We start from the raw sequence: 60,203 nt of genomic DNA on the forward strand, positions 1-60,203 counted from the left end.
ATTTTGACCTCAAAATGTCATAAAAAACGTCATAGTATAGTAAGGCGTCAAAATCGGACAAAAAAAGTCAAAATTTTTTTTGACCTCAAAATGTCATAAAAAACGTCATACGTCCGTAAGGCGTCAAAATCGGACAAAAAAAGTCAAATTTTTGTAAGACCTCAAAATGTCATAAAAAACAGTATTTTAAGGCTTCAAAATATGCCAAAGAAAGTCATATTTTAGTAAGACCTTAAAATGTCTTAAAAAATGTTATAGTATAGTAAGGTTTCAAAATCGACCAAAAAAATTCAGACTTTATTATGACCTCAAAATGTCATTAAAAATGGTTATAGTATAGTAAGGCTTCAAAATTGGCCAAAAAAATTCATACTTTAGTATGGCCTTAAAATGTCATTAAAAAAGACGTCATAGTATAGTAAGCCTTTCAAAATTGGCCAAAAAAAATCATACTTTAATATGGCCTTAAGATGTCATAATAAACCTTATAGTAAAGTAAGGCTTCAAAATTGGCCAAAAAAAAGTCACACTTTAGAAGGGCCTCAAAATGTACCAAAAAACGTCACAGTATAGTCAGGCAGCAAAATTGTCCATATAAAGTCATACTTTAGAACGGCCTCAAAATTTGCCAAAAAAACATCACAGTATAGTAAGCTTACAACATCAGCCAAAAAAATTCATACTTTAGAATGGCCTCAAAATATGCCCAAAAAAAGTCATAGTATTGTAAAGTTTCAAAATTGGCCAAAATAAAGTCCAACTTTTTTTATGGCCTCAAAATGTCATAAAAAACGTCATAGTATAGTATAATACGGCTTTAAAAATCGGTCAAATCGGTCAAAAAAAGTCATACTTTAGAACAGCTTTGTACTTAAGTAGATTAAGTATGTGGGAGAAACACCCGCTAATACATCCATTTTCTGTTTTGGCGAAGGGTCAACTTTGTGGTGCTGCCCCACCCACACCGTGTAATTCTGATGAAAGCTTTTGATAACTTTTACTTATCAATGTTATCTGAACCATGACAAAACATTTCAAATGTATCAGATTATGTCCTCTCCTCTCTCCTACTCTTCTCCCCAGAGAAGCACAGCAGTATACAGCAACAGAAAAGACATGGGCCCCTCCCAGCAGGGGGTGCTATGAGTGTATCATCAAACAAGCATATAAATCAGTTCAGATTTTTCTCCAAGAGGCTTTTTTTCTTGTCTCGACGTGATGCATCTGTGTACTGATTTTCAAGTCCATAGGTCTTACGGTGAATATTTTCACACTCTAGGGGGCGCTGCAAAGCTGTTTGGCCGCGCCCGGTTGCACAGACAGTGTCAAACAAGAATTTTCATCGGGGGACAATTTTGGGCAAAGTTTGGTGACTTTTTGAGCACGTTCAGGGGGTCAAATTAGCCAACAAAGCAGCGGAAGAAAAATAAAAGAGGAGAATAATAATAATCCCTTCAGTTACAATAGGGCTTCGCACGAATTTCGTGCTCGGGCCCTAATGATAATAATTAAAGTTGCAAGCAACAATGGGCGGGCCCTTGCACCCCTTGCGACCTGCGGGAGTCACAGCCACCGCAGCCAAGCAGTAGAGTCCTCCTATGTCCTCTCCTCTCTCCTGCTCTTCTCCCCAGAGAAGCAGAGCAGTATACAGCAACAGAAAAGACATGGCCCCCTCCCAGCAGGGGGCACTATGAGTGTATCATCATATGAGCATACAAATGAGCTGAGAGCCTGAAGGTCATCCTGACTGTAAAGTTTGATCCACATTGGATGAAGTATGTGGGAGATACAGGCACAAATACATCCATTTCCTGTGTGTTGGCAAAGGGTCAAATTCGTGGCAGCGCCACGGGCAGACCGTGTAAGCCACACTAAAACTTTTGATAATTTTTTGTCCCTAATGCCTTATGAGCAATCTGGCCAAAATTTAGCGCATTTGGACAATTCCCCTAGGAGGAGTTTGTCACAGTACGGTGAGTGCGAAATGCAAAATGGCGCAGTTTTTCCAAAATGGCAGACTTCCTGTACATCGCAGAATTTTCCTCCAAGAAACTTTTTTTCTCGCCTTGACGTGATGCATCTGTGTACCAAATTTCAAGTCCATAGGTCTTACGGTGAATATTTTCACACTCTAGGGGGCGCTGTAGAGCCGTTTGGCCGCGCCCAATTGTGCTAAAACGGTGCCCTGTGGCAAGACTTGTAGGGCATTATAGGTTTCAAGGCGGAATATTAGCCAGAATGGATGATAAGTGGGAAAAAAACAAAATCCTCATTTTCACATATCAAAAAATGTAGAGAAAAGCTTTTGATAACTTTTGGACAATACAGTGTCTTAAGAGCAACATGACAAGATTTCAGCTCCATCAGATGATTTCCCTACGAGGAGTTAATGAAAGAAAAAAATGAACCGATGCATCTGTGTACCGATTTTCAAGTCCGTAGGTCTTACAGTGAATATTAATAATAGGGCGCTGCAGAGCTGTTTGGCCACGCCAGGTCGCACGGACAGTGTCAAACAAAAATTTTCGTCGGGGGACAATTTTAGGCAAAGTTTGGCACGTTTTTGCGCATGTTCAGGGGTCAAATTAGCCAGCAAATCGGTGAAAGAAAAATAAAAGAGAAGAATAAAAAATATAAATAATTCCTTCAGTTACAATAGGGCTTTGCACGAATTTTGTGCTTGGGCCCCAATAATAACAATCTTTCCAATACCAATAGGGCTTTGCACGAGTTTTCATGCTCAGGCCGTAATAAATTTATCCAGATTTCCAGTAGCCATGCACCTACATGTGATGTGCACATAACTATGCTGCTAATTTCTTCAAGCCAACACTTCATTAATAAAATTTCTTCACTTTATTTCTTCAGCTAACAGGACTACAAGCAAAGAAAAGGTATGCACAACCTACCATCTGCTAATATTTAGCTCTAAATCCATGTCTCCATTAGACAATCGTCAATCACTGTAATCATTTCAACATGTTTCAGGATCAAGTGTCTAATGAACTTCATTTACGCACTCAGCTCCCATCACTCTGGATCCGAACACAGCCCAGTTCAACTTAAAGTTCTCTGAAGAACTAACCTGTGTGCAATACAGCAGTGAGCAACTCCTACCTGACAACCCTGAAAGCTGTACCAGCTGCATGTGGCTTCACCTCAAAATGCAACTGGCTTCACATCTGGAAAGCACAGCTGGACCGTAGAATTGGGCCAAAGACTGGTACATCGGAGTGGCCAGAGAGTCCATCAAAAGGAAGAGTGCTGTCTTCCTCAACCCCACTGAGGGTTTCTGGGTGATTGGCCTGTGCAATGGAGATTCTTACCGGGCTCAGACCTCGCCTCGCACCAAGCTTGCACTGAAGCAGAAGCCTGAGAAGATTACTGTAGAACTGGACAGTGACAAAAGGAAAGGTAGTGTTCATCAACGCTGATGATTTGACAACAATACACACATTCAAAGACAGATTTATTGAGAGGATTTTCCCCTACTTCTCCCCTGGGCTGTATGAGGAAGGGAAAATCTCCAACCCACTGAAAATCTGTCCTCTGACCATAACAGTGAATGTAGAATAGACTCTCACACAGAAGACCCATCTCTCTAGAGGTAAAGAGAAGACTGTTTCATATTAGCAGCGTGTTTTAACAGAAATCACCACAAGGTACACAGTATGGATATTAATTAATCCATGATTCACACATGAAATTAAGCAGCAAACTCTTCGATTAAACAAGCTTACAAATATTTTAATTTCTTAATCTTGTTCAAAACAAAAGTCTTAAGTTCTATTATATTCTAGCATTGATTTGGTGACATTAAGTGTCCTTTTCTTTGTTTCTTGGTTTCCTCTGTGATGCCATGTCTTTCAGTTTAGAGTCCAGTTTTCTTTGCAGATAAGCTTTCTTATTGGGATCCATGGACTTGTCTTTCTTCCCGCTGCCGGCGTACAGAACGCCTTCTTTGCTAATCCTCATCCGAGCATGAGACTTGGCTTTATCTCCACAGCCGTGAACCTGAAAAGGGTTTACAACACGATTAGATTTGTGGACAAAATATCAGTAAACAGGCTTTTAAAATATTTCCCTGGCATAATTCATATTTTTTCAGTAGCAACTACATTACCACATCTGATAAATCCCAAATACATAGCCTACTAAAAACTTGTTCCTGTCTTACCTCCGGTATATGATGACTGAGACAGTATTGTCTGTTGCAAAAGAGGCAAAGCTGTCCAAGGGTTAGCACAGATGCTTTACACTTGACAAAACTACACACGCTGTCAGCCTTCATGACAGCATTGATAAGTGTGTCAAAGTCATCGTCGGGGGCAGCGGCGGCAGCAATGTTGCAGGCGCCTGCCTTCATTCGGTTTTTTCCTGAGAGAGAAATGACAGAGTTGGCTCGTTATAGAGACACTAGACAAAGGTTTCACGTGCCAGACGTGTAAGGAAACTCTTAAAAATAAGATGTTTCTGCTGCAAACCTTTTGCCTTCTTGGATGATTGGGTCTGAGCTGGAGGAATGTTGTTCTGCTGTTTTTTCTGTTTAGTGTTTTCCTCTCTTTTCTGTTGCTCCCTCTTCATTCGCTCCAAATGTAAACTTTTCAGATCTAATGGAGGTTGACACTGCAGCTCACTTTGGGGATTTGTGAATGTTTCCTCTTCCCGGGCTGCTTCTTCTTCTTCTTCTTCTGCCGGCTCCTCATCTGGTGCTGACACTGGCCTGGACACACTGACACACCTGTCTTTCCCCTCACCTTTACTCTCATGCTTGAGGCCCAGCTCCTCAGCAATCTGGTGGACCAGCAGGCGGTCATGAGAATTAAAGGATGATGGGAATTGTAGTTCACTCTGATTTAAGTCCTTCAGAAAGTTCTCCACCTGCTCTCTGATCTCAGTGTATCTATTCTTGTTCTGTTCTTCCTCTGTCTGTGTTGATGAGCAGGATTTTGTGTGTTTCTCTGAACCATCAGTATTTTCCTTACTGCTGCTATTGGTGGATTTCTTCTGCCCTTGCTTTGCCTTGCCGGGAGTCTGGTCTTTGACCCTCTGTTTCCTGCTGGCAGATGTATTAGCCTTGGTGTCTTTGTGGTCACGGGTGTAGTTCTGTGGCACGATATCTTGGATGTACTCAAAAGCTGTTCTGACCTCACCAAACTCAATCATGTGATAAATCAGGGACTTCAAGAAAGCATGATTCTGGACAGTCTGTGTGTCGCACACCACGGCGATGTGGCGTCTCGCACGTGTAACAGCCACATTTATCCTTCTGTCCTCTGCCAGGAAGCCAACTTCACCTAGAATAAAAATGAACAAATATGCTCAAATGTATATAAACTGATTCTGCTAAGGTTCAAGATGTGGGGGAAACAGATACAACTTCACAGCAAAAACAAAACAAATTTTACCTTTTCTGTTGGATCGAACTAAAGACAACACCACTGCTTCTTTCTCTCTGCCCTGAAATCCATCCACTGACTTTATCTCTAGCTCCGGATGCCTTGTAGACAATTTCTGACGCAGAAGATCGACCTTTATAGGGAAAAAAAAACATAAAAACCAAATAAACCATTTGAGACATGACTGTTTTTAGTTTAAAGTAAGACTATGTAATTTTAACTGAGCAGCTGCAACAGTGGCCTCTGCAGCCACAAGTGGTAATTTACAGGGCACTGAGACATTAAATGATGTTGGGCTCAGAGTTTGTTTGGTTAAGGGTACTGGAAGCAGCAGATCACGAGAAGCTAACAGCTCATGTACAGAAAAATTATTTTGAAGCTCTTATTTTGACATAAAATAGTTGAATAATGTTTTTTGAGGGATTTTAGTGTGGATTTTTTAAGTAATGCAGAAAATAAAGTTTTGCATTATTGCTATGACAGCACAGTAGTGGAAGCTGAGTTCACATATATTCTGAGATACAGTTTCTCAAATATGTGACTTACTTGTAAATTGTACGGGGCAATAACAGCTATGTCTTTAGCTTTAACCCCAGCTTCAGTCAAGACCTTTATGTGCAGTTCAACAATGTCTACTTCACCTGAGGATACAATACGCACACACACACACACAGTTAGATCCCATACAGCTCAAACAGACCAAATCTTGTTTTATTTTTACAAATAAAAATGATGACTAACCTTGATTGCCTTTTGACTGCTCATCTGTGACCTCCATTTCACTCAGACCAGAGCCTGCAGTGTCAATCAGAAGAAGTGGTGTGCTGGTCTCTTCAACGCAGGTGACTCCTGGTAGATCTCTGTGTGGATTAATGATAGCAAATTAAACCCTTAATTTAATATTTATTAATATTTTTTATGCGTGATCTTTCACTGAAATATAAAAGTGAGACATTTCGCATAATTTAGCTGATTCTCACTTTAATAGATGTCTCTCCACAGAACTGTGAGCAGTCAACCTTCCCTGGTACATCTCTTTGGAAGCCCACTCCATGATGGCACTGTTCATGCGGTACTGAACTGTCAGCATACGGACCACTGAGTCCCCATACATCTGGATAAGTCTCTCCATAAGACTGAGAGACAAGCCTTTCGATGCAGCGCTGTGAGAAGCATAAAAACAATAAAAAAAACAATAAATCTTGTGTAACGAGCTTTTTTTAAAAATACTACAACCCGTATGTACTTTTTGATCAATTCATGGTTTCATACAATTGCAAGCAAAAATGTCAAAAAAAGTCGAACTGATTTATCAAATGTAAGGATTTCCTGCTTTTCTTTATCACAAATGATAGCAAGAAGACAATCTTTGGGTTCTGGACTGTTGGTCAGAGAAAAATGATCTGAAGATGCTACTTTGGGATCTGGGAAAGGACATTTTACACCATTTTCACCATATTATAGACAAAACAATTCAGCAACTAATAAATTCAGCAGTAATGAAAATAATCATTAGTTGTGGCCCTCTAACAGTTTTGATTATTTCAGATGTGAGGTTGTTTGCTAATGTTGCCAGTACTGTCATTCGAATCTGATCAAACGACACCCAGCTAAACTCTTAACAAATAACAACTTTTATACTCTTACAGGTTACACTTACATTACATTTACAGAATAAATGCTTCATAGTTAAAACCATTTATTAAGGGAAATGTTTTAGCTGCAGATAGTAATACATATTAAATCTTGAATGTTGTTATAAATGCATAAAAAACAGGAAATGTTTTTTTACATTTGTGATTTGATAGTAGGTGGTAACTGCTTGTAGTCTCCAGCCAGAATGCATTTGCGTGCTCTAAGCAGGGTGATCCAGCAGCTGCTCTCCAGGGCCTGAGCACACTCGTCTATCACCACCCAATCAAAATGCTCTGCTGGCAGGAACTTCAGAGGGCCATCATCACAAGCACCTACAGACACAGACAAGTGCTCTCTGATTGCCTTTCATCATTACTGCTACAACTGAATCACATTTTCTTTACTCAAGGCCTTTACTGACCTGAGTTGGTTGATAACACAACATCAGCGCTTTTCAGGATCTGGGCGATGGCGGTTGCTTCCCTGGTTTTCAGCTCTTTCCTCAGCTCCCCTATTTCTCTTCTGAAATTCACCCGTTCTCCTTTTTCATGAGTCTTCTTCATTCCCATCTTGAAAATAAATAAATAATTACAAATCATTCATTGCATCACAAACACCAGTAGGAGCACATTTTAATATATTACTTACAAAGGCTTTATCGATGTCTTTACGGATGTCAGTGATGATGTTTGCGTTGTCACTCTGAGCGAGGATGGCATCCAGTGAATGTCTCTGAATGGACTCCAGCAGTCTGGCAGGGTGACCCAGCCTCAGGACCTTGGCCTTGCACTGGGCTAACCTCTCCACTAAATTATCCACAGCCACATTAGATGGGGCACAGCACAGAACCTGCACAAAGACGAGATTAAAATTAAGTAAAAATAATCCTGTTTAGACCAAGGGGGGAGTTGTAGGTTTCAGCAGTGAGGATAACTTCCGTGTTCAAAAAGCTGCAGTTCCTCGGCTGCCGCTGGGGGCTGGCTCCAGAAGTGAGCAATTCTCCATTGACCCCCATGTTAAAATAGCCAACTTTACAGCCTAAAATAATATATTTACAGCCTGACTCCCCGAAACCAATGGGTGACATCACAGGTGCTACGTCCATGTTTTATACAGTCTATGATTTAGACTGGCTGCAGTGATCAGTGACAAAGATACACAAATATAACAAAAATAATCAATGGAGATAGATGTGTACTAATAAATCCAACTTTCTGCACCTTTTGGCCTTGTTTGACTGCTTGCAGGATTATCTCCACCACTGTGGTGGTTTTCCCAGTGCCTGGAGGTCCATGAATCACAGCCAGTTCTCTCTGAGACAAAGCAAAGGACACGGCCTCTCTTTGTGAATCATCCAGGTTCAAGTTAACAAAGTTCACTTCATCTGATGGAACATAAAAGAAACATAGCCAGAATTAGTCTCATTGATTTGAAAGGTTTATTGTATTATTATTGTAAACATTTTAGTTGTAAAATAACACTTACTTGGCTGTGATTGAGAAGAAGGTTTTGTGTCTCCAAAAAGAACATTGATCAGATTGGCTGCTGGTCCATTGCTGTATCCATTTAATGCATTCAAGGCACTGCAAGCGCAAAAACACACAGTACACATTAGCCATTTCAAGGCTTCTCTGCTCACATTTATATGCACATGCTCAGTAAAGACTTAACAGTGAGAACTGAGACTCACTTTTTCATTCGTTTATAGGTGATGTCATTTGCCAACTTTAAAAGGCTGTAAAGAGCGTCTGTATCCAAACTGAGCCCGTCCTTTGAATCGTCAAAGGCCACACTTACAGAACCTTGGCTGACCTTTGTCACAATCCCTGTGCCGATCTGAGAGGCTGTGGAGCATCCACCAGTGTCATACAAGCCAACTATATCACCTGTAACAAAAGGCATTGACACCACATTGAGCAAAATATGAAATCAAAGTGAGAAAAAAAAACACAGATCAAATGTTTCATTTTTACATCTCACCAGGTCCAAAGCTGTTGCTTGGTAGAGATGAGAAACCAAGATGCTTTCTTGGCTCTAGGACAACGACTGTGCGCCCATACAAGCCTGTGGACTGACTTGCTATCTGTAGTTTCAGCAGGCAAACACCTTTATTTTGAAGATCCTTGGGAGAGATGTTCTCCTGCCATATCCTGAAGGCACAAAATGTGACTGTAATTTTATAGTATATTTCCACAAAAAAATAAATAAAAAAAAAACATTTCCCAGTAAAACCACCAAATCCACATCAATGTTGGTATACCTGTCAACCTGGCAACTACTCTGTAGAAAGATATAAAATTTCTATGGCTCTGGGGGAGCTTTTGTCAAGTCTGACATGGGCATTTCTCTGGCAGATATCGAGTGGCATTATGGGAAGTGTAGGTGCTTTTGGAGCTCGACCAATACCAGGGACTAAAACTCACAACAACCCTGCCTCTGTTGCTTTATTTTTAACCTCTCTTTATGAATTTGACTTAGTATTATAGTTGTCACTGAAGTCTCCCCAACTTGGAATTGAAGAACAAAACTGCTGTCAGTTTAGTTTCACAGTCTGGACATTACTTACCTGGTCTCCTCTATTTCAGCTTCCCTCTCCTCCTGCAGAAGCTCGAGAGTCTTTGACACAAACTGTTCAACTGCCATCACTCACTAAAAAGACCAAATGATCATCAGTGTTAAAGCACAGTTCCAAGTGCAAGTCAGTACCACCTCACTTAAGCTTCAGATAACAGACAAACCAGAAGAGGTTCTACTTAATAAGTGTTTTTACGTGTTCCTTTTGAATGTTATACTTTGTACTTCCACATTCACTAAATGTTAGATGCAAATGTTGATTTTTACACGATTTCACTTATTTGTAGCACAAATAGAGTGATCTAAATTTGCTTTACTTCGACCATGTAGCTACAACATACAAGACAGCCTCCTCATGTCCATAAATGCTAACATGTTAGTTCGCTAACCACACTGTTCTCAACCTGTTTATCCGCAGTAAGCAAGCTGAAATGACACTCACCCATTAACGTTAGATGTCTGAAAAGACACCGAAAGAGCAGAAGAGCGAACAGCTAATGTTAGCTGATCATACGGGATACCTTGGAAGGCTCCTGATCATGTTTTCAGTTGTCAGTGGGTTTGTTTGACTCATTTCGTCTTCTTTGAGTGTGCTGGTCCGACAACATGTGAACCACACTGCCACCTACCTGCTCAGATGACTTCTCGTCTCACTCGCAGGCTGTTGCCAGATTTGACTGACAAAGAGAAGCCAAATCCGAGCCTGGATACCACCAAACGTCGTAAAGGTAGCCAAATTTTAATTTTAATTCAGGAGGATTTTTTGCCCACCCAGTATGAGTATAAACACAAAATGAGATATTTCTTACCATGTTGGTGTGTTCAAATAGGACTCAGTTATGACTCCAATTTTACATGCAAATTGCAGAAATCAGGCGCTCCTGGGACCTGCCTTACAGTTTGGATACATCTGGAATATAGTCGAACTTTTTGTAGGTAGAAATCACACCAATGGTTAAAAAAAAAAGGTTTCCCCAACTATTACAACAGGTCCCAAATCGTTGGGGGTAAAACCACCCAATCTGGCAACACTGCTAGCAGGGTGCATGCACGACTTTTATTTTGAAAAACACACAACGCGGAAGTTACCAAGCGTCGTTCAGCCCAGAAACACGTTGAGCTAAGTTGTCAATCAAACTGGCAGCAGCCGCTCGACAGTCAAAGCCAAGTTGTTTATCATAAATTCAGGTAACAAGTTTCATCAGTATGGACCGGGCCATTTTGGCTCGTTGTTCTGTGTGATTTCAGGCCGCGGGAGAATATGCTGGTTCTTAATCTGCCGGATCTCAGTCAGGAAGGAAACACTTACGCTGCAAACCTGCAGACCTGAGCTAACCCATTTTTTTTATTTAACTGCTTCACGACTCTTTTGCACTGCGTTTTTGGAAATGAGAACGACGTTAGTCCTGCTGCACGCCATCTCATGCACCTGGTTGGTCAGTGCCACACTTTCAAAAACTGATGCAAAGAAGTCGCATAAAGCTGAGGCTGAGGTGAGTAACTTCAGGTATTTGCCTTGACGTGGGTGTGAGCTGTGTGTGCTGTCAGGTCCTCCTCTGGTTTCCTGGCATGTCACTGTATTCACCTGGATTTTCCAGTTTCAGACAGATGCCCTTCTCCTCACCTGTCACTTGATATCTGTGACTGAAATGTGATTTTTTTCTCTTTGGTCCCACTGTTTAGACATCTCCAGCTGAGTTATCAGTGTTGGAGAGAGGCCTTGTTGTGTCAGACCCGCACTGGAAAGACATAGTGAAAGAGGAAAAGAGACATTGTGCTCATATCAAGAAAACATTTCAAGGACCAGTGCTGGGATATGTTACACCTGTAAGTCTGAAATCCAGTCACCTTGCTGCAGTTCACCATTTGGCAGCACAATTACCACAGAATCAAAGCAGAGGTTCGGATTTTTTCAGGTCTGTTTTAATACAATACTCACATGGTCTTAATGTGCATTGAAAGAGTTGGACACAGTAGTTCCTGTTCCTGCAAAAATGCCTTCAAAAGTTTACAAGGCTTCATGAGTCTGAGTTAGCCAAAAGACTTGGGCATCTTCCAAAGTCTTTTTTATTGCAAAATCTGTGTTGTGTGGTTTGTTTTTTTTTTTGTTTTTTTTTAGTAAAGAGGTAATCTCATACTATAAAGACTGTAACTTTGGTAGAGCTTAAACTACTAGTTGATAAATCGATTTCCCGAAAATGATTCTGCAGCTCTTTTGATCTTTGAGCATTCAATCATTTCATCATTTAACCTCATCGGCTGATTCCAGGTTCTTCGCTGTATAAATGTAGTACTTTTTTTAACATCAGTGGGTTGTGGACTGGCCACCAGACAAAACAAGCTATTTAAACACATCACCTTCAGCTCTGGTATATTGTGACAGACCAGAATTAATCAACAATGAAAATAATCATTAGTTGCAGCCTTAAACTTTGGAAGATACCTACTGTCACCGTTTTTTACATTGGAGATGACTGGAGCCGAATAATAAAAGCATCAATTACTCCTTCAACATGTTTATTGGCATGTGAGTGTTATTTTAAAATGGACTTGAAAAATTATAAATTATCCCCTAATGTTTTACATGTATGTTTTGACAGTATCTGAATTACATCTTATTCTCCCACCCTGCAGTGGAATTCCCACGGCTATGATGTTTGCAAAATGTTTGGCTCCAAACTGACCTCAGTGTCTCCAGTGTGGCTTCAGCTCCGCCGACGAGGACCTGAAACCTTTGATGTTACGGGTCTCCACGACCATGACCCAGGTAGACCATGACCCACATCGCTGACTGTCAAATAGGAAGGACTGCTCTAGTCTTTAGTCTGTCAGCACAAATACTAATGTGCGTAAAGTGAAGGGGTTTTTGTGTCTTTCCAGGATGGGTCAAAGCTGTTCGCAAGTCTAACAAAAAAGTCAGGATGGGTGAGTAGATGTCTTCCCTTTTGCCCACAAGTCAACACAGATCAGTACAACGTAGATCAGTGCAAGTGGTTTCAGATCAGACTCCATTATTTCATCATTTAAATAATCCATTTTCTATTCTCTCAGTGCCTCGGCTGTTATTTGATGGCTGGTCTTACCAGGACTACATGAGCGTTCTGGGGAGCGAAGATGAGATAGAAGAGCTTGCAAGTGAGCTGGTGGATGTCGCAAAGGTAATAAAGTGTTGTGTTTAGCTTTAACTCTCTTGCAACAGTGTACAGTGTTTGTGCAGTTTGTCTAATGGAGCTGCCACCCTGCAGACCGAAGGTTTTGATGGCTTCACCTTGGAGCTGTGGAGCCAGCTGGGCGGTAACAAAAGAAAGTGAGTGAGTTATTCTATTGCCAAACCTGTATTCTACTGCGGACGTCTTTGAAATGAAATCATATTAATAAAACGTGCATTCTTCTCCATCCAGGGAGCTGGTGCATTTGGTGAAACACATATGTGAGACTTTGAAGGCTAAAAGATTAGACTGCATTCTTGTCATTCCACCTGCTGTAACAAGGTGAATTAAATTAGTTTACTTTCAAAAAACTATAAATTCTAAAGAAAAAAAAGAAAGAAATTGGTGGTGACTTGTCATTACATTTTTTTAAAAATTCTTTTCCATCTCAATCAGCACGGGGCAGCAGGGTATGTTTGGCAGGGAGGAGTTTGAACAGTTGGCTCCGGTAGTTGATGGATTCAGCCTCATGACATATGACTACTCCAGCGGTGCCAGGTGAGTGAACAGGAACAAATGATGTATAATTCTTGAGGCTGAATTGGAGATGCTTTAGGTTGTGACGTGATTAGAGTGACTGACGGCTACAAGAAGATTTGCAACACTAATACAGATAATATTACAGTTATTTTTTCTGTTTTCTGTTTTTTGTAATAGACCAGGCCCGAGCTCTCCCCTGCCCTGGGTAAGAGACTGTGTTCTCCAACTTGCACCCAACACTCAGTGGAGGCAAAAGATCCTGCTGGGACTCAATTTGTATGGCCTTGATTTTGGAAGCCAGGGAACAGAGCCAGTCCTAGGAGGAAGGTAAGATAATGCAGTGTAGGAATAGTTTTTACATTTTAACAAATAAAGTTTTATATATTTCACTCTGCAAAATGTAGTGTTCTCCACTGATCTGCACTCCTATAACATTTTTGGATACATGAAGAATGTTTTTTGTTTTTTTTTTCAAAAGGATCAAAATTAATGCTGCAGAATTAGAGATATCGCCATGTTATTGTACGCTTTGTTCTTCCTTGTCAAAACCTAGCATGACCTACAATGCAGCTTGACCTCACCACAGTTCAGTCAGGTATTCAGGCAGCTAATCTAGCGTTGAGGTGTTAGCTTCAGTCAGAGATGAGTAACGGGCTACAAAAGTCTAGTAAGCTTGCTTCTAACTCCACATCCCCAGTGTAATTGTAAGAAGCTGTGAGAGGTCAGTAGGTGGTCAGGCACTAACCCAATTATCTTTCATTTTCTGTAGGTACATTGAGATTTTGCGAGAACACAGGCCCAAACTTCTCTGGGATGAATATTCTGCAGAACATTATTTCAGTTATAAGAGGTAATAACAGTATAATACTTTGAATCAACAAATATTTGCTTCCAACAGCATAGTTCAATCTGTACCTACTCTTTCATTTCAGGAACAATGCAGCTAAACATGTGGTGTACTATCCATCATTGAAGGTAAAGCTCTTTACATTTTAAGTTAGTTTGTCAGTAAGCACAGCTGCAACATAAATAATATATAAATAATTAAGATTAGGTGCCGCTTTACGTTTACAGTAATGTGGAGAATAACATTATTTTAATTATTTTACAGTCAATGTACATGAGAATCTCTTTAGCCACTGAACTTGGAACAGGAATTTCATTATGGGAACTGGGACAAGGACTGGATTACTTCTACGATCTCCTATGAGAGTTGGACTTGTTCGTGAAGACGGGATCATCAGCATCAACATGAACTTTTTTTTTTTCTGGTGCACCAAACATGCAGGTGCTGAATGCACGTATCATTTTTCTTTTTCTCTCTGAGAAACTGAAATGAACTCTGAAATTAGCCATTGACTGGGTTTAGTTAATACTCAACCTGTTTGAGGGTCTTGAAAGTGTAAGAGAAATCTTATCGACATGAATGAAACTGGGATTTGTTGATTTAGAAGCTACAAGCAGCACCCAATAGGTACTTCTGTTTTATTACCGTTCATCAACTCCATTGTGAAAATAAATCGACTTGTACAGTTCATTCAGAGTGCAGTAACACATCTCCATTCAGCAACAGAAGGTGCATGATCATCAGTACGTATAAAGTTTAAATGAAGGGATATATTCATGTTCAGAGGCCTTCAGAGTTCACATGCCACAGACATCTGTTCAGTTCGTTTTGCCTTCAAAGATTTCTGCTCTTGGATGCAGCTTTGCTTGCTGTGAAGATGTATTAATCTTCAAATCAAGAAATTTTATTGTGTGACTTTTATTAGATTTATAATAACAACATGGACAAGTAATGAAGTTGTATTTACAGTGTTGCCAAAAATCTGTTCTGACCCAACATCTTCTAATATTTATCTGAGATGAATGTTTGTTTAATTACATGAACATAAAAGTGAAACAATCAAGCTGTTGATTTTGAGCGCTCCTGATTCAAACTTGTCTATCTTTACTTGGCACTACACAACAGGATTAGATTATTTACAGCAAGTGAGGTCGACTGCATATTCTGACCAGTTACCAGGTGTCTGTCTATGACTACATGCACAGCATCTTCTTGACTTGCTGGAAAACACAGAGATAAACAAGAGCAGGGTTTAGTTTAGTAAGTAAAATGCTGATTAAGTATTTTACTCTGCTAATTTAGTATCTGTGTTAATGCAGGTCAGCTCACCTGTGTATGACCCTCCACTGTCTTTCACAAAGTCTTCCACAATCAAGGGCAGGTTGGCAAAGTCAGGCCTCCGCACCAGTTCAAACACTGATGGCTATTCACAAAAACACTTTCTGTTATTAATTACATAAAACACCGATATATTTGGGTATATTGCCTTCATGTTTACTTGTGGAAGACTGACCCCCGTTAAACTGTAGCCACTGAAGATCCAGCTCTGTCCCTCAGTGGCACAACACAGAGCTGACACTCCTTGCCCCACTGCACAAACAGGCTCTGCACACATAGACAAAAAAAAACAACAACCTGTATTCAAATCTCTGCAGCGAATAAACAGATTACATACTGACTGCTTTTAATATGAGCCTCGCACTCACTTTGGTGAGAGATGAAATGTTTGAGGATGCGGTGCAGAGAGCCGCTGTGTGCCAGGTCATTCAGCGCTCCAGGGCAGTCAGGGAGGAGCAGCGCCTGGTATCGGGCACCTGGAAAAGGTTGTTGTGACATGACTGAGCAGACTCCAACTAACAGCAGCAGCAGCAGGAATGAAAACAGCCAAGTGGCTATGAAATGATTATTCTCACCATCTATTGATTCAAGTTTGGCCGGTGTTGCGTAAGGTTTCACATTGAAGTCCTGCACCCATCTGGCAGTGCTTTCATCAACTCCAACAAAGTCTATTGGCTTCCCCTGCAGAGACAGAGAACTTTACAGTGAAGTAGAAGACATGTTGTATCCAGTGTCCAGAAAACATTTTTAAATACTCATAGATGATGGATTTTTCAATGAGGGAGAAGGAATAACAGTAATAAAAGAATTTTAACTGGAGGAATTTTTTCTGGGAAAAACAAAACAGCAGACAAATTATTATTCAAAGCAACATATTTTTATTAAAACATGTCTGGGTACCACTTACTGATAACTGCATAATTTAAAAAGGTTTTATAAGCTGTAATTAATGTCTTTAATGAATCACTAACTAATGTTATAAGCCATTAATAAGAACAACTTTTGGGTTGCCAAGTTGTTGAAAGTTTGACCAGTCACATTCCATAAAAGAGCTGCAGTACATCTGAACCAAGCTCCTCTTACAAACAGCTTATTAATATTTATAACAACGGACTTAGAAGAGGGTTGCAGAAACCTTAATGATTTATTGTCATTTATAGGTGACTTGCTAATGGCTGATTACAAACCGAGAAACCACAACCCTTTATTAATGACTTCCTAACATTTACAACGGTATACTTGATGGCTTTGAGGGGTCTCCTTAATGAAATTAAGTGCTAACAAAGTGTCAAGCTGGATGAGGATTTTCCACAACCTGGCAACCCTAAAACTGCCCTTATTAATGCCCTTTAACCAATCTGTAAAGCATTAGTAAATAATTTATCAACCATTAATAAATGAATAAAATCATTTGAATGAGTGAATGTTTTTCTTTCTGGGAAAACAGAACCAAGCAGCAGACAAATTATTATTCAAAGCAACATATTTTTATATGTCTTAAAACATGTCTGGGTACCACTTACTGATAAGGCTTTATAAGCTGTAATTAATTCATTAAGCTGTAATTAATTCATGGAGAACGTGGTACCCATGTCTGGAGAGGATCTTTCTTTCTTGCCTGTATGTTACTGGTAGTCTCTTCAATTTGTTGTTGAATTTTGACCAAACAGAACATGATACACGATAGCGTTTTAATTTCAATGGGGGCTTTTTGCTTTAAGAGAGGGACTGCAGACACTCATAAGATCACAGACATTTCAAGATGATGAAAGCGGCTTTTGGAAAAGTTACCGGCTTTTTACTATCTTTTTTTTTTTATCTTTTGGTAAGAAATATATAGTCTTACCCCAGGTGTGGCTGTCTGGAGATTAAACGCTGAGGTACAGAGACTGAAGGACTGATGGAAAGACTTCGCGGACACTCCTGAAAGAACAAACACATCCGTTTATAGGATGATAATCAGGAAGCTCATTGCACATCTGCCACAGAAAACACAGCTACTTACTGTTAAGACAGCTAAACCTAAACATATGATTAAACTGAGAACAACTAGGCTCTGACTGATACACAATTTGTCGTGCACAATGAACAGCTATGATACATCAGCTGTTAGAAGTTAATCCACCCACCTTGAGGAGACGCGCTCGCCACTATCAGACAAGTTGGCTTTGCAGACATTTCATTAATCTTTGTGTTCCCTCCACATTAAATATTTTTGGCTTCTTTGAAAAGAATAAAGAGGTAACTGAGTGAAATCATTCAAGAAAAAAAAAAAAATACAGGAAGAAGTCCTGTCAGGTGACAACAGCTGTCAGGTGACAACAACATCCGCTCAACGGATTTCAGAATAAAAGTTCAGTGTCAAAATGCAAAGGAAAATATGATCTATGAACCCCAGAGAGAATAATGAGTGGCAAGTATTTTTATTTGCATTCCAACAAACAAACGATGATTTTTTTACTGTTGATTTTTTAAATTATGACTTTGGTAAACAATGTGAAATACATAAAAAATAAACAATAAGACCAACACTGTTTGCAACATAAAATACTTTGAAATTTAAACTAAAATGAAAAAAAAACTTTCAGTTCATCCACACACCATTAGCGTTAAAATAAACTGGAAATGCTGAAAGCATGCATTAGAATTAGCAGAAAGAGAACAGTGCTGTCCAGCAGCATCAGAGTATCTCTAGTGTTTGTATTCTGAAAAACTTCATGTCATAACTTGAAGTGATAACTTCACAGCATCCAGAGCTGTGCAAATAATTTGGGGTGTTGAAATTTTTAATCAAACATTTTACAGTTCACGATGTGAGACATTAAGTGATTTTTAAGAAATCAGTATGGATCTTCTTTCAAGTTTTGATACAGGCAGCAAGTAAACATCATTCCCACTAGCTGAAAGATAAAAAGACATGAGGAACTTGTTAGTTACACACTGAACACAGAAACAAACCTTGTTTATAGTTCAGCTGCTGGTATTTTGCACACCATTAAAAGAAATGTTCATATTAATTTTGTTAAGTGGCTCGTGTTTTACCTGGAGAAATGCAATCCCAATGCTCACTGCACCGAGAATATACAACTGACTCAGGATGAAATCCTCTAATTTCAGGATGCAGCCTCCCTGAGAGCATGAGAATGGGGAAAGGAAATTAAAATTTTGCCACAATTAAACACTTCGCAAGAGCCAAATAAGCAACTTTACCCACCTCCACTTTGTAGATGTTGGAGGGATGGTCCCTGTGGCCGCAGAGATCACTGGGAGTTTTACAGCAGCTATCAGGAACGAGCCGTGTATTATCTGCAGCCTGGATCCACACACTGTCTCTCCAGTCTGAGAAATTGTTACTGCCACAACACTTAAACTGAGAGGGAGAACCACAGGAAGGGAAGAAGATGAGACTATGGTGATTAGCCATGAAGTGTATTCACAAGCAGGCTAAAGGTGCGGCTATTTCAAATTCTCTGATCAAACTGACACTTGAAATGTAAGTCAGGGATGTGGTGGTGCTGTGATTCAACCATGCAGTATCACTTCCACACCTCCTGCTGAAGCTTGTCCACAGCCTGCGTGACGCTCTCCTCCCCCGGCTGCTGGTATTTCTGCTGCATGGTCACCTTCAGGTTCTGTCTGAGCTCGTCATCCAGCTGTGAGACAAGAGAAGCTCTTCAATGACTGCTCAGGAAAAAAAATGTCACCATCATTAAAAATAGCCCCTCGTCAAGTTTTTTTCATCCCCTGTAACATTCCACTGTACCTGCGCAATGCCCACAAATAACTCAAAATATATGAGCATAGATCCTCACACCAAACTCCCTGTCTCATGAGCATGCTTTAAATTGATTTGCAAATATAAATTGTTTTGTTTCTTGACTGACAAAGTGCAAACAGTGAAAATCAACCATCATATATCAACATGTTAGAGAAACAGGTTGATATAAAATGGAAACAGGTGGCAGCAGATTACCTGGTAGCAGAAAGGGAAACACTGGAGCAAGAAAAAGGGGGAAGAAAGACAGGTGTGAGAAGGATGGAAAAACAGGACAAATGAAGAACATGCGCAGAGAGGCATGCAGAGAAGATTTCACAACAGAGAGTCCAGCAAATGAAGCATCTCATGGGTGGTAAAAGCAATTTAACATGATGGAGAGAAAGGAAAGGTTTGAAGGTTTGAAATCACATATACAGATGGTGGAATGACAAAAATTCACCCAGAATACAAGAAAGAAAAGAAATGTTGGATTTGTAATTGCTGTGTGACTTATAGTAAGCAGAAGGTAACAAACAATAATATGAAAAAAATACAATTGCAAAGTGGAAACACTTTACCTCTTGGTAGTTTATGTAGGCCAGCACACCAGCAATGATTTCCAGCAGGAAAATACAGAGCAACAAGATTAAATACTGTAGAAAAGAGACAGGAAATAAACATGAACAAAGCTGTGAATAAACTTCAGTTGAAAAGATGGTCAGATGGTGTTTCAGGACATTTCTATGCAGAAATATGACATTAAATGCCATTTTAAATATCATCAGCACTGAAACTATCTATGCATGACTCAAAAAATAGAATAGAAATTATGCTCTAGAGAATAACTTATTTAACTGCGGTAAAGGAAGTTATTCATTACGAAGGTTGTGGCAAATATGGAAACAGACATAATGTCACAGAGCCTGTGCAGTTTAGCTTCATTATTATATCCTCTCACTGCGTCTGTCTGTCTCTCTCACACCCTCTTTGGTCCAAGCAGCCGCTTGTGATGCCCCTCATTCCTCTGGCATGAGCCGCACTCTAAATCTAAACTCTTAAAGACACACTCTGCGTGACTTTGTCTGTTATTTGTGACAGTCATGCCCGTCTGACATAATGAGCTGTACTGAATACAGGCAGAGGAAAGACAGACAGAAGGTCACCAAGGATTAACTTTCACATTGACCCAGACGAGGTTGTGTGTGTATAAACAGGAATCTAAAAGTGTCTTTCATTGGTTTCTGATTCCATATGAACAAATGGGGTTGAGACTTTGCCTGGAGGGAGTTAAATAAAACAACCAAGGTTTTAATAAAACATTTCTCTGCCGTATTTTGTGTAACTGATCCACCTCACCACAATCAAAAGACTCTTCATCTCCTTCAGAGTGGCACAGCATCCGATTATCCCAGTCATTATCACAATGACCCCAGCAGCTATCAGGATGTAAGCTGAGGCTGAGTAAAAGCTGGAGTTCAGTAAACTGATGTAGTCGCTCTTTTCCACCAGAGTCCACACTCCCACAGCCAGTACAGCTCCTCCTGCCAGCTGAAAGAACGCACCGTTATCAGCTCAATTCGAACCACAAGCTGCTGTCAAGAATGTGCCACATCTTTTTTAGCAGTTATAAATCAGCAGCTAAAATGTGACAATCATGCAAAGAAGGCAACGCCTTTTTCTTTCACGAGACTTTCTTTTCTATTTTTTATCTGATGCACATAAATCACAGTTTCATATCTGAGTGGATACTTCGTGGAAATGCACCACGAGAAATGAGTCGCTTATACAAGAACTGATACAGTCTATCCTTAGAACATAAAGGAAGTGAAAGTTAAGAAAATAAAAATAAAAATATTTAAAGTCAGTAGATGTTCTGATGTAAATAAGGCATTGGATTATCTCTGAAGTACAAATTGTATGGAGTATTTTTTTTTCTTGGCTTCACATTAACTATTGTAACTATTCAAAAAATTATTAACACTAAACGTTACTACAAATATAGTTTAAAAGAACTATATGGGGCTTAATGTTGCATAATAGACTTATTTTTATAGAATAAATGTGAGGAATAAGTTTGCTACTGTTTGTAAGAGTGAGAAACTGTATATGCTGTGTAGGTTGAGTAGTGTTTCAGTGTCATAAAACAAGTCTTCATTAATATCTGGTGTATCTGAAACACAGCATAAAATTAATGCTCCATGTTACACTTTACACTACCCTACAACTAATGGTATTAATACTTATCAGGGTATCCAACAGAGCCCTGAACAGAGGGTTTTGTTTTAAATTCTGTGTTGTCATAAAATCTTGGTTTCCTTGTCAACTTACCCAGAAAAGAATATTGAAAAGAAAAAGTAGATATTTCAGACAAATTGTCCCACAGGTGTGAGTTTTTTCACCTCGAGCTTCCATTCTGAAATCATAAAACTAATATGTTAGTATACTGAAAGTTGATATACAAACATCGCAAAATTAAAAACTTCTGTAAAAGATGAGATTGCACAGTTTAAATTCCCCTGAGAGAATGAATACAAGATGCTCAGAGAGCAAGTCCTACCCTCCAACACTCCTCTTGTGCTATTCTTGAGATTACTATCATACAACTTTCTGTTACTATGCTTGCATGACGGCATGCTAAAGCCTATTAGTGCTATATCTGAGTGAGACTAGTCTGTGGCAGTAAAGATACACACAGGAGTTTCCTCTTTCAGTCTGCTTTAGTTCCACCTTTGGTGTGAAAAGGTAATTTACTTGGTGGAGCTCAAACTACAGTACAGTATGTGTGTGTGTATACACACACACATACGTATATGAGCTTCTCTGACAACATTTAGTCCTTTTTAAGGTTTTATTTGTTACCGAAAAACATAAAAAAATTATTGTGCTTTTCAAACTTGCAAAAAGTTGGTAGAACAGAGCACTGGAAAGAGCTCACTGATGAAATCAAATATGTTGTGGGGAAAACATACTTAACATGCGTCACATGTCATCTAGCACAGATATATATGTCCCCCATTACAAGTAACTTAACCTGATCGTCTCACACTCCAGTGATATACTGTTGACTTTTAACTATTTATCTAGTGAATTAGTCAAAGTCTGTTTTTATCCCAACCTAAACTGAACTTTTGTCTTCTTCAATTTTAAGAAGAGTTGTAAATCAGAGCATCATGAGAGATGGTGACTTTAAATTCTAGGTATTACTGAACTTCCCTCTTTACAAAGAAATACACAAAAACAAGGGAAAAAGGAAAATAGATATAAAATAAGTGTATGAAAAGCAAACTCATAAGAATTTGCTTTTCTTGCCGTAAGACAAAATACTCCAAGTGTGAATGCGAGTGTCTGGCAATACAAAATCTCCTTACGGTCATATTGAGAGTTATTTTTAACTTATTGTGTCATGGAAAAACTCTTTCCGCTGAGACCAAAATACTCCTACCTGATTTTAGATGATGGGTCCTGAAGGATGTAGATTATCGGGGTAACGTCTTCCAAGCTCCCACTAACCCCAGTGTCAATGTGCTGCTGTCTTTGAAGGTTAACTGCAACAGTGTAAGTTCTCAGTTGACACTCACACCCGAGCCTCCAACCCAAGCGTCTGAGCGTCTGTCCTCTTTTGGCACAACAGGCAGCTATCCCCTCCTCAAACTTTACAGAGTACATGTCTGCCCCCAGCTGGTTTCACATGCATATGACCTTTTTTGGCACTAAGAATGAATGTTTAGCTTATCAGGGACTGTTAAAAAATATTTAAAATGACTATAACAATAGAGGATTCATCTAAAATATCTTTTATTCGATGGATTATAAAGATACATAACAATTGCAAACCTTACAGATACTGTTCAGTAAACTTGTTCACAGAAAAATGGCACTGTTTTACAGCAGAACAGGAGAAAGATGTAACGCCACTGAACCATGGTGTGGAAACCTCTGAATATTTAGTAAAGAGTCTTTTCAAAAGTCTCTCCTCTTCTGTTTATGTACAGCAGCCTCTTTTAGACGTGTCTGAGGTCAGTAAAAGTGCATCTACACACTGTCGATCATGCTGGGCAACCAACATCCTAAAATTAAGAAAATTAGAGAATCATTGTGCAGCAGAAACCACAACGTTTGAGAACAGAAACTAGTCTGTTGCCTGGTGTCTTCTCAGATTTATGACAAAAATACTAAGAGGGGAACAATTAGCAAAACAATTAGAACAACCCATTTATATTGATAAAGGCGGACTAAATATGAGTAATTCACCAAGCAAAATTACGTTGGTTCCCAGCTTCACAGCTGGAATTAACTGCTATTTGAAGACATCACCTTATGCTCTGGGAAACAGCATTTTTCAAAAAGTGCTAAAACTGCAAACTGAAGCCTCAAAAATAACCATAAAGTTGAATCAATACTTCTCTATAACAGTTTCAACAAAAACTGATAAAACTGAATTCATTATAGCCGTCATGAAGGTAGGATTTATTGTTGGACTACTGTATTAGACTGTATTAGTTCAGTTGGGTTTACATTTATAAACCATAAAGAAATGTCATACCCAGCCAGGTGAGTCATCAGCTCCTCCACGTTACATCCAGTCTTGGCACTGCACTCGTAAAATAAAGCTTGATTCTGCTGTATAAACCAGAAAACAACACGCTCTTTCATTTATCTCAGAAAATACTGTTTTTCCTTAGCAGAGACATTATGAAAAAAATCACAGAAGAAAGTTGTTTGAATATTCAAATGCACCTCACCTCAGCCAGCCTCTGCCCCTGCCCTGTCGTCACTTTTCTGCCACGTTTGTCCGCCAGGTCCAACTTGTTGCCCAGAAGCATTAACACTGTACCTTCACACATCTTCTCCTGGGACATAGAGCAAGTTACTGTACACATTTTTTAATGTATTAGTGTTAAAAACCGAGGTAAACCTACCCAAACTGTGATGCTACATTATCCACATGAGCATGTCACAAAAATAACTCGAAAAATGAATAATAGTAGAGCTAAGACAAATACTCCACCTTGATTACTCAGATGACATATGTGTCTACTGAGATTCCTGTTGTGCAGTTTCTGTAAATAACCTGCATATGTATTCAAATTTGGGTGAACTGCTTTGCATGTTTTCTACATCCAACCATCCATGACATCTCCACCTGTTCACCTTTGCAGACTCCATCCACCCTCTCACCGCCGTGAAGGAGGGAGGATTAGTTATGTCATACATGGCGAGGACACCGTCAGCCTTTCGGTAGTACTGCTCAGTGATGCTGCGAAACCTGAAAAATTGAATCAGTAAAAGGAACAAGAAACCTTAACAAACAAAAAGGAAAATAGAGTTATCATGTGAAAAGAATTACAATTCTACAGCTGAAGTGGTATGTATGCTCTGTTATATCTGACCTCTCCTGTCCTGCAGTGTCCCAAAGCTGCAAGGTGATGGTGGTGGAGCCCAGAGTTAAAGTCTTCATCTGGAAATCTATACCTACATGCAACAGAGGTCCCTAGTTTTATGTTTGCATATACACTGAGGAGCAAGTCAATCGTTGAGAAAGAGTGATACAAACTGAAAATCTTACCAACAGTAGCACACATTTTACTGTAGAAGTGTCCTGTGCAATAGTGCTGGATGAAGGAGCTCTTACCCACACCTGAGTTACCCAAGAATACCACCTTGAACACTCGCTGAGGACTGACAATTTTGCTCTAAAATTCAGGTAAAAGACCAAACAATTTAACTTAAATATAATAAGTATTTTTTTTCCAGATGTACATGAAAATATGTGCTCCATCAGTGCTGTACAAAGTAAATAGAAAAGCCTCAGCTAACAACATCCTCATAACATTAACTTCATCATAATTTCTCTCTTTTGCTGGGGCGACTACTGTGTTCTTAAATCGATAGTTTAATGATAAACTGCATATTTTTAGATGTAATATTTTCCCTACCTGAGTTTGAGTCTGTTCAACAGTTTCACACCTGACTCTACATGACGGTTGGTGTCTCTTGGATGTATTTGTCACCTCTTTGTCTTTGTCCTGCTCCAACTCATCAGATGAGTTCAGCTGTCTTCAGAATCAACGAATACACAAAATTAGTGGCTTCCTGGGACAACATTACTGCACAGATGATAAATGTAATATCAGATGCGGTTGGTCATACAAACCTTTTCACTGGCTTGTCTTGCTGTAAGTAGTTACCTATGACTGACCCTTTCTTCTGTAAAGTCTTTTTGACATTTGGATTCTGAAAAGGTTTTGTGTGGAAAGTGAGGCAGAAGAAACGGGCAGCATTAACATTTCTACTGTTTTCAATAGATATTTATAGTCTTAAATAAACAGATGTGCTCTGGTAAGTGTCCAAGGAACATTAACACCGTCTCCAATTGTTTTACACAGGCAGATTATTTGGTACATTTAAAAAGCAAGGATTCAGTCCAATAGTGACATTTATTCTGCTACAAAGCAGTTTGACATAATAATCATATATCAGCAATACACGTATTTGATCATAAATTATATGACAAGAACAAATATAGGAAATAACCAACAGGTATTGATTGTGTTATCGTTAGAACTGCGTCCTTTGTCAGATTCTTTGTTCAGAAACCAAAATACTTGATTAAGAAAGATTCATGGAAGCTCAAATCCATAAGTGTCTGTAATTAACAGCTTTGGACAAATGCCATATTCATTTTCTCAAGGAATGGGAATGAGGTAAATGGGATTTGTACTAAAAGATCCTAAATTAGCACGCCGTTGAGATTTGAGAAGCGTTTTATTAGTTTGGTAAATACTGACTCACTTTAGTTCAACTGCATAAATAGTGCTATGTAGAGTATCAATAATAAAACATATATTGATACTGTACATAGCGGGATCAATATATGTTTTTTCTTCACTGTGTCCCTAACACAGAATAAATGTCTTTTCAGCACAAATTCTTCACTTCATTAACCAGATCTACAAAAAAAATAAAAAAACCCTTTGCTGACAAGCAAAATTCCCCAAACAGTGTCAGAGACATTAACACAAGTTCAGTTAATAACCAGACAATAACAGCTGCCCATATAAATAATCATTGTCCACAGGATGGAATAAAGCATGAAGCCATTCCAGGACTTAGCTTAGGGTGGATAAATCTGCTGTGTCCATGGGGTGCAAAGGTCTTCATTGAGGTAATAAGTTAATGGCAGAGCAGGAAGGACAGAACGTCTGTGACTAACCCTCTTCTGAGACTGTTGGGCGTCTTTCTCATCTCGAAGCCTTTTGTTCATATCCCTGACGCAAAAAAAAAAAGAGAAAATCATTTAGAACCATTCTCACATTGACTGATCCATGTTAGAGGTGGTGAATGGTCAAATGAAACAAAGGGTTAGTTCAAAGACACTGAAATTACATTAATTGATTTTCAGGTTCAGTTTCAGGTAGTTTCACTCACTAATTCTTGTCAGGAAATTTCTTTCATCACCTTGACAAAAGAACTTGATTGAAACAGCAAACAGAAGAAATTAAGACTTACCTCAACAGCTCCAGTTGTCTCAGGAGGCTATCCTTCTCCTTTTGCATGTTCCTTGACACCTTCATCACATTTCTACAGTCAAGCAAACAAAAGATTGTTTCTATATTTTTGTTCTAGTAAATATACCCTATATAAATATACCCTATATATAAAACCAAAACCAACAATAAAGTGGTCCCAAGTGCTTCCTGTGTGACCAAAGCTGGATATACGTTATTCCTCTGTGCCATAGAGCTCAACTTCTGTCCAAAAACAATTAAAAACACATCTATGAGCCACACTGTTGCTCTGGAAGACATCTTCCTAAATTATGATGAACATGGGCACTGTAGTTTATTTGATAAGTTCATCTCTCATGCACTGCCCTGCTGCAATAAATACTCTGTCCGTGGGCTGTTCTCAAAGATTTATGTCTTCAGTGGGAACAAATGAGCTCAGGGCTGAGTGCCACCAACAGGGTGGGGAAGATGGAAAGTATTGAGAGACGGAATAACACATTGTTGGTTTTGATCTATTCATACTATTTGTTGAAACATTAAAGATTTATGCCAGCCTTTCCTTTAATAAACTCCTGATACTCCGCAGATCTTATCAGATCATCTGCCAGGAACCTAGGAGTCATTCTGGCACTCATGTCTTTATTTCACCTCACACTGGTTGGGATGAGGGTGAGGTTTTTTTTTGTTTTTTTTTTTAACAAGATCATTCAAATAGTCTGGTACAAAAAAAAACTTCCACTGCCAGCAGCAAAACTGGAACTAAAAAGAAAGCTCATATGACTCCCATGTGTTTATTGCTCTGATTTTGTTTTTATAGCAAAGCAGTCAAGCATTTTCTTTCTTCTTCATAAGGTGTTACTGAAATAAAATGATCATCGTCGTTATTCGTTAAAAATAATGTCAGCCACACTGCAAAGACAAACAGACTTTCCTGATCTTATACTTGGAACATTCATGTCATCATCTGCCGCTTATCTGGGTCCAGGCCCAGGTCCCGGGGGCGACTCCCACCCAGACCACAATGCACCGAAGTCCTACACCACCTCCCACAGGTGGTGAGCCCATGGGAGGTGGTGCGGTCCGGAGTGGGGCTCAAACCCACGACCCCGAGAGATTGAGTCTCGTACTCTACCAACTGAGCTAACCGGGCAGCATACTTGGAACATTCAGGCAGCTATCTGTACTGTTAGCCACTCACCTCTGTCTGGTCACTTGTTCCTGGGCAGCGTTGAGCTGCAGCAGGCTGAGCTGACCCAGAGCTGCCTGCAGCTGCTCTCTGCTGCTCTCCACCTGCTCCTGTAACTGGATGTTGAGGCCCCGCAGCTGCTGGTTCTGCTGCTTGATATTTGCCTGCTCATAGCTCAGCTGCCGGATTCTGGTCTCCAGCTTAGGATAAAGACAGGTCCTGTTGACTCACTTATTAAGCTATGGCATTCTCCTACATAATATAGGTGCCATCTGGATGCCTACCTCTTTCTGTTTGGTTAGTGTATTCTCCAGCTCTTGCTCCCGCATCTTCAGCTCCTCCTCAAGTTCGTGGCCTCTTTGCTTCAGTCTAAAACTGTCCTTGATTTCACAACAAACGCTATTATGACAATCATTCTTGTTAAACGGCACAAATGTTTGACTAAACAGCACACATGCGTACCTGAGCCACGTGTTTCTGTGTCTCTTCTCTGAGTTGATTCTCCATTTCTTCATATATGGACCGAACAACCTGATCATGTTCGCTCTCCCGTCTAAAACAAACAAACAAACAAACAAAAATTTCAAAATTGAATGAATACACTCACTCATCTGAACACTCACAGTTAAATTTGGCAGAGTTAACGTATGTTGTGTTCAGTGTGTCGAAAACAGTGGGACAATGTTGGGACCTGCGTAAAGCTTGTTCAAGGCTGTCTCTCTCTCTGATGGAGTCCTGTAAATGGGACACCGTGTGGATCAGGACACCCTCCAGGACACTCAGCAGCTCTGGTCTGTCTCTCTGAAGTTCGCACCACAGAGAACAGATCTCCTGCTGACTGACAAACAAAACACAACACACAGCAGTTAAAAGACTAACTGACTGATTATCAAAATTGATGCCCGCTTCTTTATAATAAATAAAAAATACATCATGTAGCATTTGGTCATTTATTTATCATCTTTCCTCTATTCATTCAGTCAGCTCTTGCCTAACATGTCCCCCCAACCGAATCAGTTTGTTTTTAGACAGATGTGGCCTCCCTTTTAGCTTCTAGACTTTTTCGAATATTAGTATTTTATATATATTTGTTATATATATTTTATACATTAGTATTTGAAAAAGTCTAGAACCTAATAGGATAATCAACTGTCTTGATGACCTTAATGAAAAAACTGATCTTACTCTCTAAAAAGTTTGTCAGCGCTCAACTCCATCAGTATGTTTACAAATCTGACTGCAGCGGCGTCCTGGAACCAGTCCACCTGGTCCGTATCCTCCTCTCCCTCATCAGCACTCAGCTCAGTCGTGTCCTCCAGGCCCATCAACTCACCTGCACCACAGACAAAGAAAGGCACAGAGGAATTAGTTTATATTGGATGAGAAATGCTTTCGAATGAACAGTAGTTTTCCCCATAGATGTCACAGTGAATCATTGTGGTCTCAAATCACTCGAAACACTACACTCACCAAGTCCTGTGCTGAACTCAACTGGAGTAAGGAATCCATTGCTCTCTCGATCCAAACTTTCAAACACTGTCTCCAGCTGTTCGGGGGACAGCGGCAATTCCTCTTGTAGCCTCTGACCAGAAGAAGGTGCAACGTTCAAGTCTCTACAATCAGACTAAAAGCTGTTATTCCATCACATGAGATGCTCACCTGCATATCCCGCTTTGTGATGAACCCTTTCCCCTCTTTGTCACACAGCACAAACAGCTCCTTGGCTTTGCCCATAGTCTCTGCCTGTGGGCTTCCTGGCACCACCTCTCTGGGTGAGGCCAGTGGGCTACGTCCCCGGCCTGGCCTGGGGCTTCCCGCTGGCAGGCCCCGCGGCCTGGGGCTCACTGGTACGGCCTCACCACTGCCTTGACCCACCAGCACTTCGCCATCATTCAGCCACTTAGACATTACTCTACAGAGGAAAATGGAAATGGGTGGGGAGGTTGTGTATGTATCTCTCAATTAGTCAATCGACAGAAAAATAATCCATGACCATATTGATAATCAATCATGGCAGTCCTTTTTAAAAAAAAAAAAAGTAGGTAAAAAGATTTCAATAATGTTCTGATTCCAGCTTCTCAAATGAGAAGGCTTCCAGCTTCTATTTGTCCTACATCAATGTAAGCTGAATAACTTTGGTTTTGCCTAACAAAGCAAGTTATTTAAAGACGTCACCATGGACTCTGGCAGGTTTATTATTTTTAGAAAATTCACAGAACACACAATTGATAACTTGAAAAAAATAAGCGGTAAAGTAATTAAAATAACTGTTATAGCCCTAATTAGAAGTGTCTCGGTTTTTCAGCAGCATTAAAATGTATCACTTACCACTGGAAACTGCCTGTATGAAGCATAATCAGAGACCTTTACTATAGTTTTCGTGATATGCTAGAATGAATTAAATTAAATTTTGGGTCTTCTCTCTTAGTGCTCCCAGACGCTGTGAGAAGCTGGCCCTACAGGTCCTCCCTTGTCAAACATGAGTTGAAGAACAAACTAAGCTGCGACTGTGCATTATCTACAGCTACTGTGATCAGGTGCTGGACATGTCTACATTCAGTGAGATTTTATTAGTTTGAGTAATCCAATGTGATGAAAATTATACATAAATTGATATTAAAATGTATAAAAAAAATATACATAAAACAAACATTTCTATCCAAAATGTCAATATTCCAAGGCAGATGTGGCACAAACACTTGGCTTCAGACAGCACAGCCAGTTTGTCCTCACTGTTTATTTAGATGACGAAAACTTAAATAAGTGTTGGACAGCCAGACTGTGTCTATGACTGTGCACCAGGATGTGTGGAGGGTAAAAAACAGGATGGTGTCATGTGAGAAGAGTTACTGTGTACTTGAAGGGGAGGGTGGATAGCTATGGGAGAAGAGATGCAAATAAAACATTTGCAGTCATTTGCATTGTCAGAATTACCACAATTACAAACAAATTTTTCTCTCAAGAACTATGGGGAAAATATGCTTCAGTATCTCCATGGCATTCATAAAACTGTGATTTATGACAAATACAAGCGTCACATACTATCAGCATGCAGGTTAGATGACATTTCTATTGCACAGGAAGAACATGTCAACATAAATCATGGTTTGTTTCATTTCAATAGAATTGGAAATGTTTCAAAATTGATCCAGAAGAGACATCTCTCGGAGTTAATTGGGCTAAACTCTGGAGTTAACTGGATTGAAAGCTGCCTTAGTATTAATTGAAATAGAGCCTCTCCTCTATATCGAGTTGTGGTATCTATGAAGGCATAAAAACTAAAATGCATGTACTGATAGTGGCTAGTAAAGCATCTTGCAGATGATCTACGAAGCCTTCAAAACTTCCTCATAACATGAAGATATGCAGGTTTCCCAGATAAGAGGCTCATGTAAACATTATATGTTAAGGATTTTGTATGTCAAACCAGACTCCAAATCAGCCAGCAGCCACGCCAAAGGTCAAATAAACTTAAACACACCTCTAATACACTCTTTAGCAAGGTCGGTGTGTGGTGAAAGGTGGAGTTGCTATCACATTCAGGGAAAGTGGCTTAAAGTTATTACGGAGTTTACAACATGCTGTAGGCTACAAAAAAAATATCAGTCAAACTTCACTTTCTGGAATAAATGTCAACACAAGGCCACACGCAGTGTTTGCGGGTTAAATTAGAACATATGCTGCTTTAGCACACTGTGACAGCTTCCATAAGAAAACACCAGCATAAATTACGTTAGCCTGTGAAATGCTGATTAACGTTTGCGACTAAGTGTCACTCAAACACAACTCGGTTACCTACGGTGACTGACACGGCTAAAATACGACCATTTCTGGAGCAATGAAGCTAAAACTAAGGAAACTAAAACCAACAGAATGAAGCAACGTGCATTTATTATTAAAGGAGAAGAGACACCCAAACAACGGTCAGTCGGTTGAGAGAAGGTGAAGATAAACGCTGTCTTAATTGTAATAAATGACTCACCCCGCTGTATTTTATGTCAGTTCGGCGAAGTTGTAGAAACTTTCACTCTCACCCACCGCGTATTGGACGCAGGTGTCCACTACCTTTGAGCAACTCACAGTAATTCAAACAAATACTGACTTTAGCCACTGGGTGGCAGTGAGGGCCGCGTGTTATCGACATGTACCGTAATGTTCAGTGCAGGCGCACACTTTACCCCTCGATCTCCTAACGGACAAAAAAAATTGTTGTTGGGCTCCTCTTGACCCCCAGTATACATGAAAAAAAAACATTATATCAACACACACATATAAGCCAACCAGTACTCTCCTACGTTCTCATTTAATAAACTGCAGATGAGAGATGATGATAAAATGGGAAAAAGGATGAGAACAAGCATCCTGCATTCAAACCCAACAAAAACGGAATCAAGCCAAGTTAACCCTAACCTTGGACACCACAAATAAGAGACAAGGATAAAATAATTACAGGATAAGAGCTAGGATGGAACCAGCAATACATTCATTTAAACGGAAAATAGGTTAAAGCCAAGTGAGTCTTAGGATCTGATTAGTAATTGTCAGACAAACTTATAATGGAAACAATGGTTGATTGCTGCCTTAAGGTACTCTTAGTATGGACTAATAATGTTAATCACTTGAGATCAGAGGAAAAATGTGTGATTACTATTATAAAAATCAATATGTGAATGATATAATGCGGTCTGGAGCCCGCTGGGCAGTTGCCTTCTTTGCCTGGTTGGTAATGCAGCCTTGTTTTCCCCCAGATATATTAATTTTACATTAATTTCCATTTTCAAACAGGAGCTACTTTGACACCTATAAAATAACACAACATAAAACCGATACAAATACAATGCTTATCGTACTTTCTCTCTGGGCAACATTCTTTTTGAGGAATATCTTGAGAATCTATAAATTAGTTATTACGGTAGAAGAAGTAGCGTTACCATGGAATTTACGGAAATACATACGTTACCCCTGAAAGCCCGCTGTGGACGCTCAGAGTGGGTCGCATTGTTTGCTGATAAAAGTAGGAATATGAGCAATTTACTGGTTCTTTCTGTCTCATGGTGATCTATTTTCATTCTTCACGCGTTTTTTGGTAAGCAAAAGTGGGATATATGGTATTTATGAAGCCAGCTTAGATCACAGTAAGAAGTCAAACAGTGTTGTGGTGGCTAACGTTTACGTAGAAAACGTGGTCTGGACGGAGCTCCTCGAATTTAAAATCTGAGCAGTGCCAGCCGAGAGTGTTATTGTGGAAGTAAGTCAGTAGTAACTCCATTATCCGTCTCCGAGATTATCCGCAGCCAGGGCTGAATAACGATAGGCTACCGTCATAGGAAGATTAGATGTGTAAAAGCGAGGAAAGGGAGTGTACCACCACCACCACAACAACAAAACATGGGCTAGTGGTGTCCTCGTAGGTAACATTAATCTGTAATCCCAGTCTTGACCTTTCCACGCCTGCCTGTATAACAGCCTGAGCATGTTCAACTTAACGTGGTTACGTTTACTGCTTATTTAGCTAAGACAGACGACTAGTTACATCAACCCCTCATCACCCGCACACTGGAGACCGCTAGCTTCAGAGTAAAGATAACAGCGCTGCGGCTCTGAACTCTAAATGGAGGTATAACATTATTATTTACTATAAAACAATACAACTAGGTTTTCTGTTGTTTTACAGTTTTTCTGTTCTTCCTCGCAGGTAACCATGCAGCAGATAAGGATACTCTTCACAGCAAAGATGTCAACATGCAGCATTTGAAAAGGTCAAACACATTTCAGCTGACATCTTGGACTCCCTGCAGTCATCACAGAGATGCTTTTTCCCCTGAGGACAACAAACATCATGTTTCTTCACAGAGGAACTATCTGGAGTAACTAATACATACAGCAAAAGAGCATTTATGGAAAAAGCCACCACTTTCTGACTATGTGAATGGAGAAGTTGTGACTCAGTGGTGTGTGTCTGCTTCTAGACCTCTGCACTTTAGTATGTAGGAGTGACTACCGGCCAAATAAACCTCATCACCATCAAGTACCTGTGTTTGGGATCTGTACAAGACAGCCATAAGAAAGGAAGAGAATAGACAGTGACACTTGGTGGTTTACAAGATCAGACTCCAGAAGATGCTTCAGACTGGTAACTACTCACTGGTGCTGCTGATTCAGCTGACACTGTTGGCCTATGACCTCTTTGTCAACTCCTTCAGTGAACTTCTGAGGGCAGCGCCCGTCATCCAGCTAGTGCTTTTCATGTAAGTCTCTGAAAAGATCTGTTGATTTATTAGTCAGTCATTAGTCAGTCAACTGGAAGTAAATTGATTCCAGTTTATTATTTATTCCATGTTAAATCAGTAATTTTGTTTTCTTCTCATTATTAATAATTTATGAAAGAAATGACCAACCAATTGATTACAAATCCAATAGATTAATCAGTAATGAAATGATTGTTAGTTGTGGCTTCTAAGCTTTAAAATATTTAGTTTTGGGCAACAAAGATGTTTAACGCTGGAAATAGCTGATTGATAATTAATGAACTAATCTGCAAGATGCTTATGAGCAGTTTTACATTACTCATACAAACTCTTTGTACTTTTTTTTTAGAGGTTAAAAGAACAACTATCTATTTTTATGGTTAGTCATTTCAAACAGTCCTTGAAATGACTAAGCCAAGCGTTTTGGCTTCAACAACATTGGAATTTTAATCATTACTAAATAGCCTGATGAGTGAATAAAGACTTGTCATAACCAGAGCTCTTTAATTTATGTGAATAGTGAGCACTCACTCATGCAGGGTCAATATTAATTTCTTACTGTATCACCTTTGTTGAAAAAACACTCTTGAACAGCATCTTTCTCTCTGACATGGTCACCTGTGTGATGCTGACACTTAATTTGCTGTATGGATAAGTACTTCAAGGTACACACTGCTCACTCCATCAGAAACCAATATTAAAAATAAACTGGTACAATCTGTGTCTACAGAATTCAGGACATTGCCATCTTATTCAATGTGATCATCATCCTGCTAATGATGTTCAACACCTACGTGTTCCAAGTTGGCCTGGTGTCTCTGCTGCTGGAGAGATTCAGAGCTCTGCTGATATTCTCCGCCCTTTACCTGACACTAAGCATCTGCTTCCACTGCTGGGTGTTGGTACGCTCCTTCACACCATCACTGACAGCTGCATATCAACACTACACTAAAACTAACTTAAAGCTGTAACATTCTGACACATTTCTAAGTGAAATATTGATGCTATCCATGTATAAAATTTCTACTGTGTTATATCATAGTAACTGTGCAAAGTGTTGGTCCAGATAAACTGTACCTGATAAGAATTTCCTGTTGGTTTTTTTTAGAACCTTAGATGGCTTGAATCCAACCGTTTTGTTTGGACAGATGGTCTTCAAGCTCTTTTTGTTTTCCAGAGAACAGGTAATTGGTGGATTAATTCAGTGGTGCATTTTCCAACACAACTAATCTATTTCCTGTGGTCTCTGTCATCATTGAGTAACTGTTCTTCTTTCTGTTCACAGCGGCAGTGTTATATTACTACTTATACAAACGCACAGCCGAGTATATGGGAGACCCAAGGCTGTATGAGGACTCTCTGTGGCTGCGTGATGCCTTCGCCAGAGCTCGTCAGTGAAGATGGGTCAGTTTGGAGAGAGACACTATAACACTGAGCATCATCATAAGCTATTCTGAATTTTGGACTATTTTCTACGACTATTTTTTTCCACATGAGTTTGGAAAATCACATTGAAGAAGAGCAATGGGTTGATATTGAACACTGATGTAACTCACTGACAGGTAAAGAGGATGAAATGAAGTCTCAACCATAGTTTTTGTTTACTGGCTGTTTGTAGCCAAGTGGTCAGCCGGTTAAATGGTTTACAGTGGCAGGGAAGCGTGCATGTAGTATTGTATTAATCAGGATTGAGTCTATTAATCTATGTGGCCTTTGTAAATCAATTTGAGTTGTAGACAGAATGCAGCACATTGGAGGATCATCAAAAGTTTTGGAAAGCTCTGCTCAGGTATTGCCTCCCATGGCATGTTTGTTTTTAATCTACTTTAATGTATAATAACCAGTAGAACTACATGTAGTAATAATTTAGTTGGAAAAGTTATTCCCCTGCAAAGGATGAAACCGGTTGGTTTATTTTGCCTTATGTACGATTAGTATGCGCTGTTTACATGATTGATATTTTAATAAGCCAATTTTCATGTGCTGTCTTTGAGTGGGGATCTTTGAATTGAGTTCCCGCTGTTTTTATTAAACAATCCTTCTGTAATCCTGGTTTAATCCTTCATCACTAAGGTAATCAGTATTATCCTGGAGACAAGGTGAAACAGACTGCTCTATTTTTAACACAAAGATTAATCAGGGATTGAGGTTTTAGGCACCACTAGTGAAAAGCACCATAAATAGTCTTCAGTGTGTCAAAATAACCTTCTATTTTCAAACACCCAACAGGTTAAGTTGCAGTACACTTTGGGTCTGGTCTCAATAAAACTGTTAATGAACATTTTACCTAATGGTTAAAATAACAGAAATTGAGAACTGTGGCTTATTGTAATCATTCCAACTGTCAGGCTAAACAAAGAAAGAGACCAAAAGTTGTACAAATCCCCTTTACTTGTGAAAACAAAACCAGAGTCCATATGATCCCAGAATATGGTCAGTGCAGTCCAATTAAATCCAAAATGCAGTTTGTGTTGTCTGTAATGTCCTTCGTTCCACTGGAATGTGTCACGTTATTGTAAGTCAGTCACCCGAAACTGCAGGAAAACAAGGAGGGAATCCAATTACATACAAAACTACTTCAGCGATTTATAAAAAAAAAAAAAAAAAATTAGACTTTAATAATATTTTAAAATGTACCTTCATACATAGATGCCGACCCAAAGTAGCAAGAACAGCACACCAAAGCCCATGAAAAGTGAAGCCACAAGGGAGATCAGCAGCTCTTTGTAGACGTCCCTGGTGTATTTTGTTGAAGTCACCTCATAGCTGATGAAAAGTTAAGGAAAGCTCATTAAAAAAAAAAACCTCAAACCAGCGGCCGAGTAATGTGCTCTCCTTTAATGCTTCCTGCTTGATTCAAAAGTGCAGAATATTATGCAATTGTCTGTAGTGTTAGTGTATTACAGTATACTGTGTGCTGTCATTCTTTATGCTTTGATGACATTTACATGAATTGTATTGAGAAGGGCACACTGAAAATGTAGATGAGAAATTTGCAAATTTTTTTCCATCGACTAATTCTTAATTCAAAAATAGTCCTTTTTTGGACTAGTTTTACTGACATAACCAAAGTAAGCAAACCTTTTACAGCATCTGAAAATATGCATCTTGCATCATCTCATGTCTCATACAGAAACTGACTTATCTAAATGCTTTGTAGTGGTAAATAAGACAACACTTTTTCACATGAAATGAAATCTCTGCAATCAACTTGTTGAGAACAATGTTACTGGAGAGGTAGGCTTACTTGTGTTCAGTGGTCTAAAAGTTATTCAGTCCACTGTCTGTTGCATGGTTAAAAAGCACACCACATTTATCAGGGTCCCGTGATTAACAGCTTAGCGGGATAAGAACCAAGGCTCCACGGGGCAGGACAAGAAACAGTGTGTCCTCACAGCTGTGCCACTCACAGACAGACTGATCCCTCTACTGTCTGCCCACAGGTGTAGCCAAAACCACAGAAACCTTAAAGTAGCAGTACTCAAAAACCTGGGTAAATCAATATATTTATAACTTATAAATTCTTCCAAAGCAAATAACATCATCAGCGTCCTAATGTAAATTATAAATCTATCATTAAACTTACAATTAATTCTAAAGTATTAAAATCATATCTGAAACTTGTGTAGTAAAAAGGAAAAGGCTGCAGTCCAGGGTTTGGCTCATGAAATATGAAAATAAGCACCGAGTTAACTAAATCTTGTACGGTCTTACTGCAAAGTTGTTAAGCCTTGGTCTATGGCATGACCCCCGCTTTCATGTTAACCACACATACAGAGCGATGTAGCGCAAGCAGTGAAAGGATACACGAAGAACCAGGCGGTGAAGAACATGCCGATGGCCAGCAGGACCACAGTGAGGTGGGGGAACACAGCCGGGTTTACCGGGCTGGTGTATCTGGTCATGGCCTCGAGTTCCTGCAGCCACAGCAGAGAGAGAGAGAGAGGCAGGTTACACAGTCCACATCACCTCCGTGAAACATATTGCCATGGTGTCCCCGGTCTGTAACTTCTGATTAGCAATGCAGAATAATTAGCTACTGTCTGGTTTAGTTTTATTAGAGTAGCTGAATCGGTTAATTTGACATGAGAAGCTAACGATCCTCTGCTAGTAGTAATTTGCGTATCTGCAGCTACGCAAAGAGAAATATTTTACTCATGAAATTAGCAACAACATGCACATATAAACCGTATATCGCTTTTTATGAGATAAACGTGATTAAATCGATTCATTTTACCATTTTGTAATGAAGCGTTGTTCTTGCCTCTATGGTCCAAGATGAGAAGGCCACGTACTGACTATCACTTCCTGGTGTCCTGACGTACGGCCTACGTTTTTGAGATGTATACTTTCTACCCTCAGTTTAGTCTGTCAGGCTTCTCTTGTCCTCGGGCTGCGTCACTAAGCCTATTAATGCGCTGTAGAAATAATACAAGTAAAAGTCATGTATTATTAAAAAAAAAAAACACCCCGCCCCCCCATAAAAAAACCGGATGTAAGTATAACCAGGAGAGTGTACTTAAAGTATTAAAGTTAGTAGTACTCAGTACACGTGTTCTTGTGTAAGCAGCATTTCAGTGTTGCAGCTGTTTGACTTTGAACAAATTTGTAATTATTTTATATACACCTGTAATTAAAGTTTTTTTTTTTTTCATGGATTAAACTGCTGTTTGTTGTTATATATAACAAAACATATATATGTTATAACAAATCATGATTACGCAGAGCCCACAGTGACACCTTCAAACGTCTAGTTTTGTCAGCCATTACTTTTGTTACTGCAGGAACATAATTACATAGAGAACGCAGCAAATCCTTACGTTAATTTGTTTAAATTCTGCCATTACTTTGTCATGTTCATTTCTTTGGAGACGGTGAACGTTTATTCACCTAACAGGCCAAATTCAGGGCGTAAACATTACAGTCGATTCTTAATTACTGTCAGTAAATCTTCGCCTGCCATCTACTGGACAAAATAAATAACTGCTTTTTCAGTTCATGGAGCAGTAGGACCATCAAACACAACACAATATTCAATCACAAATTTATTTACTGCATGCAGTCATAGTGTTACAGCATATTTTTTAACAAAAAGTCTTTGAAAATGTAATGGTAAAATGGGATCAAAAGGAAAAAGTAGTGATATTAAAGTACGCAACGAGTTTTAGGGTCATGGCATTTTCTCTTAACAAACAGAGCTAAAATTTGAATTATATTTGTGTGTGTTTTTATGCTCATCAATCATTTCTGGGCTCCAGTAGCTAAAAGTTAATACATTATTGGTAATGCAACAACCAAAAAAATATCAACTATAAAAACAACAATTTGATAAAACACATCAGATAAAAAGGAGCTGTGGTAGTAACAAAATGAAGCTATACAGTTACATGTTATTTGAAACCAGTCTGATGCACTGGATAGAGCAAAAGCAGTTCATATATACAGTGCAAAAAGTGCTACAGTGGTTTCATTATGCTAGCTGGTGCATTATAAATAAGCTAAAATAGTACACTATCCCCACTTAAGTCATGATAATTATACTAAAAACATTATACAGTGTCTTCATATTATGATAAATTCCATAATCTTTTGTCTGATGGCTGTTTTCCTATATTCCTATAGTATTGATTTTACATTTGAGATGAACTATTGTTTCTTTTTCATACTGGATACAGATGTATATGGAACATGGATTTAAAAACTAATTTTGAACAAAGCAACATGAGCATGGTGGTAAGAGAAAGTGAGAAATGCTTTTAAAACAAGTAATGATAACAGAAAGGAAAACGTTATACAATTCAATTATATAAAGAGAGTTATCACTGAATATTCTTCTAATTGTATAGGCACAGGGAAAGTATTCAAAAAATCCAGAGAAATACATGAAAGAGTCCAGTGTAACATATCCAATTTTATCTCAGCAGTGTGCGTAAATAAATGCAATTACATTGAGTTGCCTCTGAGCTGAGATGTAGCGTTTTAGAGAAATGATTGGGCATGCACCTGAAATGATATATGCCATTTATTGCCTTACCAGCATTCTGTCCAGTTAGCAAAATACAATGTAAGCTATTCCAGTGTTTCTTGAAATATTGTCAGTGTTGGACTTGTTGTATTTCCATTATCAGATGCTAAGAACTGTCATTGTTTCTACGTGTTCATTTCCAGTGATTTGTTTACTTATCCAGTTTTACTGAATGTTGTCCAGTGAATGTGCTGATGCCTTCATTTAGGGAACGATCATGAGGATTTCTTTTAAGGTTAATGCATTGACATAAAATTTTTATGTAACAATTTGATGTTTCATTGAATGTCACAATGGAGACAAAAATACTGCACAGTGTTTTCTTCTCTGTACAGTGTTTAGTCAGATGCTGCATGAGCAGACAGTAGGCAGTCTAGTCGTCTGCAGCAGTCTCAAACACAAAGCTCCACTGTAGAGACCCAGGAATTGCCAGTGTACACTACTGAGGTATATTTTCGATGTGAGTTGCAGCCATTCACTGAGGCCTTCAGTAGAAACCAATGATCTTCTCTCCAGTGTATAAAACTATTGAAATGTGTTTTTGTTTTCAGTTCACACTGGTTTCAGTGTACATGCAGACTCATAGCATTACAAAACTAAACAAAAAATGTGTGCAGTGTCATCTACAGAATCTTAGCCTGGACTTGATTTAGAAATGTGAATTCTGCTAAAAAAAAGTAATTATGGCTTATATTAAGTATGGAAGACATAGTGATCAGTAATAAAGTGAGCTATAAACTCATGAGCGTTACTTTCACAATAGCAGTTAACAGTGACACAACACAGCTGTCAATTAAAACCATCTAAAACATTTTCAGTGACGGAAATAAAAATAAAAAAAGAAACTTAAACAGTGTTTCAAACTCCAGTGATCACAGCAAAAAGAGATGTCTTAATGCATATACATATGGAAGGGATTACAGTGGGAACAGTGGTATATAGTTTGTTCTGTATTAAATCTCTTTAAAAATAATGTACAAGAATGAGACAAAACCCTTTCCCATCACAACAGCGTATAAATGGAATGACAAAGGAGAACTGTGCTGCATTTAAAGGCACTTGGGACACATCGGTCTTCCTCCTCAAACGCAACTGCTTTGAATGAGAAAATGGTAGTCAGAGTACGACGAGGTTTCTCCTTCGGTTGCACAGCTCACTTCACTCTGCCAATGAAACCCATGCAGATAACAATCATTAATCGGTTCCATCCAATGTTTTTACTAAAACTAAGCACTACAATAAATGAATCAAAGAGCACAGAGAAGCCACGTCATGTCTACAGTCTGCATAGGCAAAGTTTACTTACAGACAGGGAGACACGAAAGTGATAGGTGATGTCCTGGAAAGACAGCACAGGCACTGACCACAGGTGACGAGTCCCCTTAGAAAAAGGTAGAAAGAATAATAAAAAAGAGTAATTTACATATTTCCTTATTTTGTTTAAGGGTATTTGTTTTAATAATATGAGGGATTATGATTGAGTATATTATAATGTACCTTTGTTGATGTACTCTGATCGCCATAGAGCTCTGCCTCTGTATGGTTGGGGCACAAACGTCCCTTGGTGGCTCCACACTGTTGTACCCACACGCTGTTTGTGGACCTGAAATAAATTGGTGATGTTTTATTTTGTGAGTCTGTTATTTCTGGGGGCTTTTTCAGGCAATCCTCCTAAGAAATTATTCGTAATTTACACTGGTACAATAAAGTCCTGTAGATAGTGTGATGTTTGCATACTCACGTCATGTACAAAGTGATTTGTGAGATGGAGGAATTTCTTTTTCCATGGAGTGATACTGTGTAGCTAGAGTTAAGAAATGCAGTATCAGCATACAGAGACCTGAATTCAAACTGTAATTGTAAAATAACGTATTCGAAACATGACGAAGACAAGTGACAAAAAAAAGAATAAACAAACAGAGAAACATCATAAATTCAGATGCTTCCGTACACGGAATAACGTGTCACTGAGTAGTCTGATGTGAATCATATGCTATGACCATCACAGACACAAGATCTCAACACAACTGAACACCTGTGGAAGATTTAGGACAGCTCTTCCACCAGCATCATCTACACCATAATATCATTTGGGAGAATGGTGCTTGACCTACAGTCAAGCTATACTTAAGTTGCTCTGGCTGCTCGTGGTTAGCAAGACATTTTATCTTGGTTTTTCCTTTAATTTGTCAACAATCTGTTCAACATCAGTAAGTATATATTTACCTGCAGCTCTTGGGTGTTGCGCACCTTTGCGCTGTGATCTCTTGGTTGGTCTCCACAACATGTAGACTAGTCAGAAAGGGAGCTGACCTTCCTCCTCCAAAAGTAAGGAAAGCTGCATTATGACCAACCGTACCCATAACATTCCTTTGTACAGTATGTAGACACGATATGTTTGCTGTTCTCAAACAAATGGCTTTACTGTGTTTGCATACTTGAATATTATGTGTGTGAAGAAAGTGCCATGTGTGGGCTGTATTTGTGAATTTACCCTTTGTGTGTAGACTGCGTTGTCTACGTGGCACTGGCTGACCCCCTGGCAGGCGATTGGTAGCTCCCACTCCGTCCTGGTCTGTAGGTGCTGGCCTTTTGGACTTGGCAAAGTACAAAGGTGCTGAGGTGTGACTCAGTCGGTTTCTACTGTGCCCATCCTTGTCCATCGGTCTGGACTTGGCCTTCTTATTAATAGCGCCTTGTGTGGGGACCAGGATGTCTAGAGAATCTAGAGAAGGAAGATAATTAACCTGCAATGAAGATGAATGAATGAAATAATACAGGAAACCAAATCTTATATTTGGTGACTTACCTGCTTCGGACTGGTTGTTATTCAGTGTCAGAACTGTAGTTGATTGGTTGTTTATGGCTGTGGTTGAACAGCAAGCTGCAGGATTGAGAGAATATATGTACATTCACTTATAAAATCTGAGACAGTTTGTAAATTATGATTTGTTAAATATAATTTTCAAAACCACCAAACAGCGTTTTTTTTTAATCCTACAGGGAACTCAGTTAAGATATCTGCTCACCAGGTGCAGGGGTGGTAGACAGTGGAGTATATGGACTTTTGCGTGAAGATCCCAGTGCAGCTCTGGACCTGCACCAATCAAATGGCACAGTGCAGCAGGTCAATAGCATGCTGTAGTTAAATTACTGATGCACTTGAAAGCTAATGAATTTTAGGGTGTTTAGATACATGACTCATGATTTCCATCTCCTTTTCAGGCAGGACAAAAAGAAACACCCAACTAAGCAATCTAAGATAAGGCTGAAAAAGTAGATCAGAAAAAGAAACAAGCTAAAAGAAAGACAGAGACTGAAAGCATACCATGGGCAGACAGGTGGACAGAAAGTAACAGTGGCAGTGAAGATGGGCATCCAAGAGACGTAGAGAACACAGGAAGGAACATAGCTACAGAGAGTATGGATAGACATCATTATTCTGGGAGATATTAAAGAAGAGAAGAGGAAAATTGATTTCTTTTTTCATTAAGCACAAATGTCTGTTTAAATCAAAAGAACATACCCATCTTTCTCTGTGACGTCTCCTCTGTGGTGAAGAGTCAGCACATAAAGGACAGACATGGAAATGACACTGTAGGGAGACAGATAAAGATCCCAAAATATTATCACTGTGGACAGATAAACCTGGTTTCTTTTCCCACCTCTCCTTATTGAAACACATTCTTTTTTTCAGTCTAACCTGAAGGCCATTACAACGACCAGTGCCAGGATAGTTCCCTGCATGAATCTCTGACTGATACAGCCTTGATCTGGAAGCGAGTTCTGCAATTAAAAAAAACAGAAAACATATTAAAATCTGTACGTCCTGCTGTTTGCCAACTTATTACACCAAGCATCACCACAGACCTTGCTCCCAGGTCTGACTGTCTTCTTCTTGAGTGGGCCACTTCCTGTCCTGCTAAAATAGCTCCCTGCTTGGCTACATGGACAAGAATAACAAAAGTACTCTATTACTTTGACAATCATACAAAATGCTTGCTGTCAACATGTAACACCCACTTTGAAGCTGAAATCTCTTGCGATTAGTCATTGCTCTCACCTGACAGTGCCTCCACTCACAGTGCTCTTCATGCTGTCGAGACGACGCAGCTTGGCCAGTTTGCGACTCCAGCGCTCCAGTTCGTCTATACGAGTCTCCAGGTTGTCTGTCAGCTTACACAGCTCCTTCACCGCCCCCACGTTCTCCATAAAGATACGTTCCTTTGAAATCACAGGGATGGCTTTTAGTGTGTTTGTAAGTAATGTTTGTTTGGGCTGTGCTTGTGTGCGTCCATTACCTTATTGACGACTAACAGGTTGGGAATAGTTTCTCCATTGGCACACACCACATCACCCCCCTCCTTCACTGCTTCAGGCAGGATTTGCTGAACCTCTTGAGCGATCACTCCTGCAGCAGGATATAACAAGTGATGAAGTGAAAAATAGCAACAAAAGCATGACAGCATGCACAGATAAAGGACACATTTGCATAATGATGCACACAGAGCAAAAGACAGATCAAATATTAAGACAGTAAGATGATAACATGATATACAGCGTACAAAGAAATGAGTTGATGGAACTAAACATTTAAATTTGAACACAGGTTATTATCATGAGGTTGTTACCAGTCTCTGCAGTGTTCTCTATGCCCACGGTGGCAGCAAACTCAGGCTTGTACTGATAATGGACCAGCCTCATCTGAGAAATCCGTTTCAAATTGTCTGTGGTGTCGACCTACACACAGACAGAATGACAATGACACTCATGCAGGTGGTATGAAAGCACAATGTTCATGTTGCAGGTGAAAATGCTTGGATCAAGTATAATGAACAGACAAAAGTCAGAGTTAAACTGCACAGTCAGGGAACTGTGTGGGCATGGGAGTTTGTTGACATGATTCATGATGACAAGCACATGAGGCACACAATGACACACTGACAGTTTGGAAACACACGCATGCACACACACACACAAACACGCACCCATATACATACACACTGAGTGTCATCCTGACCTCCTGGACATTTTCTTTGGCCCTGATGTCAGATGGGTGCACCAGGGAGCCCATGACCTTCAAGTTGCCATGGACGACAAGGGCCTCATCCGGCCGGTCTGTGTTGATACCGACTCTCCCGTGGTGGTAGACTGAGTCTGGTAGTTGGCCACGCTGCCACAGCACTTCGTTGTCACTTTCAAACTGGCCTGGGTTGGATGCCTGTAACAGAGAGACAAAGAGGAAGGTGCACAGAGAAACTGTGGTTCAGATATTTCTAAAAAATATACTAAGAAAGATAAAAATAATTGCAATATTTTTCAAGGAACAGTCTGACATTTTGGGAAAATATGCTTATTTGCTTTCTTGGCAAGAGCTAACAAGCTAACAAGATGTACAAGACTGACTTTTCGTCTTAGCCAAACAAGAAAAGAAAATGCGTTTGTAGTTTTCAAATAGCTCCTGTGATACCTATAAAACTATACATTGTCATTCCATGCTTTACACATCTGCAGCACCATTGCTGCCCAGTGAAAACCAAATTTGGGGAGTTTTAAAATTTTAGATAACTTTTTAAGATAACCTTTAATTTTAGACAAATGGCAAATCTTCCTTTATGTAATAAGAATATTCTCCTAATTTCTCGAAATAAATGATTTAACAACCCTCTGAATTATCAGTTTTTCAGATATATGGGTCACAGTCACACCAATAAAAGGAATGAACACAAAGAAAATGGAGAAGATGCTGAGATCTACACAGTGATTTTGAAGCGCAGAAAGGTGTGTACAGTAGACTAAGAGAAAGGTGTCACATTCACAAGGGATATGATTGTTGTAGGAGGCAGACAGACATGGCCAGACGTTACCCTGACGATGATCCTCTCAGACACATGAGCAGCCACAGTGTAGCTCTGACTGTGGGACTGAGCGTGCAGTGCCACCACCAGCATGAAATACCTACAAACATAAAAAAATCAGGTGAAAATATGACTACTAGAGCTTTCACTGGACCACAGTGAATCACATGTTGACGATGATGACTTGATGGCATGTGAGTCACCTCTGGTCAGGGTTTGGTTTGCCCTTTTTCCTCATGTTATTTGCTGTGGTCTCGCTAAAGTGGAGCCGACCCACTGTCACCTTTGTGACTTGCTCTGGGGGTAAGGTGACGCTGAAACAAAATCACAGAGACACGAGGCCAAAAATTCAATTAAAGGGTAGCTTTTTTCAATTCTATCTTAAAACAACAGTCAGATTCCCATTCCCATTCATTTCTTCTGTTCATACTCGCCGTTATCTCTTCTTATAGTGATATTAATGTAACTGATGGGTGACAAAATCCACAATCCTCACTCTATGGAAAAATATATTGGGGGTTTAACTAAACTTAATATGAGGCCTCAGCAACCTGAGTTGGACAAATAAGATAAACTTATTCAGATAAACTTCTGAGCACATTACCGCACAAAACAAGGACTGCGGAGTTTGTCCTCCATTACTTACACTGATGGACAGGCATCTTTAAATGGCCAGTGTAAAAGGAAGAATGATTACAGCAAGTAAAAACTGTTTAAATGCTCATAAAGGCACCCGAGCATTGTTTTTGTTATTGTTTTTAAGTGTTCAGACTCACAGCACTGGCTTGAAGGGTCTCTTGCTGCGGTCAGACTGTGACTGCTCCACACTGATGGACTGGTTCATGGCCTCAACCTAACAATGAAGAGAGAAATAAAAAATATGCTAAATACACTGTAGACCTTACAATTATCTGTCGTGTAGAGCCTTCACTCACCTTTACGCCGTTGAGTTTGAGATAGAAACAGTCTATGGGCTGAAGGCCTTCATTTGTCTTGATGTACTTGGGGTCACCCAGCATGCCTACGTATACTGTGACCTGGAAATGGTTCTTCTTCTGGCAAACAAAAGCATCGTCAGCCAAGGAGAAGTTGAAGCCCTTGTCGGCATCAACACGGTAGGTTGGCATCGGACTAAAGACAGGAAAACAGACATATGCCATATGAATAATGTGAATGGGAAACATACATGAACTCGCATTTGTTGCAATGTCAAGAGTAAAGTGGAGTTTCGCCATTTTTTTTCACCAGGGGGAGACTCTTTACTCTGTTACACGGGCTTTGTCACATTTCTAGGCCCAAACCCCCATATAGATACACATATGGATGAAGCATCTTTAATGTACGCTATTTGAAAAAGAATTAGACATTCTATACTGTTATGTGGGAAGGTAAAATTAACAGGGAAAAAAACATGATTCTTCTTTTATTCTTTGGCATTGCTAACTTTAAATCAGTGACATTATAGTTAAATAAACTTTGTATACCCCTGAAGGCCCCTGGGTCTCAGTATTGGTGACATTATCACACAGAGAACTAAGATCTTCTGGAAGACTCGGATCTAATTTAAAACAAATGAAAACCTTCTGTTCCTTTTACATAGGTGTGATGTTCTCAAAGTTGTGATGGGCAACCAGGTGGTTTTGATAACATATCTGGAAGGCCTTGTGAGTTCATTTTAACCTTCCTCCTTATCTATACTTCTTTCTATTTTGGCATTGCAAAAGCACAAGTCGAGGTACACTAATTTATCCCTTTACCCCCTCCTCACGCTGTCTTCCTAAGCCGAAACCCTGTGCTTGTTCACTCCCCCACACAGCTCACCTCTGAGGAATTCGTGGACCTCTGCAACCCTGCGACTCCTTTGCCACTCCCACTGTATACTTTGCTGAATTATCCATTCGACCAATTATAACTGCTTTCATTTTTGTCTCTCTGCAGAGTGCTTTCAGCTATTTGTGTTCCAAAGTAAAGACCTCAAGATGTACAGATATGCCAAAATAAATTTGACCCACAGCTCTTTGCAGTTTGCGTCATACAGTGGTGTCCACTTGTTCTGCTGGTGAGGTTGCCACTTAATGCACTGATAGTTTGGGTCCAAGTAGGTGTTGTCAGCATCTTGCATTAAACCTGTGACAAACAGTTTGAAATGTAACAGCGATTAAAATGAGACCAAAGAATGTTAAGAATGTCCACAACTGTTCTGTAAATGTCTTTATCTGTTTAAGAGTTAAGGGGTAGGTAAGAGCGGGTGAGCGTGAGGTAGAGGAGCTGAGGAAGAGAAGAAAGATGCCTGCCTACCTGGTTCTTGTTTGATGATACCTGTGAGGATTTGGGAATTGAGGGTGCTGTTGGGAGAGTCAGAGTGCTTCCTCTTCTTGGTCTGGTGAACAGGGATGCCGCTGTGTGAGGAAATGGAAACACTGTCAAAACTTGTACACGTTACTGCCCCTTCCCATCATTCCGTCTGTTCTACCCAAACTGGACAGCACCACCCTCCCTCCCTCCTGTATGTCTTCATGACTCACTCTTGCCCCTGAGGATGCTGAAGCAGCTGATGCAGCATCTGGGTCTGCTGCATGTCTCCACTTCCGCTCGTGGCTGGACCGATAGGATACTGTGATATCATGGGCTCAGGCTTTAGGTACATGTCACGATGCATGCTGGGATAGTGCCCGTGTTGTGGGAGGGGTGGCGTTGGAGTCATGTGACACATGTTCTCTGGTGTCATGGTCCTGATCATGTGAGGATCTAAAAGACACAACGGGGATGCAGCATAATGTTTCCGTGATTATACATATTGTGTGTGTTTTTTTGTTTTTTTTTAACATTTCGTGACATTGCACAGAGGACACAGCTTTTCCTCCTCACGATTGATCTGTCCGTTTTACATTTCATCATGCCAGTTTACTCTACTTTCTTCCAACCTTGGCTAAAGGTACTTTCCATTGTTTCAAAATGGAGGGATGCCAATCAGATAACACTATTCCACACCTTTTTACTAATAGGCAAGACCAACACACGGGTGTGAGCAGCAAGAAGTACATGACTTTGAGTACCACTGCTGTTCAACTTGCATGTTGAAACAAGCAAAATATACTCTGGTTCATTCTTTGTCAAAGCACTTGAAATGAGACAGAAGAAAATTTAATTTATATTATAAAACACATTTTCCAGACAATACATATAAACTGTGGATTAATAAATGACAGACACAAGCTGGCTTTAGTGTCTTCATGTATTGATTTGTTTGCACATGAACCTGATTTTCTCCTCACCTTTATGCTCTGCTAAAATACAAAGAAGTGATGAGTAACAGATATTGATCTAAGCTAAGAAGTTGCTGTGACCAACATATACCTTGAATACTTCAGTAACTTCCTTCGACTTAGTGTCACAGCGCGGTCTACAGATTAAGGTACCACTTTGTTTCTTACATGCTGTCTCACTCGCTCTTTCTCTCACATTTTTACAGGGGGTGGAAAAAGTGTCTGTTACTTACCATTCACCTGCTGTGGAGAGTACGGCTCTGAGCTGGAGTCCGGGGGGGACTCAGGTAGTGTCCTAAAAAAAACAAAACAACAAAACAAACAAAAACAAAGCAGCAGAGAATGTTATATTCACGAATATAATGTTAGGCTTTCGTAATTACAGAAATTGTTTAAATAATACCATGCTACAAGTTGGCAAGCCCTCCCATGTATATTCTTCTTATTTTTTAAACTGCCATCATTTGGGATCAGAGTTAGAAAAGACTTTCTTTACACAAGCTTGTGTGCGTCAGGACTTTTTTGCAGCATGTAATTTGACTCTCTCTCTCTGTCTGTTATCAGTCTCCCTCCCCCTCTTGACCAACTAACGCTTTATTTGTACAAATGAGGCTTAATCAAGTATTGATTGCATAATGGACCTGTACTAGGGTGTGTGTCTGGTTTCACTGCACCCTAAAAAAAACCCACTGCGTAATCTGTTGCAACTTCTGCCTGATCTCATGTTCAAAATGTGAGTTTCCAGCAGAATCTTGAACGTCTCTTTAACATTCCTAAGTATCAACTCATGTTATATTTTCTCCTACTTGTGCCCCCATCCATCTAACTCTGTAGTATTGTGCTCACCCTGGAGCGTAGTGGCCCCTGTGCTCAGGCTTGACGTGAGCCTGCTGCTGCTGCTGCTGTCCCAGGCAGGGGTAGCTGTGTCGGAGGCCCAGGGATGGACCTGGGGGGTAGGTGTTCTGACAGTTAGGGGGCCCAGACGGAGGGGCTCCTTGGCGTAGTGGAATAGGGGGGCTCACACCACACACCAACCCCCCAGAGGAGGACACTCCTGCCTGGGGAGATGAGTAATTTGGTCCTGGGGTGCTGTGGACCTCCGAGAAACAACTGGGAGAAAGAAGAAGAAGGAAAAAAAAAGATTAGCCTTATCAGAAAAAACAAATTCCTTTGTAACGACATGATCTGATTCAGTTGGTGCATGTTGTTTTGACGTTGCTGGGTTGGTGTGGAGTCCCCACTGACATGTCAGTGCTATCGTCCTCCTTGCTGATGTACTCTTCCAGGATACTGGTGTCGATGTTGGCTGGCTCCAGAGAACTGGTAATATCATGACCTGTGGTGAAGGGAGGGTCGGGAACAGAGAGGGGAAGATGAAGAGCATCTGGGAATTAGCAACAGGAATCTTTCAGCAACCCCACACAGTGCCACAACAGCTCTAGTTTCAACACAAGCTTGTATTGTTACAATTCGCTGTAAAACTTATCTAATAAAATATCATGAAGTCAGTTGGTTTATCATTTGTAGCTTTTTTCCAAAGAATTTGATAATACTGTGTTAATGTATTTATGTCAGAAAATGTCATTATCTTTTGCTGAACACATAATGAAGATCATGTAAAAAGAAAGCTCTGATTGGCTCACAGAGAATTTAAAGATTAAGGTTTCAGGAGTGACCAATGGTCCAATGGTCTAATTATGTTAGAAGTCAACATAACAGATCACATACTGATGATTCAGTGCCTCTAACTGGTTACACAGTCCTGTCAGTTGATGGCGGCTATTTCAGCTGCCTTTTTATCATTAAAAAAAAAGTAACTATCATACTAGCCGTACTAGATTATATAGTAATACTACAAGTGATTTTATAATTTTCTAATCCTCCCCTTATTTCACCTCAGGGTCATTTTCACCCTTTGATAGCCAAAGCCTTACAAATCCCAAACACATGACCCCACTTAATCTTTAAAACACCAACATGTAGAACAAGCACTTGCTTATGCATAAATTTAGAAAAGATTAAATCACTTTATATAAACCAGTCCTTTCAACTGCACACAGAGCATTCAACTCAAATGTTACAAGAGAAAAAGTGATGAATTTTCTTTAAAGCTGTCACTTGTCGTCCCAAACTGCAGATGCTGGAAACAGAGTGAGTGTGAGAGAAGAGAGGGGGAACAGGGTGGAGGGTGTGAAGCAGAGGGTAAGAACCTGATATAAAGTGGGTGGGCAGGCAAACCCCAGTCTTTCTCCTTTTATTTTTTCTCTCTTTCTCTCACTCACACACACACTCACTCTTTCTGATAGATTAAGCAGCTACTCAGTTGGGAATGCAAGGAATTTTTGTGTTAGCATTAGAAAAAAAATTCTTTTTCCCCCTTTTTGTCGTTCACTAACCCTCCACTTTTCATCAGAAACCCAAAAGAAATGGAATTTATGAGTATTGTTGTCACGGTTCCTCTCAAAACCCTCTCCACACACTGCTACCATTCACCTCAGATGATTTAATGGACTATATCATCTTGTGAATAATGTGCTTTGTCCCACCCAAGCCCAAAGTTGACAGTGTGCGGTAGCAAACAGTTCAACATCTTACAACCATCAATCAATAAACCCACAAAACAAACCACTTGTCTCAAACAAATCAGATTCCACTAACCCGAATTGTAGTGTTTACCACCAGAAATTCTCACATTGCCATATTCTTTGAAAAAACTAAGATGTTTACAAGGACTGACTTTCCTCACTGGAAAGACACAGATGGTTAATGTCTCTTAATACATGCCAATGTGAGGGGAGAAAAGCAGGATGGTTCCCCTTAAATAAGATCCAGATGTGCACCCCACCCAAAAAGGCAGTAAATTTAAGCTGGCAGGCCTGATAACAAAAAAGAGAGAGATGGAAGGAAAGGGGAGGGTAGACAGATGGAGGCTCATGAGAGCGAGGGCAGGAGAGACAGAATATAAGTTTGATGTCCAAGGCTGGAGTGAGAAGAACCCACGAGGAAAGCTGAAAAGAAGATATGAAACAGGCCTGTGGTGAAGACCATGTTTGTGTCAAAGAGAAGTCACAGAACAAGCACAGTCGAGTTCAAGTCAAGAGTAGCAGTAGTTCAAGACCTAGATGAAAAATCAAGTCTCCTACTAAGACGCAGTTTTATTCATAGAGTCAGGTGTTCTATACCTGTTCACTCAGGACTATCCATGGGATTAAGATGTGTCAGATGTGTAGATGCTGACATAAATCAAAAATGTGGTGAAGTAAGACATTGCTATATTTGGACACAAATCCTCAGATGTGCTTGCTATAAGGCTGAGCCCTTTGAAGAAAAATTGCATTTTGTAATTTTGGGCTCTGTAAATACTTTGACTTCACTAAATTATACTACTGGAAATAGCAGACATTCAAAGCAATTATGTCAATTTCTTTAATAATTACTCTTAATGGAAAGAAATATTTTTGCTTCCTCTGGAACTTTTCACCACCTTTGTAACAATCTTCAAGAACACTGTCATGTCACATTCGTAATGATTAAAGGAAAGTTACAGCTCAGGCGGTGATTAAACACTATTCCTGTGTGGATACAGAAGAATAGAAACATAAATTAAGTAACTGTTACCACTAAATCACTGAATCAGTCGAGTTTAACTTGTTGCGAACTGGATGTGTAAATTTCCCTGTCCTCTATGTTTCGCTCTGTCCAGCTGTGTTCAACAAGAAACAGTGAAATGATTGTCAGTCCAACTTCGATACAGACTGGCCTTTTGAGAGATTACGGGCTGAGAGGGGAGAGTGTGTGTGTTTATGTGTGTGTGTAAGCATTCGCGTGCGTGTGAGTGCGTGTACTTGTTTGTTTGTGTGTGTATGAATGCGTATGTGTGTGTGTGTTATGCCACCATTTCAATGCCTGAGTTGTCAGCGCAGTAATCATATAAAATGAACCTAGACAGAGGGCCGAGTGTGAGTGGCCATTAAACATGGTTTGACTTATATCATTCAGTCAAATGTACAGCTTTTCCTTCTCTTTCCATGTTTTTAAAATGATAGTATATACAGTACTTGTTCTCTCTCAGATAAATATGAAACAGAGAATATTAAGGCCACTGAGGCAAAAAAAAAAAAAACTACAGTGAATGAACATAAAAGCTGAACTCTAAGAATCTTTTTTGGAACATCTTAATCTCAAAGTTTTACAGATATTTGCCTCCAAATGAGATTTGTATTGTTCTCACATCTGTGTGTTAATAATTAAACACTTGCATAGTATCTTACTAAGGAGGAACAAAGTCCATCTGATTATCAAACAGTTAGGGCAGAATGAACTTGGGTGCGCACCCACAACAAATATACTCACATACTGTCCAGACAGTGGATACATTTTCTAAGATACTTAACGTGAAATTACATACCGTACAAATAATTAAAAACAAAAAAAACTTTGCAACAAAAAACAGTCTGTAAAATCATTCAGCATATTATATAACAGGTAGCTGTCTATAGTAAGTTAATAGGTGTCATCAGTCTAGGTCCTGTACCCTGATGCACTTTTAGCCTGATTTTAATGAGGTTCTCTATTTATCTATTTTTTCGCAGTAGCACGTTGGACTAGACCGCGGCACAAAAATCACCTAAAAATAACCTGATGGATCTTACTAATGTCAATATAACCAATGGACGAAAGCAAACAGTCTCACAGCTGGTCTACAAATTGCTCGACAGTCTAGAAACACAAGAATTGTGTCTACAGTGAGCATTTTAACACAGATATACAAATAGACACAAATGGTAAATTGTGAAAGGAAATGTGGCAAATCTACAAAGGAAAGCGTTAGAGAGGTCTCACATAGCATGAGAGCTATAGACCTTCTCCATTTGTTTACAAGACAGGGTTACTGGTAGAAGAGTGAAGAGCATTGCTATGACACTATGGACTAATAAATCACATCTAAAGAGAAGCAGAGCGGGCAGAGCGGACAGAGCGGCAGAGTACCTGCACGTAGCCAAAGCATGTTGATGTCCTTGAGATGAAAGCACCTGAAACAGAAGATGAGAAGAACAATTCCTCTCTATTTTTCACATGTTTCCCTACTCAAGCTGAAAGACTTTCTTCTGCAGACCTGAGAGTTGCAGCTCAGGGTAACAAGTGTGTGTATGTGTGTCTGCGCGTGCATGCCTATGTGCAAAAGCATATTGTGTATGTGTGCAAGTGTGTGTGAGAAAGGCTCGGAGAGAGTTATAATGAGGATTATTCCCCAGTCATGAGAAAGGGCTGTACCAGGCTACCACACACAGCCCTTGTCGCACACAAGCACTGGTCGCACCGGTGGACCTGGCTCAGGAGATTACAGGAGTGACAAGGCTGGGACCGGGATACGGAGCAAGCCTGGAAAAAAACCAAACACTGCAAATGTGAGGTCGAGTTTGAGGGCCTGCGCTAGACAGAGTTACTGAGCGTGGCAGCTGAGAGACAAAGCAAGAAGAAGACACTAGGGATGAAACAGAAGAGGAAGGAGAAGCAAAGGAAGGCACATAAGAAGAATAAAAAACATGAAGAGCAACATGTCGAAGATGAAGAGAAAAAATTGGCTTATTAGACTGGTAATGCTCTAATTCAGACTTGAGAACGAGAGTAGGTTTATGTAAACTAGATGAGTAGAAACTATATTTTCTATTTTAACTACTGCATTTCAGACGGAGCAATTCTGATTAACACCTGCAGTTCCTGGTATATATAAATATATCTGTGTGCAATGACTGATATAGTATAGGCAGACATACAGGATGCAAGAAAAACAATCCATAATGCCCTTAATTTGCACATCAAGCTTTTTCACATACTGCACACAAAAACATGGTGAACAATCATACAGGGCCCAGTTCTACCATAAACAACATAAACGGACTGAAGATTACTCAGTAGGCAGTCAGCACTGATGGGAGTGAGGCACAACAATGAAAAACTAAAACCCACTCGTGAGCACTATAAGCCTGGCTGCCCAAAAACAATCCATTCCTCTAGCAATCCATTTTGATTTGTTAACCCCATAAATCAGAGGAACTGTTGATGATTCACAACTGGTGTGGGAGTACAGTGAGACTTAATGGGAATGTTGATGTAGTATCACAAGTGGTGAGAACATGATTCAGACTCAGGTGGTTAAGATGTGAATATGCCCAAAGTTTTATTTCTGGCAGATAGAGTTTAATATCAGTATCTTCCTCCTACACAAGTTTATACTGAAGGGTTTTTATACACACTGGAGGCTCTCTAAGTTTGTCAACTGCTTGAGCCACAAGTTTGGTTCAGGCTAAAACCTCAACAATCGTTTAATGGATTGCCATGAAATTTTGTACAGATATTCATGGTTTGCAAAGGATGAATCCTAATTACTTTGATGATTCTATGACTTTCTTCTAACACCACCATGAGGTCAAAGTTTTCACTTATCCAATGAAATTTCTTAACTGATAAAACCAGACATTTTGTGGCGTCATTTGGACTTGAACACATTGCGCAGTCAGTTACAATACATTATGTGTTGAGGACATGCTGAAAGTGTAACACAGGCAGTGAGGGTTAAAATTAAATCAAGTGTTTGGTTGTCTAAGGATGGGGCATTACTTGGAATAATATTACAGCAATAAATGCATATGTCTTTTGTATGCGCAGACATGGCTCTATGAGTGTGAGACAACTGTTTGCTGTCTAAGTGAGTCAGAGAGGAGAAGGTCAAGTTTTGAGGGGGTTGGTGGTTTAGCTGGGTTTCTCTCAACAGGCCAGTCTCTCTCCACCCTGAGCCTGCACTATCTCACCTCCTCACCCTGTCTGCTAACTGTCACTCTAATGGAGTCAGAGAGAGCGAGAGTCTAGAGAAGGCCAAATACCCGAGGAGAAACACCAGTCTCACCTCATTGTGTTTTAACAGCCACTGGGGCTATGCCAGGAATGTACACTGTGCATTAGTGTGAATGTATACATATTTCACTAATCCTATTAAAACACAGTTTACCAGTGCCAAAATCCATTATAGTGCTGTCTGCATGCTTTCTAAGAGTATCTATGTGTGTGTGTTTCTGAGTGTGTCTGTGGGTGTCTCATTCAGGTAAAGGGCAAGATAAAAATACATACCTTTTGATTAATTATCTGATATTTAAAAGTGAAGACTTCTTGATATCACTTTTTGTCAAAATTTTAAATTCAGGGTTGATTGCCTAAAGGCCTGAATCCATGAGCTGAGAAACACATAACTAAGGATTTGATATCACTGGGGTTACTTTAAAGTAAAAAATAAAAAATTAAACTGGAAAAGAAACATCTAAGGCTGCATCTACTATATAATTCTCATGGACAAGTTGACATTTTATTTCAAGGAAGAGTGGCTGAAATAAAGCCAAAGTAAGAACATCTCTCCAACTCCCAAAGCAAGAATGTAAACACACTAAATTCCTGTCAGAATGGCAAGTAACCTCTGACAGTCATGGATGGCTGTGTATATTTAAGTCAACACTCTGTGTATACTATAAAAAAGTGTTAAGTCTCTCTACAGATAACTCATTACACATAAGCTACGATTTGTGTTTTGATCTGCGCTTGACTTCTCCTGGAACACTTGAAATAAAAAAAAAAAACAATCTCCAGTAAGAAGTGAATTCTGTGGCAAGCTGTAAATCATAGAGTACAGAGAAAACGACACACTCCAAACAAATGTGACAAAATGTGAATGTCTCATTTGTGATATATAAAATTTACTGCAGGAATATGACAGATAGAAAAAGGTTTACAAAGTGATTCAGAGCGATTAACTGAGCTCAGTTCAGTCCAGTCCTTCAACCTGCAAGTCAACAACCACCACCTCACAGCTATTAAAAATGGTTGTAAATTAGGAATATAATACATAAAAAACAACAAAATCTCTTTGTATATTTGGAAATAAGTTTATCAACTCAAATCTCAATGATTTAAATTCATAAGATAAAATACTGTATCTTTAATAAGCTATTTTGGGGGGAGATAAACATAAATTACTGCTTTTCTTAACTGACTTTGGTTCTGTGTCTGGTTGTTCTCCTTCTGATGATCAACGCCACATCACTGATTGAAATCACATTGCTCGTGTGTCTCCAACAGACACATAGTGCCACAGTACCCTTGCAAAACACACCATTTATCTTAACTTGAAATTCCTACACCCTTCCAACCCTCAACCCCACCCTCCTCCACCTCGTTTTTTCTTTAGGATTCCCCGTTTAAGTTGATCTGTTCCCCATCACCAGCACTTTTGCTCCTCATACCCATTAAACGTGCTGCCTTCTTGCATTTTTGGTTTTTAAGGTGAACAGCCTTGACAAGCCTTTAAATGGAAAACAGAATGCACATTGTTTGGGTAACTTTCACCTAAAAGCCACAAGTCCTATTAAATCACTGCAAATATTATATGATCATAGTGATGGTAACCACCTGTCGCTTGTACATGCAACAGTTTAAAACCCAGCTTCTGGACACAGAGACTGAACTGTCCATAACACAAGTAAAACCTAGGCTGACACTTAAGCACCTTTAGTTTTTGTCCTCATTAAAACAAATTATTCTCAAATCAGAAAGGTTGTGAAAGTTACACAAAACGAAGCAAATTTCTCAAATCTACCTAAAATTTTCTGAACAAATAGATAATAGTGACTTGTGTTATTAAACATACAGCGTATTTAATAATCAGGAATTCTTACCTTCAAAAAATCTCTGTAACGCTTCTGTTTCATCTACCACGTCCATCCTAGCGGGTCCCACATAAAAAATCCATTAAAGTCTCCCCTTGTCCGAACGAAATCAATTCGGATCGGGGAAACTTTCACATATTCATGACGGAATCCAGGTTATAATCGTCGTGACTTCTCTTGCTTTAGTTCACAACATAAATCCACCGCTTGCGGAGAACTTCTTTCTCCTGCTGAGCAACTTGGCACTGGATTGACGTCCCTTATGGTCAAACGCCTCCAATGACGCTGTGGTACAGGCTTCAAAACTATGGTCTTAGGTGTTTTTGTTTTTGTGTGCGTGTTAATTATGGTGCAAACAAAAATCCAGATAAATTCAACGTTAAAAAGTTTCCCTTCAGGCGCACCTTCACCTCAGCTCCCACAAGCTTCATAATAAACTTTGGTTTCCTGTCTGAAAAAGTATCATCAGCCTGCGGGAAAATGGTACAATCGACGGGAAAATGTGAAGTAAAAAAAAAAAAAAGAAAGAAAGTGCGTTAAAGTTGTTTAAATTTGGTTCCCGAGGCTCTGAAGTTGATTCTCTTCCTCCTTTGCCTCTCCCTCTCAGACAGGATGTGTGCAGCAGAGAGTCGGAGGAGAGGAGCTGAGGCAGGTGAGGGATGTGCGCCAGGCTGCTGCAAATATCCCCGGACGAAAAAAAAAAAAAAAAAACACGTACACGTTTCTGTGGTATTCAACAGTTACGGTAAATTTATAAATGTTATTTTCTAAATTCCAGTTCCTTCCAGTCAAACAGCCTTTTCCTCCCATAAAGAGTTGCAACGATGAAATCATTAATTCGTTTAGTCGATCAAGCGTTTTTAAAATCAGTCATTCTGTTATTTTTTAAGTAAAAATACCAAGTATTTTCCGTTTCCAGTTCTCGGGTATGAGAATTCGCTGCTATTCGTTTTCATTCGCATTAGTAAAATAAAGTATGTTTGGGTTTTGCGCTGTTGGTCAGATAAATCAGGTAATTTATCACTTTGGGCTCTGGAAAGTTGTGACAGGTGTTTTTCACCACTTTGTGACATTTTGTTGACACACAATTAATCAGGAAGATAGCTGGTAGTTAAAATAATCGTTTGTTGCAGCCATTCTCCTATGGAGCTAGATTTCTGAAATATGAATTATTGTGCTCTAAAACAAAGCTGCTTTTTGCAACATGAGATTTGGGCACGAACACAGGATCCCACCTCAAGTTTCTCCACTTTTTTCTCTAAAACGTTTTACTACAGTTTTAGTTTTTCCTTTCTGATCCTGGCAGGGTGTCTGAGGAGTATTAAAACTGAAGAGGATGCATAGTTAACAGTACATGATGCATGATCTGTAAAATAAACATTTTCTCTCTCCCTGAGCTACTATTTGTGGAGACTTGAACTATAGTAATATCTGTGATTTAAAAAACCTAAGCGGGGCCCTTTTGAATTCCTCCAGTTTAAACAACCAAACAGCAACAGGAGTGTTTTGTGTCAAGGCTTCCCAAGGGGAGGATTTGAGGGAATGATCCATTTCTCTCAACCTTATCAGCTGCATCCCACCCCCCCTTATAACAATGCCACTGTGTGCAGCCCCCACAGCCTGGACGCCCACCCCCACCACCCCCCTTTGCCCACATGTGAGATGCTGTTGTGTTGTCTTGTTCCCCCACAGCTGGAGCATCTCCCTCTCCACCCCTCCACCCCTCAGCTTTTCCTCCATTCAACCCAAACAACGCCTCCGTTCTTCCAGCCACACTATGCAGATTGTTTCAGAGGACAAGCAAGAAAGAGAAACAGATAGAGGCTGCAGGGGACAATGAAACAGCTGGCTATGTTAAAGCAGTTCATTTTGGTATTCTGTATTTCTTATCTCATATAGCTCTGTAACTGCATGTGCCTGAGTGTGTGTGCATGAGTGTGAAGCGGACTTGTTCTAACCTTGCGTGCTGTGTGAATTTAAACCCTGTTTACAAAGTCACACTAAGGGGATTCACTTCCTATTGGGGACAAAACGCAGATCTCCATGAGGTTAATTATTAAATTTCAGGGTCAGGGGTAGGTTAAGGTTTAGGTTACGGTAAGTAACTGTAAGTCTTGACTATAAATGTAAATCAAGCAATGTCATTCTAAGCAACAAAA

The 60,203-nt window shown here is 39.7% G+C and overlaps 8 protein-coding genes across 19 annotated transcripts; 2 read left to right on the forward strand and 6 right to left on the reverse strand.

Annotated features, from left to right (window-relative positions):
* Positions 1-3,266: 3,266 nt before the first annotated feature.
* Positions 3,267-10,186, reverse strand: ighmbp2 (immunoglobulin mu DNA binding protein 2). Of its 2 annotated transcripts, none has more exons than XM_041039328.1 (16): positions 10,130-10,178; positions 9,601-9,683; positions 9,015-9,184; positions 8,725-8,920; positions 8,520-8,617; positions 8,255-8,418; positions 7,683-7,883; positions 7,456-7,603; positions 7,192-7,366; positions 6,380-6,562; positions 6,141-6,259; positions 5,946-6,040; positions 5,409-5,532; positions 4,485-5,297; positions 4,178-4,377; positions 3,267-4,014 (listed from the first exon to the last, which is right to left on the reverse strand). In XM_041039328.1, exons 2-16 carry the CDS (start codon positions 9,675-9,677, stop codon positions 3,817-3,819), a joined length of 2,961 nt encoding a protein of 986 aa, XP_040895262.1. In that variant the 5' UTR covers positions 9,678-9,683; positions 10,130-10,178; the 3' UTR covers positions 3,267-3,816. The 2 variants fall into 2 exon arrangements, with proteins under 2 accessions (XP_040895262.1, XP_040895261.1); XM_041039327.1 differs by having other exon boundaries at positions 3,268-4,014; positions 10,051-10,186.
* A 517-nt stretch (positions 10,187-10,703) lies between these two features.
* Positions 10,704-14,758, forward strand: chid1 (chitinase domain containing 1). The gene is made up of 12 exons (XM_041039226.1): positions 10,704-11,101; positions 11,292-11,435; positions 12,243-12,375; positions 12,489-12,533; positions 12,660-12,766; positions 12,854-12,915; positions 13,010-13,099; positions 13,214-13,315; positions 13,475-13,624; positions 14,067-14,147; positions 14,230-14,272; positions 14,409-14,758. Exons 1-12 carry the CDS (start codon positions 10,997-10,999, stop codon positions 14,505-14,507), a joined length of 1,161 nt encoding a protein of 386 aa, XP_040895160.1. The 5' UTR covers positions 10,704-10,996; the 3' UTR covers positions 14,508-14,758.
* Positions 14,759-15,223: 465 nt separating this feature from the next.
* On the reverse strand, positions 15,224-17,753 carry gatd1 (glutamine amidotransferase like class 1 domain containing 1). The gene is made up of 7 exons (XM_041039227.1): positions 17,612-17,753; positions 17,329-17,405; positions 16,058-16,163; positions 15,851-15,958; positions 15,658-15,749; positions 15,474-15,567; positions 15,224-15,364 (listed from the first exon to the last, which is right to left on the reverse strand). The coding sequence occupies exons 1-7, from the start codon at positions 17,658-17,660 to the stop codon at positions 15,249-15,251; spliced, it is 642 nt and encodes a 213-aa protein (XP_040895161.1). The 5' UTR covers positions 17,661-17,753; the 3' UTR covers positions 15,224-15,248.
* A 135-nt stretch (positions 17,754-17,888) lies between these two features.
* On the reverse strand, positions 17,889-22,823 carry cd151 (CD151 molecule). 2 transcript variants are annotated; one of them, XM_041038392.1, is made up of 9 exons: positions 22,682-22,823; positions 21,568-21,652; positions 20,596-20,787; positions 19,818-19,892; positions 19,456-19,476; positions 19,031-19,135; positions 18,697-18,852; positions 18,525-18,611; positions 17,889-18,382 (listed from the first exon to the last, which is right to left on the reverse strand). In XM_041038392.1, exons 2-9 carry the CDS (start codon positions 21,649-21,651, stop codon positions 18,323-18,325), a joined length of 780 nt encoding a protein of 259 aa, XP_040894326.1. In that variant the 5' UTR covers position 21,652; positions 22,682-22,823; the 3' UTR covers positions 17,889-18,322. The 2 variants fall into 2 exon arrangements, with proteins under 2 accessions (XP_040894326.1, XP_040894327.1); XM_041038393.1 differs by lacking the exon at positions 19,456-19,476.
* A 226-nt stretch (positions 22,824-23,049) lies between these two features.
* Positions 23,050-31,997, reverse strand: cracr2b (calcium release activated channel regulator 2B). 5 transcript variants are annotated; one of them, XM_041037440.1, is made up of 18 exons: positions 31,916-31,997; positions 29,593-29,845; positions 29,404-29,515; positions 29,119-29,266; positions 28,625-28,771; positions 28,396-28,486; positions 28,218-28,313; positions 27,946-28,133; positions 26,749-26,820; positions 26,453-26,507; positions 25,394-25,473; positions 25,176-25,296; positions 24,806-24,932; positions 24,630-24,711; positions 24,391-24,505; positions 23,982-24,089; positions 23,783-23,856; positions 23,050-23,306 (listed from the first exon to the last, which is right to left on the reverse strand). In XM_041037440.1, exons 2-18 carry the CDS (start codon positions 29,839-29,841, stop codon positions 23,222-23,224), a joined length of 1,950 nt encoding a protein of 649 aa, XP_040893374.1. In that variant the 5' UTR covers positions 29,842-29,845; positions 31,916-31,997; the 3' UTR covers positions 23,050-23,221. The 5 variants fall into 5 exon arrangements, 3 of the variants coding, with proteins under 3 accessions (XP_040893374.1, XP_040893372.1, XP_040893373.1); XM_041037438.1 differs by having other exon boundaries at positions 23,783-23,859; XM_041037439.1 differs by lacking the exon at positions 31,916-31,997 and adding an exon at positions 30,262-30,388 and having other exon boundaries at positions 23,783-23,859.
* An 898-nt stretch (positions 31,998-32,895) lies between these two features.
* On the forward strand, positions 32,896-36,315 carry tmem138 (transmembrane protein 138). 6 transcript variants are annotated; one of them, XM_041039165.1, is made up of 6 exons: positions 32,896-32,947; positions 33,446-33,550; positions 33,629-34,181; positions 34,912-35,083; positions 35,290-35,365; positions 35,467-36,315. In XM_041039165.1, the coding sequence occupies exons 3-6, from the start codon at positions 34,054-34,056 to the stop codon at positions 35,577-35,579; spliced, it is 489 nt and encodes a 162-aa protein (XP_040895099.1). In that variant the 5' UTR covers positions 32,896-32,947; positions 33,446-33,550; positions 33,629-34,053; the 3' UTR covers positions 35,580-36,315. The 6 variants fall into 6 exon arrangements, with proteins under 6 accessions (XP_040895099.1, XP_040895102.1, XP_040895097.1 ...); XM_041039166.1 differs by having other exon boundaries at positions 32,913-33,019; XM_041039168.1 differs by lacking the exon at positions 33,446-33,550.
* Positions 36,316-36,554: 239 nt separating this feature from the next.
* Positions 36,555-38,497, reverse strand: tmem258 (transmembrane protein 258). Its single transcript, XM_041039169.1, has 4 exons — positions 38,419-38,497; positions 37,989-38,098; positions 36,819-36,947; positions 36,555-36,715 (listed from the first exon to the last, which is right to left on the reverse strand). The coding sequence occupies exons 1-3, from the start codon at positions 38,419-38,421 to the stop codon at positions 36,821-36,823; spliced, it is 240 nt and encodes a 79-aa protein (XP_040895103.1). The 5' UTR covers positions 38,422-38,497; the 3' UTR covers positions 36,555-36,715; positions 36,819-36,820.
* A 2,462-nt stretch (positions 38,498-40,959) lies between these two features.
* myrf (myelin regulatory factor) lies at positions 40,960-58,175 on the reverse strand. Its single transcript, XM_041038490.1, has 26 exons — positions 58,054-58,175; positions 50,576-50,666; positions 50,177-50,440; positions 49,564-49,625; positions 48,590-48,812; positions 48,363-48,463; positions 48,077-48,191; positions 47,000-47,195; positions 46,841-46,917; positions 46,268-46,378; positions 46,074-46,164; positions 45,227-45,427; positions 44,838-44,946; positions 44,508-44,617; positions 44,270-44,430; positions 44,077-44,149; positions 43,910-43,992; positions 43,733-43,801; positions 43,236-43,303; positions 43,016-43,090; positions 42,701-42,931; positions 42,433-42,526; positions 41,948-42,010; positions 41,704-41,809; positions 41,513-41,587; positions 40,960-41,369 (listed from the first exon to the last, which is right to left on the reverse strand). Exons 1-26 carry the CDS (start codon positions 58,097-58,099, stop codon positions 41,289-41,291), a joined length of 2,976 nt encoding a protein of 991 aa, XP_040894424.1. The 5' UTR covers positions 58,100-58,175; the 3' UTR covers positions 40,960-41,288.
* Between the last annotated feature and the right edge of the window lie 2,028 nt (positions 58,176-60,203).

This window comes from Toxotes jaculatrix, chromosome 5 (genome assembly GCF_017976425.1).
Source record: "Toxotes jaculatrix isolate fToxJac2 chromosome 5, fToxJac2.pri, whole genome shotgun sequence".
Lineage (NCBI taxonomy): Eukaryota > Metazoa > Chordata > Actinopteri > Toxotidae > Toxotes > Toxotes jaculatrix.

Bases quoted from the DNA above. Each gene is read 5' to 3' on its own strand.
- tmem258 (XM_041039169.1), bottom strand. The intron at 36,948-37,988 runs GTATCCTTTCAC...ACTTTTCATCAG, and splicing joins TTCACCGCCTGGTTCTTCGT to CTATGAGGTGACTTCAACAA.
- chid1 (XM_041039226.1), top strand. From the start codon at position 10,997: ATGAGAACGACGTTAGTCCTGCTGCACGCCATCTCATGCACCTGGTTG. The intron at 13,100-13,213 runs GTGAATTAAATT...CATCTCAATCAG, and splicing joins ATTCCACCTGCTGTAACAAG to CACGGGGCAGCAGGGTATGT. The intron at 13,625-14,066 runs GTAAGATAATGC...CATTTTCTGTAG, and splicing joins GAGCCAGTCCTAGGAGGAAG to GTACATTGAGATTTTGCGAG.
- tmem138 (XM_041039165.1), top strand. From the start codon at position 34,054: ATGCTTCAGACTGGTAACTACTCACTGGTGCTGCTGATTCAGCTGACA. The intron at 34,182-34,911 runs GTAAGTCTCTGA...CTGTGTCTACAG, and splicing joins ATCCAGCTAGTGCTTTTCAT to AATTCAGGACATTGCCATCT. The intron at 35,084-35,289 runs GTACGCTCCTTC...GGTTTTTTTTAG, and splicing joins GCTTCCACTGCTGGGTGTTG to AACCTTAGATGGCTTGAATC.
- myrf (XM_041038490.1), bottom strand. From the start codon at position 58,099: ATGGACGTGGTAGATGAAACAGAAGCGTTACAGAGATTTTTTGAAG. The intron at 46,165-46,267 runs GTGACTCACATG...TTATGTTTGTAG, and splicing joins AAACCAAACCCTGACCAGAG to GTATTTCATGCTGGTGGTGG. The intron at 44,618-44,837 runs GTAACAACCTCA...ATCCTGCTGCAG, and splicing joins AGAGAACACTGCAGAGACTG to GAGTGATCGCTCAAGAGGTT.
- gatd1 (XM_041039227.1), bottom strand. From the start codon at position 17,660: ATGTCTGCAAAGCCAACTTGTCTGATAGTGGCGAGCGCGTCTCCTCAA. The intron at 16,164-17,328 runs GTAAGACTATAT...CTGTCTCTGCAG, and splicing joins TCCAGACAGCCACACCTGGG to GGGAAGCCAATAGACTTTGT. The intron at 15,959-16,057 runs GTGAGAATAATC...AACCTTTTCCAG, and splicing joins CAAACTTGAATCAATAGATG to GTGCCCGATACCAGGCGCTG.
- cd151 (XM_041038392.1), bottom strand. From the start codon at position 21,651: ATGGAAGCTCGAGGTGAAAAAACTCACACCTGTGGGACAATTTGTCTG. The intron at 19,893-20,595 runs GTGAGGTGGATC...TCTTTTCTACAG, and splicing joins TGAAGAGTCTTTTGATTGTG to TATTTAATCTTGTTGCTCTG. The intron at 19,477-19,817 runs GTAAAGTGTTTC...TTCTTGCTCCAG, and splicing joins CCTACATAAACTACCAAGAG to TGTTTCCCTTTCTGCTACCA.
- ighmbp2 (XM_041039328.1), bottom strand. From the start codon at position 9,677: ATGGCAGTTGAACAGTTTGTGTCAAAGACTCTCGAGCTTCTGCAGGAG. The intron at 8,618-8,724 runs GTGAGTCTCAGT...TTGCGCTTGCAG, and splicing joins ACCTATAAACGAATGAAAAA to TGCCTTGAATGCATTAAATG. The intron at 5,533-5,945 runs GTAAGTCACATA...TTCCCTATAAAG, and splicing joins TTGCCCCGTACAATTTACAA to GTCGATCTTCTGCGTCAGAA.
- cracr2b (XM_041037438.1), bottom strand. From the start codon at position 29,841: ATGTCTAAGTGGCTGAATGATGGCGAAGTGCTGGTGGGTCAAGGCAGT. The intron at 26,821-27,945 runs GTGAGTGGCTAA...GCTTGACTGTAG, and splicing joins GAACAAGTGACCAGACAGAG to AAATGTGATGAAGGTGTCAA. The intron at 25,474-26,452 runs GTTAGTCACAGA...AAACCTTTTCAG, and splicing joins CCCAACAGTCTCAGAAGAGG to AATCCAAATGTCAAAAAGAC.